Source organism: Mobula hypostoma, chromosome X2 (genome assembly GCF_963921235.1).
Source record: "Mobula hypostoma chromosome X2, sMobHyp1.1, whole genome shotgun sequence".
Lineage (NCBI taxonomy): Eukaryota > Metazoa > Chordata > Chondrichthyes > Myliobatiformes > Myliobatidae > Mobula > Mobula hypostoma.
Window position 1 is genome coordinate 26,560,919 of NC_086129.1, and position 58,909 is coordinate 26,619,827.

Consider the following 58,909-nt stretch of genomic DNA (forward strand, 5'->3'; position numbering starts at 1 on the left):
TCATTTGTTCCTATCTGTCTATACCTGCTGTGTACCTCCATTTCTTTTTAACCAGGGCTTCAATATCTCTTGGAAACCAATCTTCCCTAAATTTGTTATCTTTAGCTTTTATTCTGACAGATACACACAAGCTTTGTACTCTCAAGATTTTACTTTTGAAGGCCTTTCACTTACCAAGTACACCTTTGCCAGAAAACAGCCTGCCCCAATCCACTCTTGCCAGATCCTTTTTGATACCATCAAAATTGGCCTTTCTCCAATTTAGGATATCAATCCACAGACTAGAGGTCTGTGTTTCCATATTTACTTTGAAATGAATTGCAATTGGTAAATGCAAAGTGGTCCCCTACACAAACTTCTGTCACCTGCCCTGTCTCATTACCTAATAGGAGATCCAGTATCGCACACTCTCTTGTTGGGACTTCTATGTACTGATGAAGGAAATTTTTCTGAACACATTTGACAAACTCTATCCCATCTAGTCCTTTTACAGGTTGGAATTCCCAGTCAATATCTGAAAAATTAATATCTCCTACAATCATAACCTTATGTTTCTGTGATCTCTCTACAAGTCTGTGATCTCTCTACAATTCTGTTCCTCTAAGTCCCACTGACTATTGGGTGGTCTGCAATATAGCCCCATTAACATGGTCATACTGAGATCCACCCATCAAGTCTCACTAGGTAAGTTCTCCAGTCTGTCCCAACTGAGCACTGCTATTACATTTTCCCTGACTAGTAATGTCACCTCTTCCACTTTAATCTCTCCCACTCTGTCACATCTAAAACAGTGGAACCCCAGTTTATTGAGCTGCCAGTCCTGCCTCTCCTGCAACTAGGTATCACTAGTGCCTACAATATCATAATTCCACGTGTTGATCCATGCCCTGAGTTCATCTGCCTTTCCTACAATGCTTTTTGCATTGAATTGCACGCACCTCAGGACATTAGTCGCATCATGCTCAACCTTTTGATCTTTTGATTCCTGGCTTTGTCTGAGGTCTTAACAGCATCTTTCTCCACAACCTGTCTACTATCTGTTCAGGTGCTCTGAATCCCATACCCCTGCAACTCCAGTTTAAACATCCCCCCCACCCCGTGTAGCACTAGCAAACCTTCCTGCTCAGATATCAGTCCTCCTCCAATTCAGGTGCAAGCCATCTCTTCTGTTCAGGTCCCACCTTTCCTGGAAGAGAGCTCAATGATCTAAAAATCTAATGCCCTCTCTCTTACACCAACTCCTTAGCCATGTGTTAAACTGGATGATCTTCCTATTTCTAGCCTCAATACAAGTGGCACGGGTGGCAATTCTGAGATCACAACCTTGGAGGTCCTGCCCTTTAACTTAGCACCTAACTCCCTGAACTCACTTTGCAGAACCTCGTCCCTCTTCCGACCTATGTCAATGGTACCTGCATGGACCACGACATCTGGCTGCTCACCCTCCCACTTAAGAATGCTCAGGATTCGATTTGAGATGTGCTGGACCCTGACTCCTGGGAGGCAACGTATCATCCAGGAATCTCGTTCTTGTCCACAAAACCTTCTTTCTATTCCTCTAACTAATGCATCCCCTATCAGCACAGCTCGCCTCTTCTCCTCCCTTCCCTCCTGAGTCACAGAGCCAGATGTTGTGCCAGAGACCTGACCACTGTGACTTTCCTCTGCTAGATTATCCAAACCCCCAACAGTATCCAAAACGGTATACCTGTTGTTGAGGTGGAAGGTTACAGGAGCACTCCCAACGAGCTGTTTAACCCCTTTCCCCTTTCTGACTGTCACTCAGTCTCCTGTTCTGCACCATGGGTGTAACTTCCTCTCTATATTACCTATCTGTCACCACCTCTGCCTCCTGAATGATCCAGAATTTATCCAGTTCCAGCTCCAACTCCTTAATGTGGATTGTTAGAAGCTGCAGCTGGATACACTTCTGGCAGGTATGGTTGTCAGGGAAACTGAAGGTCTCCCTGCCTTCCAACATCCCGCAAAAGGAGAATTTAACTATCCTGCCTGGCATCCCTGCTGCTCTAACCCTGCAAATATAAAAAAAGAAAACAACAAATAAACTGGGAAAAAAAAGAATCTACTTAAAGCTTTTTCGCCTTCTCTCACTGAAGCCTTGAACAGCTAAAGCCTCAAAATCCTCACTCTAACATAATCTGTTCCAACAGTGGTCACTCCAACAAAGGCCACTTCGCTTGTCCTGCCTTATTTTAATTTGTTCTTGCCAGTCAATCCCGATCTCTGGTCAGCCGTTGCTCAAGACACCAAACTGCTGGGAAAAGAGTGGATGTGGAGAGGATGTTTCCTATGATGGGAGAGTCTAAGACCAGAGGACACAGTCTCAGAATAGAGGGACATCCTTTTAGAACGGAGATGAGGAGGTATTTCTTTAGCCAGAGAGTGGTAAATCTGTGGAATTCTTCGCCTCAAGTACTGTGGAGGCCAAGTCTTTATGTACATCTAAGGCAGAGGTTGATAGGTTCTTGATTGGTCAGGACATGAAGGGATACGGGGAGAAGGCAAGAAATTGGGGCTGAGAGGAAAATTGGATCAGTTGGCCAGCCATGATGGGCCAAATGGCCTAATTCTGCTCCAATATCTTATGGTCTTACGGAATCGATGCCTTATGTACTTAGTTGGCGAACCTGAGTGAACTACGTCTTCTCACGTTTCGGATCACTGATGGGCTGCTGTATCCTCCACTTGCTTTTGAACACCTCAGCCATTGGATTTGCAGAACAACTTGGGCCGCATGTGCTTTAGATATTTTCAGCTGTTGGGCCTTGCAAACAGCGCACGCACTGTTGAATACTGCTTCATACCTTCAACATGGCTTTCTCAGTTCAGAGTTTCAGGCCCAGGTAGTTTTGGTGTTGATTAATCACCCTATAGTAGTGCAACCATCTCACACAGGAACACTCCAGGCTCTTCTGGAAGGTACCCTAATCCCCACTCTTTGAACTGAGAGCAAGAAAGGCTTTAGTTTATTCACTCTATGTTGCTTTAAGCTTCAAGAAGCTGCTCTGTTCAAGCCAGGACTTATTTCTGGGAACAGCTGGGAATTATATTCATGCAATGTAACACTACAGGCCACCTTTTGCAATACTATGAACTTGCTTCTGATGGTGTTTTTTGCACAGCCTTTTTATATTCTCATCACTGTCTTTTATAATATATGTATGTATTTTATGTATATTCTGTGTGTTGTCTGTACCTATGTGCCTGTGTTGCTGTTGCAAGCAAATTTTTCATTGCATCTCTACCTTACTGCTCTTGTGCAGTTGACAATACATTTGACTTAATGACTTGACATGACTAGAGGGAGACACCAAGAACTTGCTGGGTTTTTACATTTGTGAACTATGGAATGGAAGCCTCAGCATCCACTCACAGATGATTGAAAAAGAGACTATAGGCATTGGCACGACCCAGGTCCAATGCTGCCACTCTCTGTGAGAAGTTTGTACGTTCTCCCCATGACCACATGAGTTTCCTCTGAGTGTTTCAGTTTCCTCCCACATTCCAAAAATGTATGGGTTAGTAGGTTAATTGGTCATATGGATGTAATTGGTTGCATGGGCTCATTGGGTCAGAAGGGCCTATGACGCACTGAACCTTCAAGCAAACAAATGAACAAATAGAAGTTGCACTTAAAGTACGAAGAAGGAGGTTGACAAGGGGAGAAAGAGTTTCTTCAGGAGTAAGGGGTGAATGGCTCTCTGTCAAAGCAAGACCACTCAAAAGAGGGACTTTTTTTTTCTGGGATGGGGTTGCTTGGGAAAAGAAGAGTGCAGGAAAGAGGTGGAGAACGTGTTGAGGATTTTCTTATATGCAGTTTTGGGAAGGAGTAAGTGGTGGCCAGGTCTTTTAAACCTATTATGTTTTAAATAGAAAAATATTCACAAGATAAATAGATATCAAATTGAAAAATGCAGATACTAGAAATCCAAAATAAAACCAGAAAATGCTGGAAACACCCAGCATTTGTAAAAATGGAAATAATTAACACTGATGAACAGTCCCCGACCAGAAACATTAACTGTTTCTCTTTCCACAATGCTGCCTGACCTGCTGAGTGTTTCTAGCACTTTCTGGCTTCATTTCAGCTAACTAGATTACTTCATGGAAGAGAAATGCATGACCTTCCATGTGGTGAAGTGAAACTCAACTTGATCTCTGATAATGCAATCACTGAAGGGTTTTACCCAGTTCTAAGAAGGAGTTTCAGTTCCACTCACTTCTGTTGTTTACAAAGATTAATCATGTCACATAAACAATAATTCCAGCAGCTTAAACTATAGCCAGGTTGTGTTTGTTAGTTGCAAGTTGCAAGTGATAAATATTTTTAGAGGTTTTGAGATAATTTCAATCAAGATTTCTGTGAAAAATACATAATTTCTTAAAATAGAAAGTTCTCCAATCTGAGAGAAGATGACTGGCTTCTCTATTGGTTCCAATTTGTTTGACTACTGTGTTAGACTAATGAAAACATTGAGTGAAGTGTTTGCTCAGGGCCTGGGAGAGATAAAGTCCATGAACACAGAACAAAACACGTACACTCTTTTGCCTTAGACAGCCGTGGGAAGGAAAGGCTTACGAGCGGGTCCTCATCAGATCAAACATACCCTCAGAATGCTGTGGAGACTTACTCTCGTCGTCTCTTCTCTCATATTCACTCCATATTTTGGTGAGTGGCTTTTGGGGTCTTGTGATGTCTCAAGCAACAAGGTCACAGTGTTGTTGAGATGTGAAGCAGAGCTAAGAGTGCCACAGACCAGCCAGGCATTTAGTCAGATGCAGATGTATTAGTTTGCATTTGTGTTGGACTGTTCTGTGTTGGGCGCCTTGCACACAGACCCATTAGTCAGTCTTGGTGTTACAGTCTGCTGTGTTGGGCATTTGGGATGTAGTCCCATTGGTCATTATCAATGTTACAATGTGCTGTGGCTTCTTTCTGCTTCCACTGTAAAAGTAAGAGAATCTAAAGAAACAATCTGGGGGAAGTATTTTAGTGTGCCCGGGGTTAATGCCCACAAATTTTAATTGACGGTAAGCTGGCAGTTGGAGAGTGATACCGACAAGAAGGTGTGTTTTAATCAGGCAGTAGTTTCATGTGCTTGACTTTTATCTCCTGGGGAGTTTTAATAAATGAATGTGGGGCAACTGCGGGGTTTTTATAAGCACTGTTGATTAAGCCTTGCTAATGATTGGAGTACATGGAAGGTTTAGATGACGGCAGTATCCTGATTTACCTGACCTCACTGTTCCAGATGGCAACACAATCATTGCCCCAGAACAGCTTCCAGCTATTACTTAAAATAAACCAGAGTCCTTCTTTCTACTGCTCTGCTTTGATTCCAAAATGATCTCTCAGGAAATCTGCCCTAAATTTGCTATTTTGTCCTATGAATTTTGGTTGTCTTTCTGTACTCGTCCATCTGATTTTACTTCCTCCATTTTGTAATGAAGAAATAAGTTATCCTATAAGTCATTGCATTTTGAATGGAACCCACGAGAGTTGCCATGGTTACAGCCACCTCTCTCTGATAGTGAAAGCAGTTGCTCCAAAATTTAGTTTTAAATTACTGTCAGAATCATGCTGATGTGCTAACATGGATTTCATTTTTCAAATGTATGAGACAAAGAGCATATGACATAAATCATGCTTATCAAATATCCCATATATTATCCATCTTACACAAATCACATTTCATTTATTTTGCAATTGTGTGGAGCAAGGTTTTGTCCTTAACAGTTTAGATTAATGAGAGCAGATCCTACTGAAGTGTAAAATTCTCGATGGACAAGGAAGGATAGATGTTGGGAAGGTTAGAAATCAGAATCACAACTTTGAAGTAAAGGGCCAGTCAAATTTCTCTACGATGGCTTGTGAATCTTTGATATTTTCCACCCAAGGGCTGTAAACATTTCTGTTTTTATGCATGTACCATAAGAAAGAAAAGTAATTAGTCTTTTTCACTGAAAGATGGGCCAGTCATGATCTTTCTGAATGTTGGATTAGGTGATTGGTGATAAATGGTTTAGATGCTCTTTTTCTCTTGTATGTTTTATTTACATTCATTACATGAAACATTAATACAAAGTGCATTGAATAGATTGATCGATGCCTGATATAATTTCAGTCTGATTCCATGTAAACTCATTGATATGACAGTAACATGTCATGAATGTTACACTTTTCCTTTAACTAGATAACTACTGGTGATGCCACGGGCTTGGATTAACAATGACACCATAATGTCTATGAAGACTACATTATTTGGTGTTTAGGTTTAGGTCGAGCCTTGCTATTAGGGTGTGTGTTGGTGAATAGCTGTTAGGGTTAATGTTAGACCCAATTAATAACATAGAGTCCCCACCAGAAACCTTTGACTGAACCTATCCCTCTAGCGATCTCTGTGCGTTCTATTTGATGGGCATTGCGCCTAACGTTCAATAGTCAGTAAATCCAGGTTCAGTTGCTAGCATCCATATAAAAAAAATGCCATTAAACAAACCTGAGTCCCTCCAATCTGGTCAAGGTTTCCTCATGGAATGTCACTGAATGTGACTTCTGCGCTAGGGTAAAACAGAGGAAAGCACTCTGAGATTTCAAGGGATTGCACTTGTTGTCTTCACATAAACTTCTTATCCACACCTCATTTAGAACCCCACCATCAGCACCTTGTATGATGCTGTGTAATTGCTTGGAACCAAGAACAAATGTGGATTGCAGGAAAGAAAAGTTTTGAATTTGAAAAATACCAAACCAATTGAACATACGACTCCACTCTCAAAAAAAAAGAGGCCAATCAAACTGAAAGATCTGCTTGAAGCATTGTTATAATTTTAGCAGTAACTCAATAGAACCATTATTGTCACATGGTATGCTAAAGTTGTGGGGAAAATCTGAGCAAGTTCACTCCCTTCATTACTTTCTCTGGAGAACTTCACTTGATCAGGTCAGCTCCGGGGGCTATCCACATGCTCAGATTTTTTGTGAGACTATGCCTTGACCCAGGGTGTAAGGATAGAGATGATCATTCTGATAGCATAACTTCATCTTGTTTGAAATTGCTCATCAGGATAATAGGTGCCTGAACTCACTGCATAGATTGGATCCCAAATTTCCTACCCATTCTAGTTGCCAACAGGAGAGCTTGCTTCCTCCACGATCTGGAACAGTGAAGGGAGAGAGAGAACAGAATGTAATACTAATGAAAACATCGGATTCTCTGTTCTATGTAAAATGTCCAAAGTGGAAGAAACTTTAAGGCAAGTAAGTTCATTTAGAAGTCTTGAAACAGAATTGTGAGGAGAGGGAGGAGACAAGAAAATTGTGAAATTCTCAAGATTATCAGTCCAGATGCAATAATTTTGGGTGTTCATTGACCGATAATCGTTTAATCTGCACTCTTAATCACCCCAATTATATTAAAGGTCAAAGACCTGAAATAATAACCCTTTTGGCTGAAATAGAGGTTTGCCTTTTGTACAGCCTGTGAATGCCAAATCACGTCCCCCAAAATAATTGTGAAATTGGCTTCAAACAAGTGGACAATAGCTTTAGCAGGGAGTCCAGCCAAATACTGTGACCTGCAGGAGTCCCAAAGGAGTGCTCCCAATGATTGCAGCTGTCAACACACTGCAGTATTCAGAGACAGGGAATCAGTCCTTAAAGGCACACCCTCTACATCACCATTCAGTAGTAACATTGAGAGACAGGAGGAGAATCAGTGTTCTCTGAGAGAAAAGTTGCAGTGCTGATGAATAAGATGCACAAATGGAGTGAGAAATTAAGTAAAATATCACAGCTGTGCTAGATATGTCAAGGTAAATGTACTATCTCTCTCACACACACACTTCATTACCCACTACTCTGCTCCATAGATAGTTGGTCTTCATAAGCTCCTATCCATAAATGAGTCTTTCAGACTCATAATAGGAAAGGTTATTTACATTGTGTCCTCTATTGATGATAAAACTGCCAGTATTATGAGAGAAGACATCCATAACAGAGTCTTTGTCCTGTTACCATTTCACCAGGTTGAAGGAAAGGGTCGTCCTTCTCTTGCGGAGTGTCAATGGCTATACCACCAACTAAATGAGTTCCTCAGTTGTTAAATCCTACAAGATATTTTGTTTAGCATAAGATATTTGACAGATGTTGGAAATCCAGAGCAATGCACACAAAATACTGGAGGAACTCAGCAGGTCAGGCAGCATCTATGGAAATGAATAAACAGTCAACATTTTGGGCCAAGACCCTTCATCAGGACTGGAAAGAAAGGGGGAAGATAATTTCCACCATCTTCAACAAGACCCTACCTCCAAACACATTTTCATCTCCACCTCCTCCACTCTCCACTTTCCACTTTCCACAGGGATCACTCCCTCTGCGTTTCTCTTAACCATTCGCTCCTTCCCACTAATCTCCCTCCTGGCACTTATCCCTGCAAATGGAAGAAGTGCTCCAACTGCCCATTCACTTCCTCCCTCACCTCCATTCAGAACCCCAAACAGTCTTTCCAGATGCACCTGTGAATCTGTTGGTGTCATCTATTGTATCAGGTGCTCTTGATGCAGCCTCCTCTACACTGGTGAGACCCAACATAGACTGGCGGACTGCTCTGTCGAGCGCATTCACTCCACTCTTAGGTTGGAGAAACAAAACCTCATACTTCTTATAGGTAGCCTCCAACCTGATGGCACGAACATTGATTTCTCTAGCTTCGGGTAAAATATCCCCCCTTCCATTGGCCTCTTCTTCAGTTCCCCACTCTGATCTCTCTCTTGTCTCTTCTCCTCACAGCCTATCATATCTCCCTGATGCCCTTCCCCTTCCCTTTCTCCTAAGGACCACTCTCTTCTCCTATCAGCTTCCTTCTTCTCCAGCCCTTTACCTTTTCCACCTATCACCTCCCATCTTCTTACTTCATTCCCCCACCCCCCCCAACTCCTACCCATGCCCCACCTTCTTATTATGGCATCTTCTCCCTTCCTTTCCAGTCCCGATGAAGGGTCTCAGCAACTGTTTATTCATTTCCATAGATGCTGCTTGACCTGCTGAGTTCCTCCAGCATTTTGTGCGTGAAGATGTGTTTGTTGCTAAATTTAGGAGAGTCTAAGCATATTTGAAGGTATGGGAATGTCTCTCCTGTGAGTTTTGGAGTTGCCTTGCAAAGTGTCCAGATGTAAGCAGTCATTCTTCTGCATCTAGGAGTTCCAGTTTATCTCGGAGAGGCTCCAACAGCACAATATGTCATGTGTCATACGTCATATGGAATGCATGACATTGGGAAAATGTTGGATATGGGTCTGTGGATTTTGACTTGAAATGCCCAGTGCAATTCCCATTGGTGCATTTCCTCAGTAAGCAATCTCTAATACAGCTCACTTTGAGTTACATCAGTTTTGGATCATGTAGCACTAAAAACAGTGCATTTTGCATTCCAGTCCCTAGACATTTCACCCTTCAGGGATGCTGCCTGCTGAGTTTTTCAAACATTTTCATTTTTATTACATTTTCAAACACATGAACAAACACATGCTGCCAGGAAGCTTTAACTCCCCACTTTCTCAGAAAACATTCAGAAAAGTGTGATGTTGTGTTTGTAAATGTCTCCCTTCTCTCTTGTTGCTGCTTGCCCTAAGATAGGCTGTGGTTGATGGATAGAGGTGGGAGCATCCATTCATTGAGCTACAAGGTGTTAGCAGGGATGGTGTCAGGAGACTTGTATGCTACACTGTACACTGAACATTTGAATGAATGTCATGTTTTCGTACATATGCTTTTTATTGAGCTTCAGTTATGACCTGGACAGCTTTCAGCCTGAGCCTGGCCAAAAGCTCAATTTCCTTTACAATCACAGTCACTGAAGTAAAGATAGATCATTGAATATGAATTCCCAATGAGTGATTTCATATTCTCTTTCATGACCCACTCTTTCTGATTCTGAATTAAGCCTGGGGAATCGGGGATCTTACTATGCTAACCCATAAATGGACCCTGAAATTATTAGTTGTTTACCTAAGCGCTAAAGATGATGGTTAACTAAAACCCTGAGGTTTGGAAATATCACTGCTTAATGAGAACTGCTATAAATAATTCTTATATAAACTTTGCCTGGCAGATCTGGGGCACATCCTGTCGAGGAGAGCAGAACATATTCACTTCATTTCGAAAGCGGTTCTGCTCTTTAGTTGCTTTACAGCAATACTTAACCAGAGGGCTACATCTAAACATAGTGAAACAATTTCAGCAGGGATCTCACTGTACTAACAGTGAAAGTAACACTCTGTATGTCACTAGTGCTCAGCCTTGATGTGGAGTAAAGTATAAGTGGTCTCAAAAGATGCACAGGGAGCTGTTGACCATGACAAAGAAGCAGAATTTGAGTGAACGTGACACCAGGGAGATCCAATAAATTACAAGGTGTTGGGAATCAGTGGAAATTTCTTCTGGAAGACTTGCACAGGGGAAGATAGTTGTGGTTGTAGGAGGCCAGTATCTCAGCCTAATATTCCTGTAGAAGTTCTTCAGGACAGAATCGCAGGGTCAACCATCCTCAGACTCTTTAGATGCTTCCATCCAGTATGTAGAGGCAAGGAAGCTTCCTGGTTATTGCACAGTTCTCAATTCCATTTGAAAGTCTTGAGGTAGCAATGCAGCCTTGTGCCTTTTCACTGAAATATATGGAAGACAAATTAAGCTTACAGGGAATGGCACTTTATAAAACTTTATCCAGGTTTGGTAATTTGATAAATTGGTAACTTTGTTAGTTGTTATCATATGCACCAAGGCATCAGTAACAGAATGCACGATAAAGCCTTATAGTTACAGAGAAAATGCAGAGCAGACAGAGAATAAGGCCATGACAAGGTAGACTATGTGATCAAGCGTCCACTTTATCATACAAGGTGCCCTTTCAATAGTCTTACAATAGTGGGATAGAAGCTGTTCTTGACCATTGTGTTTCATGCTTTCAAGCTTTTTTTTGATCTTCTGCCTGATAGGCAGGGGCAAGGTGAGAATGCCCAGGATGGGGGGGGCGGGGGAGTCTTTGATTATGTTGAATTCTTTACTGGGACAGTGAGCCGTGTCGGAGGGGATGCTGGTTTTCAAGACGTGCTAAGCTATGTCCATAACTGTGTGCATTTCCTTGTGCTCTCAGGCAGAACCGTTGTCGTACCAAGCTGTGGTACTTGAGTTTTAGCAAGACTTTGCAGGGAGGCTCTGTTTGTGAAAGGAGAAAGGAATGAGTGTAGTGATTAACAGTCTATCATTGTTGGGTTCACTATTTGGAACTAGTCACATGCTTCTGTTGTATAAATAGAGCTTTATGTACATACTTATCAGTAAAGTGAGCTTGCAATGTTAGTCCTGAAGGTCATTTGATATAACTGTGAGGAAATGAGCTCACAGCAATGAGTGAGCGACACGGAATATTTGTTGGCTGAGAAAAACTGAGGGGACTGAAGAACGCAAAAACTTGGAGCAAAATTCATCATCACTGCATCTCTAAGATTACAGCCCCACTTCTCTAAGAAATTCAATACTACTATTTCCATATGATTAATTTGATCATATTTTATTGATATTTATAAATTCATAGATTAACTGATCCAAGAATAAGACCAGATTCAGCAGTTGTAAAATCACAGAGAGATCGGCACAAAGCCTCAAATTCCTTGCACAGCCTCTCTATGATATAATATCTATTATGTTATCAAACTCATGTAGACGAATAAAGCTATGGGAATTAATTGGCTCAGCAGAAGGTTAGAGGCACTTAGGAGGTTACAGTACAAATAAATAAATAAAGGCATCCGTTAGTCTTGCGAGACCATGGATCTGCACCTGGAAAGTCTTCACTCTCCAGGGCGCAGGCGGGGCAAGGTTGTATGGAAGACCAGCAGTTGCCCATGCTGCAAGTCTCCCCTCCCCACGACACCAATGTTGTCCAATGGAAGGGCATTAGGACCCATACAGCTTGGTACCAGTGTCGTCGCAGAGCAATGTGTGATAAATGCCTTGCTCAAGGACACAACACGTTCCCTCGGCTGGAGCTTGAACTCACGACCTTCAGGTTGCTAGTCCAATGCCTTAACTACTTGGCCACGTGCCCACACTTACAGTACAAAGCAAATACTATTAAAAATATTGTTGGAGGAACTCAGTGGGTCAGGCAACATCTGTGGGAGAAAGGAACTGCTGACTTTGCGTGTCAAGACCCTGCATCTGTACTGAGAATGAGGAGGTGGACTGATGATACTGATGAGAAGGAGCAGAGCTGGTGATTGGTGGACTGAGGAAGGGAGAAGAGTAATGTGCAGATGGAGCGAGGTAGGGGAGGGAGAGGGGTGAAGTTGGACACAAAAGGCTGGTGAGTGATAGACAGAGAAGGAGAAAAAGGGAATTGGAACCTGATACCAGAAAGAGAGGGTGCAGTACCTGCACCTGGCTCCATCTCACTTTTTTTTTCTACCTTGCCTATTTCCACCATTCACTCCCTGCCTCCAAATCCCAAATCTACTCCTCTCCCTACCCTACTTGGCTCCATCTGCCCATTATCCTTCACCCCTCCTTTGTCTACTAATCACCTACTGGCCCTTTTTCACCCCTACCTCTCTCCTCTTTATACTGGCTGTCTTCCCTTTCCACACTTGGTCCTAGTGCAGGATTTTAACCTGAAACGCCGACAATTCCTTATCCCCCACAGATGTTGTTCCTCCAGCAGTTTGTGTGTTGTTTCCGATTTTAGCATCTACAATCTTTAAGTGTCTCCACTGTTCAAATAAAAATCTGGATTGTGCTGATACACGGGACTCTCATAATCTTAACACATGAACTTTTATGCAGTATAGAAATACTGATATTGAGACAGGTCACTAAACTAATTATTCAAGAGTTCAGGAATGAAGGCTGCTTCTATCTACTCTGGTCTAGTCTGTTTGATCACCTGTTTTACAACACAGTTAGTGGGAATCAGAATAACATTTCAACCTGATATATCAACAATTCCTTTCCTCCCACAAATTCTTTTCAAATAATTAGTTAACTTGATTGTTCCTATTTACCACTTGCCTAGTTAAATGGATTCATTTTCATCTGGATGTGATATTATCTAAAAGGGTTGGAATTCTGGAAAGTAGTAACCCAGAGCCCCAATGCTTCAAGAGAATCACTGTCACTGAACTAGGAATGGGCAGTAAATGTGGAGCATAGTTCACAGTGTGAGAAGGAAGAGAAAACATTTACCAAGGGACTTTCTTCATCAGATCTTGCAAATTCATGATATAAAAACACAATGATTATGCAAATACTTTCTATAAACTATCAAATAAATTTAACCAGGAATGTTTTCAACCATTTTACTCTCACAAGGCAATGTTTTACTGCTTTTGAATGTTTTTGGAAGGATAGACATCTCTCTGTTCTTCGATGAAAACTAAGTACAAATTCATGAGCTCACCTGAGTAAGCATTGCTAAGGAATGGAATAATGCTTGGCATTAGAAGTCTGAAAGCACAACAGTGGATTCTTGCAACTGGCAAATTGCTGTGATATCTATGTTAAATAACCTAAAACAGACACTTTGTGATTATTACATCATTTATGGATGACTGTTATCTTAATGCCAATTTCCTGCAATATTCCTTGATTTCCTTAACATCTAAAAGCTACTAATTCTGATTATTCTAGGCATCTAAGCCTACAAAGCCATCTTAGATGGAGGATTTCAAAGATTCACCACCCTCTTGGCGAAGAAATTTTTCTTCATCTCTGTCCTGACCAATTTCTTATTCTGAATCTGTGACTCCTGGATTCTCAGTCAGGGGAAAAAAAAATCAATTCTCAGTCATCTACATGCTAGGCAGTATTAGCCCAAAGGCCTTCACCACTCCGTACCTCATAAGCCCAGCATTACAAGACAGAGAAAATTTACTTTACTCCTCTACCCGGATTTAAATCTGAGATCTGATCTTTTCACAGAATTTCATATATGGTCCAACCAGAGCAAGACATCATGATGTTTGTTCTCTTTTTTGTTGTTGTAAAGGCCAACACATGGTTTACCCACTTAGTTGCTTGCTGATGTTCGTGTTCAATTTGAGCCCGGTTCCCCTCCTTATCATTGGTCCATCTAATCGTCTGATACCTGGCACTAGAGAATCTTGTAATTAAGTAGATGAATATGTGTTTACACACAAAATGCTGGAGGAACTCAGCAGGCCAGGCAAAATCTATGGCAAAGAGTAAACAGTTGATGTTTCGGGCTGAGATCCTTCATCAGGTCTGTTTGCCTGATTCCTGGTAACTATCCTTGAATAATGGGGGGAGGCTGACCTGGCTAATACTACAAAATGATGACCTGATGGTGAGTGAAAAGGATGTAGTTGACATTATGCTGCTAAGTCAGTCAATGCCCCCCCTTTAAGCAATGGATCCTGTTCGGGCGTATTCTGGAGTTAGGGTATATAGAAAATATTAATCTCACTAGCAACAAATCTTCAGACATGAACGTGGATTGTAGAGTGAACTTAAAATGCAGCCTTGAACAATAGTTTTCCCGGAGCTGTGAACTGGAGTTGATTGCAAAGGAGACAATGCTGATTAATATTCATTTTTGGTGTTTGGAGTGTGGGTGTGAAGAAGGACGAGAACATTTGCAGATGCTGGAAATCCAAGTGACACACACAAAAGAGTAAGCAGTCAACATTTCGGGCCGAGACCCTTCATCAGGACTGGGGGAAAAGGATGAGAAGTTAGAATAAGAAGGTGGGGGACTGAAGGAAGAAGTACAAGGTGGCAGGTGACAGATGAAACCGGGAGAGGGGGAGGGGGTGAAGTGAAGAGCTGGGAAGCTGATAGCTAAAAGAGATAAAGGGCTGGAGAAGGGGGAATCTGATAGGAGAGAACAGAAGGCCATGGAAGAAAGGGAAAGGCTCTTTCTGGTGGATGGAGCATAGGTGCTCGGCAAAGCGGTCTCCCAATCTACGTCAGGTCTTACCGATATACAGGAGGCCACACTGGGAGCACAGGATACAGTAGATGACCCTAACAGACTCACAGGTGAAGTGTTGTCTCACCTGGAAGGACTGTTTGGGGCCCTGAATAGTAGTGAGGGAGGAGGTGTAGGGGCAGCTGCGCTAGTTCCACTTGCAAGGATACATTCCAGGATAGAGTTCAGGGGGGAGGGATGAATGGACAAGGGAGTAGGGGGAACGAAAGATATGCTTGGTGGTGGGGTCCCATTGGAGATGGCGGAAGTTACGAAGAATTATGTGCGGGACGTGGAGGCTACTGGGGTGGTAGGCGAAGAGGAACCCTATCTCTGGAGGGGTGATGGGAGGATGAGGTGAGGGCAGACGTGCGTGAAATGGAAGAGATGTGGGTGAGGACAGCGTTGATGGTGAAGGAAGGAAAGCCCCTTTCTTTGAAGAAGGAGAATCTCTCATCAGTTCTCAAATGAAAAGCCTCAACCTGAGAGTGAAGGAGGAGGTGTGTGAAAACTATACAGTATGTAATTCAAAGGAAGCATTGTAGACGCATTGCAACTAGAGAACTGTCTTGCTGTTACCTTTAATCTTTAGCCTATAAAAATATCATGTAATATTGGGTCAGGAGGCCTTTTCCTCTAAGAGCGTCTCAATATAACGCTTGCTGCTCATTCTTGTTGAATAAACACTTCTATATCCACTAGCTTCAGTGTCTCTGTGGTGATTTTGTTCACATCACAACATATCGCAACATCGTGAAAGCTGTTAATAAAGACCATGGCTCAGTCGCTTTACTGTGCTATGAGGTTTGTCATCTTGACCACTGACTTCTGCTAAAGAATACCATGTGCAGCATTTAATAAGACTATTCAAAACTATCTCAAGTGAGCTGAAATTAGTAATAATCTAGTGGATCGACTGCCTCGCAGTTCCAGTGATGCAGGTTCAATCCTGACCCCGAGTACTGTCTGCGTGGAATTTGCACGATCTCCTTGTGACTGGATGGGTTTCCCTGGGTACTTCAGTTTTCACCCACAAACCAGGATGTGTGGGTTGTTAGGCTAATTACCACTAGTGTGTAGCTGGGTAGTAGAAACTAGGAGGAGTTGATTAGCTTACAGGCATAATTACTGTTCTGAATGGGATCACCATATGTACTGGCATTGGACTCAATGGGCTAAGTAGCCTTCTCTACGGTATGTCACTTAGAATATGAAGAGTGAGTTCCAAAAGGATTAATTTTGAAAAGGAATGGTCCTGTGGAAATAATTCTCTCAAATTTACTTTTCCAGATGCAGTGCAATCAATAGATGTCACAACAAGTCAGCCGTATGTGATAGTAAACATTGGCAACAATGCTACCCTTCACTGCAATTACAAAACAGTCATTGATTCCCAGTTCACCCTTGAATGGCGATTTACACCAGGCCCAAATGAAAATGCATTAGCTGAGAAGGTAAGATTTAGTTCTGCCCTATTTCTCTATATCTGAAGGTGTCTCTGGCTCACAACCATTAGTCAAACTACCAGGAAAAATGGAACGCTGTTTCGTACCCTCTCTCGAAAGTAACTATCCAGCTGATAGTCCTCTCACAGCAGCATCGGTACATGTAGCCCCACTGTATTCTGGATTGGAGAAATTCAGTTATGCCAAGAGATTGGCTAGGCTGCACTTGTTACTGAAGAGTGAAGAGGGCTCAGGGGAGATCTTATTGTAGTATATAGGGTCAGGTAGGGTACAGAGTTATAACCTTTTCCCATGGTAGAGGCATTTAAAACAAAACAGGGCATTGGTTTAAGGCTAGAGGAAGAAGTTTTAAAGGGTGTCTGAGAGGTAAGACTTTTACAGAAGGAATGGCTGATATTTAGAATGCTCTGTCAGAGGAGGTGGAGAAATCAGATACAATTATTATGTTAAGAGGCATTTGGAGAAACATTTAAACAGGAAATGTGTAGAAAGGTCTGGTCCTAATGTGAGCAAATAGGATGAGTGAAAATGCAAAAATAGACTCATACGTCACTTTTCTATGTGGTATGACTCTATGACACTTCAATACAGCTCTGGAGACTTGGGCATAAAACTTTGGCTGCGACATCACTGCCGTCTTTCAGATGAGATGTTAAATCAAGATGGAAGGAAAAGATCTCATGACATTGGGCCAGATTTATGAGGAAAGGTCAGTGATGCCCTACATAGCAGCTGTTTGGGAGATCTTCAGAAATTTAAACAGCTGACAACTAAATTTTACTTTGAGTTTATAAGTGCTGCAGTTCAGTGTGAATCTAGCGATTTAATGAAGCAAAGAAAACTATGAAGGGATGAAAGGAGAATTGGCCACATTTGATTGAGAGGATACACCGATAGTTATGGCAGTGGACATGCAAAGCTCAACATTGAAGGAAATAATGCATAAGTTGCAAAAAATCCTTCTGGGCATGAAAACCCACAATGAATAGTCATTCATCCATTACTGACAAGAGAAATTGAAGTTAGCATTAAATCTAAGGAGAAGGCTGATAACATTGCCTGAAATAGGAGTGGGCTTGAAGATTGGGAGCATTTTAGAATTCAACAAAGGAGGACCAAATAATTGACAGAGAAAGGCAAGATAGGATATGAAAGTAGATTGGTGAGAAGCATAAAATAAACTTTAATAGCTTTTTTATTTATGAAAGAAACAAAATGATTAACTGGTAGTTGGTTTATTATTGCTGCATATACCAAGGTACAGTGAAGATCTTTGTTTCCTATGCCATCTTTTAAGATCATTTCATCACATCGGCATGAGATAGTACAGAGCGAAAAGCAATAACAGAATGCAGAATATAGTTTTGCAGTTAAGAGAGAAAGTGCAGTGCAGTGCATAGTAATGAAGCATTTTGAGATGTTGGTGAGAAAACATATCATCTCCTGCCTGAGAAGTGCCTTGGATCTGCTCCAATTTGCCCACCACCACAAAAGGTCCACAGCAGATGCCACCTCATTGGCTCTTTACTCAACCCTGGAACTCGAGACAACAAAGATGCATACATCAGGATGCTTTTTATTGACTGCAGCTTGGCATTCAATGCCATCATTCCTTCAAAACTAATCCATAAGTTTCAAGTCTTTGGCCTCAATACCTTCTTGTGCAATTGGATCCTGGATTTCCTAACTTGCAGACCCCAGTCAATTTGGGTTAGCAACATCTCCTCCACAATCTCCATCAGCACAGGCGTGCCACATGGCTGTGTACTCAGCCCTCTGCTTTATTCACTTTACATTTATGACTGTGAGGCTAAGCACAGCTCCAATGCCATACTTAAGTTTGCTGATGACACCACTGTCAAGGCCGAATCAAAGATGGTGATGAATCAGCATATAGGAGGGAGATTGAAAACCTGGCTGAGTGGTGCCACAACAATAACCTCTCACTCTATGTCAGAAAGACCTAGGAGCTGATTATTGACTTCAGGAGGAGGAAACTGGAAGTCCATGAGGCAGTCCTCATCGGGGGATCAGAGGTGGAGAGGATCAGCAACTTTAAATTCCTCGATGTTATCATTTCAGAGGTTCTACTCTGGGCCCAGCATGTGTGCAATTACAAAGAAAGCACAGCAGCGACTCTACTTCCTTAAGGGTTTGCGAAGGTTTGGTATGACATCTAAAACTTTAACTAACTTCTATAGATGTATTATGGAGAGTATATTGACTGGCTGCATCACAGCCTGGTATGGAAACACCAATGTCCTTGAATGGAAAAGCCTGTGAAAAGTAATGGATATGGCCCAGTCCATCATGGGTAAAGTCCTCCCTGCCATTGAGCACATCTACATGAAGCGTTGTCGCAGGAAAGCAGCATCCATCTTCAGACACCCACATCTCTTCTCACTGCTACTATTAGGAAGAAGGTACAGGAGCCTCGGGATTCACACCACTAGGTTCAGGAACAGTTATTACCCCTCAACCACCAGGCTCCTGAACTAGAGGTGATAACTTCACTCAACTTCACTTCAAAGAATTCAAAGAATTCAAAGGATTCAAAGTACTTTTATTATCAAAGTATGTATGCAGTATACAACCCTGAGATTTGTCTTCCCACAGACAGCCGCGAAACAAAGAAAATCGTGGAATCCGTTCAAAGAAAAACATCTTTTTTCCCATGCAAAAAAATACAAATCCCACAAATGGTAACAAGAACATCAACCTCTCCCTTGCAAAAAAAAAGCAAATCACGCAAATGACAACAAGAACATCAACCTCTTCCTTGCGCAAAAAAAAAGCAAAAGGCAACAAGAGCATCAACCTCTCCTTGCACAATAAAACAAATTGCGCAAACGATGAGAACATCAACCTCCCCCTTGCACGACAAAGCAAATCATGCAAATGACAAGAACATCAACCTCCTCCTTGCGTAAAAAAAACAAATTAAGCAAAAGACAACAAGAACATCAACCTCCCCTTGCACAATAAAACAAATTGCACAAATGGCAGCAAGAAAGAATGCGCAAAAACGCAGAGTATAAAATTTCAAAATCTGAAGTCCATATTCAGTGCAGCACAGAGTTCATTATATCTTGTCCCATCACTGAACTGTTCCCATAACCTATGAACTCACTTTCAAGGACTCTTCATCTCATGTTCCTGATATTTATTGCTTATTTACTTATTTGTTATTATTACTGTGATTATTTCTTTTGTTTATCTTTTTGTTTGTATTTGCAAAGTTTGTTGTCTTTTGCACATTGCTTGTCCACCCTGTTGATGCGGTTCATCATTAGTTCTATTATGATTTTTGGAGTTATTGAGAATGACTATAAAAAATGGACCGTAGGGTTGTATATGGCGACATATATGTACTTTGATAAAGATTTGCTTTGAACTTTGACAATAAGTTGCAAGGACATGACGATGTAGATTGGGAGGTCAAGAATTCATTTTATCATATAAGTGGTTCATTCAAAAGTCTTGTAGCAATGGCAAATACAGACAGAGATGGGAGAAGTTTGGAGATGCAGGAGACTGCAGATGTTGGTATACAGAGCAAAATATAAACTGCTAGAGGAACTCAATGGGTCAAGCTGTATCTGTGGACACCTGTGGCAGGATCATCTATTTCTTTGTCTTCACAGATGCTGCTTGACCCTATACTTTCCTTCAGCAGTTTGCTTTATTGCTACAGGAGAACTTATGATGAGCAACAAGAAAATAGCAGAGAAATTAAACAATTAATAGCATGAGGTAAGGTGAAGAAACTATTTTTTTATTGTTGGGTTTTAACTATTGTACCCCATTTGTCTAGAAAGAATGAGGTATTGAACGAACTAGCTATTAAACTAAAATAAGCACATTTACAAAGTGAAGCGGAGCGAGTTGCTCATTGAAATCCATACAGAGGGAAAGGATTAATAAGTAGTGAGCTACTTGCTTCTACATAGCTGTATTGAATCAGAGGCCTTTGAGAGGTTTATGGTCTCAAATGAGGAATGGTAAGGAATGAAGTTCTTTTCAGTTAAGTTGTCCTAACTCATGATTTTATTTAACATAATTTTATCTGCTTAGATTCTTTACTATACTGCTGGAGAAACTTATAAACTTGGGCCTCAAGCCAATAGAATCAGACTGGTTGATCAGGAGCCGACCAAGGGAGATGCTTCTATTATAATTGAAAACACCAAGTCATCTGATACTGGCAGGTATTCCTGTGATATCAACAATCCTCCAGACTTCACTGGAATCAGTGAGGCATTTGTCAATTTAATAGTGCAAGGTAAGGAGAAGAAATAATTTTCTTCTTGTTGGTTCGAAGCTATTGTTCCCCATATCAGAGAGACTTAAAGATGACAGATATGTCTTTATAAGAATGTGCAGATCATAAAAATGCCAAAATTGTACCAACATGACTATTAAGGCAAAATGTTAATAAGTAGATACAAAAGGTTTAATGATGACTGAAAGATTCTTTCCCACATAAATGATTCATTCATTGTTGGACTTTGTTACCATTATGCCAGTATACTGCAGATACTGGTGCCTAATTCAATTCTTTAAAAAATCATCAAGGGAGATTATGGAGAATATTTCTCAAATTTGGCTGTCTTCAGAAATCTGTTACTCGTCTACTACATGCTGACATGTGAGTCATGATCCTAATGAAGAAGTTAATCACAGATCCAGTTCTAATGTACTGTAGACTAAAGTTAGGCAGGCTTTGCCATTGCAACATCTCTCTTTACAACTTTCCTTGTTCCAATACCTCAGGTCCAACATACATACCACTGCAGTGGAGTTAATTAAGACAGTAATGGCCCAGAGGACTTTGTGCCATTGTCTGTATAATCTACAGATCTTGCAAATCCCTGCTCCCTCCCATATCCTATAATGAACCAGAGTCGTCAGAGTTTGCTAGTTTGACTGTCACTCTGATCCCCACTTGATTTACAACACTGAGGGGCCAAATTCCAGTAATGTCAAAATCTTCTGGTTAGTAATTGGCCACGAGAAAGTGACAGGAGATGATGCAGGCTATTGCTGAGATGTTAATTACAGAAGGTAATTGCCCTTCTCCAATACTTCCATAAAAGGAGCATGTTATCCACTTTCAAACGCAGTGTAATGGCGTAATCTGTGTGCATAGTGCTGATGATTAACCGGCATTAAATTACAGTGGAAAATAAAGGTGTATCTTGGATGAGAATACAAATTGAATTGATAGTATACTGTTACATATTTTCCTAGTGTATTGAACCCATTGAATTTCTGTGCTTTCCACGCTCATTAATCTTGAACTTAATAATTATTGCTTAAGTTCATTATTAGGTCCCCCATTCTAGTTTGTTAGCAGTACTGATGTGTGTCATTTCTTTCTATTCAACAGTACCACCATCGATTCCAAAGTGTAAGATGATCGGAAAACCATACATAGGAAACAATGTTACATTGTCCTGCAGCTCGACAGTGGGTCGCCCTGCACCCCTGTACAAATGGTCAGAGGTCAGTTCTGCCACTGCAACATCTTCACCAAGGATCACAGTAAAAGGTATCCCTGATGGTACTTCTCCTTGAGCATTTATTGAGAATCTCAAAGCCCTTGAAGTTGATCAAGTTGCAAGTGCAGAAGTGCACCTACTAGGTCTGTAGTTCCCTGTGTCTATTATGCAACTCGTTTTGAACTGAGGTAGACGAGTCACAAGAAACTGCAGATGCTGGGATCTGGAGCAAAAGCAAATGGCTGGAGGAATTCAGTGGGTCGAACATTATATGTGGAGGAAAAGAAAACAACTATTTCTCCCCCACCCCCCCCACAGTTGCTGCTTGGCCCATTGAGTTCCTCCAGTAGTTTGTTTGGAACTTAGACATACTAGTCTATTCAGCAATATCTAATGAATTTCTCATAATAGCTGTAGGTGCCTATCTTCCAGTGACTCTGACCATTCAAGGGCAAATGGCTGTTTTCTCCTGTTCATAAATTTGTTCCGTTTCCTTTCACGATTAGTATAATTTGGCTTGTTGGGCATATCTAATACCATTTGCTACATTAACTCATTTAGTCTCACCTGACTAGAGATACTCCTTTTCAACATCTATCCTCCACCAACTTCCCTTGCTATTAAAATTTAACTTGCTTTTTTTTCTTTCCCTGAAATGCTGACTGTTTTTCCTTCTACAAATGCTGCCTGACCTGCTGAGAGTTTCTAGAACTTTCTGCTTTTATTTCAGATATGCTGCATCTAAGTTTCTTTGACTTTTGCACAAATGGATAAATATATTGTTCAAAGAGAAAAAAAAACCCTGCTTGCCTTGGCTGGCACAAGACATAGAACCACCGTTGCGATTCACCAGATATCTGGGTTCAACCCTGACCTTGGGCGTTTGTGTGTAGTTTGCACTTCTCCCTGTGACTGGATTACTTCTAGATGCCCTGGTTTCCTTCCACATCCCAAAGACATGAGTGTCAATATGCTAACTGCCCCTAGTATGGGGTAAGTGGTGGAGTCTGTGGAGACCTAATGGAATATAGAGAAAATAGGATTAGCATAGGATTCGTGTAAATGAATGGTTGATTGTCGATGAACTTGGTAGCTGAGTTTTCTGCACTGTATCTCTTTATTAGCCAACTCAAAGGAAGCCCTAACTACTTTTATTGATCTATTGGTCACTTAGCAAGTTCATCCATACTACTTCAGGTAGCTGAGGACAGCATCTCTGGTCACCTGATGCCCAAGGTTAATTTGATTGTGTTGCATAGTCATTGTTTTTATTCACGCTAGATACTGGTTAAAAGGTGACTTATTGGTAGCCCAGACAGTTGATAACATCGAGTGATATGGTCTTTATAACTTAGGTTGTGAGGTACAGAGGACATTTGCTTGTACTAAGAGGGGAGAAAAATAAATATATAATTCCCTGAAGGAAAAGCCAATAACTGAAAGCTCACTGGTGGGCTAGGTTAAAATTACACTACATTACTCTCCCATAAAGTTCCCTGGCTCACACCATTCCCAATTCCTGCCTGTTCATTTGGATGATATCTAGCTTTTTCTTAAGACATAAAAGCAGAGCTTTACTTGTAAATATAGGATCCAGTCAGTGCAGCACTTTGTAAATACATTATTGTCTGAGTTTTTGATTCTGATAAAGCATTTTATCATATATTTCTTTTTAGTTAGTCATATTTATGAACAGCCAAATGTAAAAGCGCAAGTGTTATCACTGCACCTGTCACACCCTCCTTCAGTATGCATAGTTATTTGATCACAGCATATGATTCATGTTGAATTAAATGAATATCCTAGTTGGTTTCAGCAACCATTAAGCAAGTAGGCAAGGCATTGTGTACATAGGTTGTTCATAGCCACGATAATAAATAATGGTATCAGGAGTTTGAACAATAGAGCTATAGAACAATTTTGTTTCATTTTTTAGAGAGGGAGAACATGATGCTATGGGTAGCGTAGCGGTATTACAGCTCGGGGCGTCGGAGTTTAGAGTTCAATTCCGGCGTCCTCTGTAAGGGGTTTCTACATCCTCCCTGTGGAATACGTGGGTTTTCTCCGGGTGCTCTGGTTTCCTCCCACAGTCCAAAGACACACCAGTTGGTAGGTTAATTGGTCATTGTAAATTATCCCATGATTAAGTTAGGAAGTTGGGGGTTGCTTGGCGATGTGGCTTGAAGTGCCTATTCTGTGCTGTATCTCAACAAATAAATAAAATAAGCAAAAGGAGCTGGTTTGAAGGTTATAACAGACTTTCTTAGCAAAAGTCAAAGGAATTAAATTATGCCACTTGTTGGCAAAATTTACTACACACTTTTTTCCAGTGCATGACCCTAGTATAGGAATCAAGTTTACTAACATTGAATTTGTCATATGATTTGTTGATTTGTGGCAGAAATACAGTGTAATGCATAAAATAGACTGTAAAATTTAATAAGAAGTATGTATAAATAAAGAACTAATAATTAGTGCAAATAATTAGTCCATTGATCTAACAATAGGTGTTATTAACCTTCTGGAGAGCAGTGGTGGTACTCTATGCACCACATGGCAAGGTAGCTTAATTATCTGACAAATTATCCATTGATCTAACAACATTCAAAGATAACCAGCAACATTGGACCTTTGTATACCATTGTATATAATTGTATATCACCCACTGCTTATGGTGAATATGGAAGGAGATCCTATGGAACTGAAAAAGGCAGGCAGTTCAACAGAAATAATTGCATCCAAAGTCACTTAACTGAACTACATCCTAGCAGGGATCAAAGCCTTCAGAAGACAGAGAAACTAGAGTTTTAATGTATGGTCTCTGGCATGAATGTGAATGCTATTTCTGTTTTCATTGATGCTGCCCGACCTCTTGAGTGCTTCCAGCATCTTGTTTTATTCAGACTTCAAACATCAATAGTTTTTGATTTTCATTAATATTACAGTGTTCATCACACCTGCAAGTAAAATGGAGTCACAGGGTTTAATTTACCTATAAACAACAATAATATTTATTTCTTTAACTAATCTTCCCTTCATATTCCAGCCAGACTACAATGCATGCTTGGAGATCATACGATTGATTGTTGAAACTATTGAACTCAATTAACAATGGTTTACTGATTTACTTCATATGATTGCTTCTTGATTGGAAGTATCTTAAATTTGATTTCAATCTTCTTTTCTAGCCGTAGATTCCAAAAAGGGCACATTGATTCTGAAGAACCTTACAATGGAGGATTCAGGAGTCTACAAATGTGTGTCATCAAACATCCTTGGAGAACAATCATGCCAGCTGGTACTGTCAGTAACAGGTAACAAGACAAATCTTTTCTCCAGTTTAGACACTTAAACTTTCACTAGAAGCAGACCTAATTATAGATATGAGCAAACACCAACAGATGGCATTAAGCTATACTTATTTACAACATTATTTTCCTGGTTTGTTTTGAAAAACTTTGCTTCACTGCCCTGTGGCATCTTGTGAATGACGTGTGTGGCATTCAGTAACAATGTAGCAGGATTATAGGAAATTGATTTTAGTAATTAAAATAAATAAATCAACAGAGAATGATCCAGAAATCAAATTGTACTTGCTTTTTTGATTGATAAAACATCATTGTGTTTAACATTAGTGCATCTGAGGTCTCCTCAAAATCTTGCAGCTGGTTTAGCTTTCCTATCCTTCAGCGGTCCCTCAGGATTGAGGATGACTTAGTTCATTTGTGTAGGAACTACAAACTCTTCCACACATTGGGCAAGTGGAACGTGACTGGGTGGTGAAAGGGCAGACTGTGATGTGGTACACTCTTTCCGCCACGAATACTGAGTTTCTGTGAGCTCCCAATGAATGGATTCAGATTCTCAATGCCATCTACTTGCTGAGGAGACTGATGAGAGGCGGACAATCCACATCTATACTCACGTCATTCTACAGATACACTGTAGAAAGCATCCTAACATGCTGCATCACTCCATGATACGGAAACTGCATTGCAGCTGACAGGAAGCCTTTACAATGGGTAGTCAAAACCACCCAGTGCATCAGTGGCACCAGCCTACCAGCCATCAAGGGCATATATACAGAAAGGTGCCGAAAAAGGCCAGCAATATCATAAAGGATCTTATCCACCCTGATCATGAACTGTTTGTCCCACTCCCATCAGGGAGGCAAACTATGGTTCTGGTGTGTAGTTGCTGTAGATTAAACCATTTCTCAATAGTTCTGACAACTAGCTATTGTAAAAGTAAGGTACATAATTGTGAAAAAGACCAAGCAAATTGTTGGGCTATGACACAGCCTTAGTTGACACTGATCTTCACAGAGACCAGTTCTGTTATAGACCCACTGATTGCACCATGGACTGCAAATTGCCATGAAATGGATGCAAAGTAGAGATGAATTTAGAGCTGAATTTGAAGAGGATTTTTCAGAGTCTGCCTTGATCAATGATGTCAAAGCTTCAATGAAGTTAAGACTAGAAGAGCCATACATTAAGCTGCTGTCTTCGAAAAGATACCATTGTGAGGTCCTTGAGATCTTCAACATTGATCTTCTTACAGCAATGTGTCTGTTGATGTTGATACCTTGGTCCCATGTTGATGAGATAATAGAGCAGATTGGATGGTAGTTAGTCCACTAGTTAAGGCCTTGCAGTAGGGTAATTCTAGGCAGTTTCTAGAGTAGGTTACATGGTTGGCACAACATTGTGGGCTGAAGGGCCTGTAATGTGCTGTAGATTTCTATGATTCTATGAAGGCATTGCTGGTTTTGGACATCTTTCCCTTGCTTGGCCAATTATAGAGCCAACAGGTACTAGGGTTGACATGAGGTCTTCCAATTGTTGTTCTCATTATCAGGATTTCCCTTATGACAAGTTCTAAGCATTTTGTCAGAAGATCGCTTTGGAGTTAGTTGTTCCTATCTCTTTCCACACCAGTCATGCATTGATGAAGGTCAAAGACAAGAATGCAGTACCAGAGTCTTAATAGGTTACCTATGTGGTTCCTGATGGAACCAGGCTGAACTTCATGCAGTTGCCAATATTTTGCTAGTCTGTTTTAGAGAACAATAGCCCTTAAAGATAGCCAAACAGTGGCATAATCTAATATAGCTGCTAGGGAGGAGAGACGAGCTGCAGAGGAGAGGGAGAGAGATTTAGGACTTACACAAAATAGTCATATAAATACCAGGAGGAAGGTCCAGAATTTCTACATCAAAATATCCTGGCTGCAGGTGTGGCTCAAGTTTCCCTCCAAGAGTGGGAAGACATGTATGAAGGAGCAAAGTAGTTTAAGTGTCATGACACACAGGGTGAGCTATAAGCCACTAGAAATACTACTTTTTATATAGAAATTTTAATTGGGGTGAGGATGACATCAACAAAAATGTGAACAGAAAATTAGAGGGAAAGAAAGTGAGAGAAGGAATGAGAGGATAAGAGAGAGAAAGAGGGGAGAGAAAGTTTGCCTCTACTTGGGGTAAGCCATCAATGATGGCAAATCCTAATGCCTGGGAGACCAACTGAAAGCAAATATAAGATGAAATCATTCCTTCCTGATCAAAGAAACTTGGCCAGAAGCATCAATAGATGTATGTACACAGCTTACACCCTGAGTTAATCAGTGACAACCTGGAAAGACTGGGTGACAACCACGAAAAGAGTGGTGACGACTGGAGAGTCAGTGACAGCCCGGAGAGATGGCAACCAGGGCAGAACGGGCTGGCAACCCAATCTGTGTCCTCTGAGAGGAGGACCCCCACAAAAGCTACAATGAATCTAAGGGAAAGATACCCCCAGGGGTGCCCGAGGGGGGTGGGTGGGGGGGAGAGGATGAGCACCCCAGTCGGATGGACACAACGACATCAGACCCAGGCAATGAACAAACGACGATGAGGAAGCAGTGTGCATGTGGCAAAATCTGCAAGAACGATCGCAGCTTGAAGATCCACCAAGCGAGGATGAAGTGTTTGGCGGGAGCAGGAGTAGCACAACGTGCAGGTGTCCAACCTGGTGAGACGAAGGAGGGGCCAGGCCCGGAGTCACCCCATAGTGCCCGGAAACTCCAAGTGTTGCAAACTAATCCTTCGAACATGAAGTCTAACAGGAGGTGGATCAAATCATCTGCAGCTAAGATGACTTCACTGAGGAAGCAGTTTGATGACGACGTTAACCAAATTCTGGAGGCAACGGTGAAGGGAGGGGTTGATAAGAAGCTGCAAGCCATGACAACAATTATTGTCAGTATCGCAGCTGAACGGTTCGGAGAAGAGGAGAAGGAAGGCTCCAAAACATCTTACTCAAAGAACCAAAGAGCATTGAGGATCCACAACATCAGGCAGGAGATGAAAGCGCTGAAGTCCCAATACAAGGAGGCAGGAGAAGAGGAGCGCATTGGCTTGGCCCAGCTGATGTGCATACTACGAAAGAAGATCAGGGTCCTCCGCCGGGCAGAGTGGCATCGGAGGCGGCGTCGTGAAAGGGCCCAAAAACATGCTGCCTTTATCGCCAACCCCTTCATGTTCACCAAGGAGTTGCTGAGGGAGAAGCGCAGTGGGAAACTGGCCTGTTCACAGGAAGACATAGACCAACATCTGAAGAAGATATAGAAACATAGAAACATAGAAAATAGGTGCAGGAGTAGGCCATTCGGCCCTTCGAGCCTGCACCGCCATTTATTATGATCATGGCTGATCATCCAACTCAGAACCCTGCACCTGCCTTCTCTCCATACCCGCTGATCCCTTTAGCCACAAGGGCCATATCTAACTCCCTCTTAAATATAGAGTGCGACATCCTAATAGACCCACCTGAACGGGATGTGCAGTTCAACATGTCAGAGCTGCAACTAAAGGAAGTCAGAGAGGTCGTTGGCAAAGCAAGGGCAAGCTCGGCTCCAGGACCAAGCAACACCTCATACAAAGTGTACAAGAACTGCCCCAAACTCCTGCTGCTGGGTCTGTGGAAGATCCTGAGAATCTTCTGGAGAAGGGGGAAGATCCCAGAACAGTGGAGAGTGGCTGAAGGGGTGTGGATCCCGAAGGAGGAAAATGCCACCCAGATAGATCAGTTTCACATCATCTCCCTGCTGTGTGTCGAGGCGAAGATCTTCTTCAGTGCTGTTCTAACTGGCTGTGCACCTACCTAGCAAAGAACACCTATATTGATATATCAGTCCAGAAGAGTGGCATTTCAGGGATGCCGGGCTGTCTGGAGCACATCGGTGTGGTGACACAGCTCATCAGGGAGGCCAGAGAGAACAAGGGCAACCTGTCAGTGCTGTGCCTCGACCTGGCAAATGCATATGGCTCCATTCCACACAAGCTGGTGCAGCTTACACTGACCAAATATCACGTCCCCAGCAGAATCAGAGACCTTATCGCTGATTATTACAGCAACTTCAGGATGAGGGTCACTTCAGGAGTAATTACATCAACCTGGCACAAGGTGGAGATCGGCATCATCACAGGGTGCTCTATCTCAGTGACACTGTTCTCCCTAGCCATGAACGTGCTCACTAAGTCTGCTGAACCAGAGTCCAGAGGGCCCAGAATGAATTCCGCTCAACGGCAACCACCTATCAGGGCATTCATGGATGACCTCACAGTCACCACAGAATCAGTCCCAGGCTGCTGGTGGATTCTGCAAGGGCTCAAAAAGCTGGTGGAGTGGGCCCGGATGCGTTTCAAACCTGCCAAATCAAGATCGATGGTGCTGAGGAAAGGGAAGGTGGAGAACAAGTTCCGGTTCAGCATCGCAGGCACAGCCATCCCAACCATCACAGAAAAGCCAGTCAAGAGCATAGGCAAAGTTTTTGACAGCTGTTTAAGGGATACGACATCCATTCAGGCGACCTGCACCGAGTTGGATGGCTGGCTGAAATCTGTGGACAAGTCTGGCCTACCTGGGAAGTTTAAAGCCTGGGTGTATCAGCATGGCATTCTTCCCAGAATCCTGTGGCCCCTCCTCGTCTATGCAGTTCCCATCTCGACAGTCGAAACCTTAAAGAGGAGGGTTAGCAACCACCTCAGGTGATGGCTGGGGCTGCCAAAGAGCCTGAGCAGCATCGCACTCTATGGACACCACAACAAACTGCAACTGCCCTTCAAATCCTTGGAGGAAGAATTCAAGGTAACAAGAGCCAGAGAAGTGCTACAGTATAGGGACTCAAGTGACCCGAAGGTGGCTACAGCAGGGATCCAAGTGAGGACTGGCAGGAAGTGGAGGGCAGAGGAAGCTGTTCAGGAGGCAGAGGCGAGGCTGCGTCACAGGAGGCTGGTGGGAGTGGTCACACGAGGCCGAGCTGGGCTAGGATCCTTTCCAACTCCCCAAATGGACACCAGAGGGGAGGAAAGGCATCATCTAGTTCGGGAGCAGGTGAGAGCAGTAGTGGAGGAGATGAGAGCCTGCAAGGCGGTGGGAATGAAGCAGCAGGGAGCGTGGACAAGATGGGAGAATGCGGTTGAGAGGAAAGTGACCTGGGCTGATCTTTGGAAAGCCGAACCACACCGCATCCAATTTCTCATCCAGGCAGTGTACGATGTGCTTCCAAGCCCATCAAACCTGCACACATGGGGCAAGGCAGAGTCATCTGCGTGCCCACTGTGCTCCAAGCGAGGAACCCTGGAGCACACCCTCAGCAGCTGTGCAAGGGCACTTGGTGAGGGACGGTACAGGTGGAGGCATGATCAGGTCCTGAAGACCATCGCTGAAGCCGTCAGCGCAGGAGTTGAGTGGGCGAAGCGGTCCCGACCCTCCAAGCAGACCATTGTCTTTGTCAGAGCTGGGGAGCAGCCAATACCTGCCAAAAGAACATCTGCAGGCATCCTGACCTCTGCAAGGGACTGGCAGCTGTTGGTGGACCTCGAACGGCAGCTGAAGTTCCCCAATCATATCGCAGCCACCACCCTGCGACCAGACATTGTCCTAGTGTCTGAGACTACTAAGCAAGTGGTGCTGCTGGAGCTGACAGTCCCGTGGGAAGATAGCTTAGAGGAGGCCTTTGAAAGGAAGCTCTCCAAGTACGCAGGACTGGTCAGCAACTGTCAGCAGGCTGGATGGAGAGCGAGGTGTCTCCCAGTGGAGGTTGGTTGTCGGGGATTCGTAGCCCGTTCTTTAGTTAGAGCCTTCAGCATTTTGGGCATCGAGGGAGAGAGGAAGAGGAGAGCCATCCGCAGTACCACCGATGCGGCAGAGAGGGCCTCAAGATGGCTGTGGCTCAAAAGAGGGGAGCCATGGAGTCATAAGTAGCTAGCCATCTGGACACAAGCTGGGGTCTGATCAGCCTCGGCTGGGTCACCTGGAGGAGGCTGTATGATGTCGAAAGATCCGAAACACCTGATGATTCCAGGAACATCACTGAAGATGTTTCCAGAAGCACCAATAGATGTATGTACACAGTTAACCCCTCAGAGACTGAGAAATTAGAGCGTAAGTGAGCTTCAACTGCCTGGAGTGATCCAGTGAGCAGGAACGTGATGAAACACTGTGATCTCAACTTCCATGGAGAGGTCAATCCAAGCATGAGAATATGATGGAATTTCTTCTGCACAAAATCATGTATATTGTGTGATGAGGGACTTGGAAATCTGAGTCTATGAAGGCATTGCTCATCAGTTAGCCCAGGTACAATATAGTGTACGTATATAAAGACCCATTTAGAATAGTTTCATCGGAGACAGGTGTGCCATTGCCCCAAAGTTCTAGACCTTCTTGGGTAGCCTGTCATACCTTCCCCAAAACATTATGTAACAGAGCCCTGAGGCCGATCACACAGAGGCAACAACTGCATGAATTGCCCAGAAGTTAAATACCTGAATGAAATTCTTCCTGTTAGTTGTATTATTCTTTGTGCCTTTGGGAGGTGTTTGAACAGTCCACAGTCAAAGTTAGAAAGTTCAAAGTAAATGTATTATCAAAGTACATATACAATATGTTATGTCACCATATACAACCCGAAGATACATTTTTTGTGGGCAATTACAGTAAATACAACAATAGAATCAATGAAAGGCCACATCCAACAGGACAGACAAACAACCAATATGCAAAAAAACAACAGACTGTGCAAATACAAAAAGAAAGAAAAAAGAAATAATAATAATAAAAATTGTATTGATAAAAACTGATTCATGTATCTTTCCACAGAGGTTGCCCGAATTTTGAAACTAGCACCATAACTGCTCATAGTCAATAATAGTCCAAGTATTGATGGAACACAGAAAGCTAAACCTTTCCTGACAATCACACACAAAATGCTGGAGGAACTCAGCAAACCAGGCAGCATCGGCTGTACTGTTTTCCATCGATGCTGCCTGGCCTGCTGAGCTCCTTCAGCATGTTGTGTGTGTTGCTTGGATTTCCAGCTTCTGCAGATGTTCTCTTGATTGTTTCTTTCCTGAGAATCTCTTCTATGTCTGAACTACTTCAGAAATACAACAAATAATGCGTCATAAAACTGACTATAATTTTCCAATATTGCTTTACTTGTTTGGCATTGAAGTCCTCTTTTATTACACTCCTCCACATTTCTCTTAGCCTTTGACAATAGGAAGCAAACTCTTCTGTGAAGCAAAAAGGTTTTTAACTGCACATTTCCTCATAATAGTTGGGTGTTTTCAATGCAAAGCTATCAGTAGGCAGAAATTACATAAATTTATAATTTTTATGTTCTTCCTGCTTCTTCCTAAAACCCACTTATTTGACCATTTAACATTTTCAATTAGCTTTTATTTTCATCGAATTGCACCTCTTGGGGACATTTTAAAGCAATAAAATGTTATATTGTTCAATTTGGAGAAGAGGCATTTGACAGGTGATTGTGCCCATATATAGTTGACAGAATTTAGATGAAGAAAAAGCTAATCTAGAAATTCATTATTATTTAATCTACAGGATACAAATTCAAACTAAAGATAGAGAATTTGGGGATTGATATCAGGTGGTACCTTTTCTATCTATGACCAAATGTCTTTAAAAAATATAATTGTAGCTGCCACTACCCCCTTCTTTGGCTGCTCATTCCGTATACTCACCAACCTCTGTGTGAAAAACTTGTATCTTAGAACTCCTTTCAATCTTTCCCATCTCACCTTAAATCTATGTGCTCTCGTTTTAGAACTCCCCCAACACCCCATGAAAAAAAGCTTGGATTATCTACCCCATCAATGCGCTTCATAATTTTATGAACTTCTCTAAGGTCACCCCTCATCCTCCTTTGCCTCAGAGAAATCAGTCTCAGCCTGTCCAAACTCCTTATGAATCAAGCGCTCCAGTCCAGGCAACATGCCTGTGAATCTTTTCTGTGCCCTCTCTACCTTAAATACTTCCTTCCTGTGGTGCTGTAATGATTTATATAATTGTGTCAGACCATCCCCTACACTTAATGCTACGGCTGAGTGCATATCATACACCATTCTGTCTACCCGTGTTGCTACTTTCAAAGAACCATGTACTTGAAGTCCAAAATTCCATTGTTCAATAAAACCTGATATCCTTGCCATTCACTGTATATACTACACTGGTTTAACTTCCCAAAATGCATCACTTTGCACTTGCCCGAGATAAATTCCATCAACCATCCTCTTGCCATCCTATTTGATCTAGATCTGGTTGTAACTTTGTACAACCTTTACTGAATGACATCACCAATTTTGGTGTCACCTGTAAACGTACAAATCATGCTAACTACTTTTCATCCTCCTGCACCCTTGATCATATCCTCATTATGACAAGCTGATATGGTTAATGTTTCTCAGTCTCCATTCGTGAATGCTTCCATCATTAGCCCTCTGTAAATATCCCGCATGTTTCATCCATATCTTGTAAACTTTCAATCAGCTCCAGACTTTCCACTCTAAAGTTGGTTCTGGAATGTATTGAAGCCTCCCAAATTTCAGAGCTCCTTAGTCAATGCCCTCCATTTAAGTTTACACTCCAGTCACATTGACAGAAGAAGAGCTTTTACAAATGGCAGATTATGTGGCTCTGATAAAGGTGAACTATCCCCTTTACTTCCAGATCCATCATCAGCTCCAGCCTTCTCCCATCATTATCTCGATACACAAGTGGAATTCCAAGGTCAATTTCAGGACACACTTTGAATCTTGTCTCCGGTGCCCCCAGTGGTTAATTTTTCTACTGCAGGTCAGTGGGACTAGGCAGAAAATGGTTCAGCACAGCCAAGAAGGGCCAAAAGGCCTGATTCTGTGCTGTAGTTTTTCTATGGTTTCTATGGTTTCTAAGGAACTCATCAGTAACAGCATTGAAATCTATAGTATCAGTCTCCACAAGATTTATTCAAAGTCAAAGTAAATTTATTATCAAAGTACATATACGTTACCATATACTACCCTAAGATTCATTTTCTTGCAGGCATTTACAGGAAAATATAGAATTTTTGTAAACTACGCATAAGCAAAGACTGACAAACAACCAATGGGTAAAAGTAGGCAAATTGTGTAAATAAATAAATAATGCAGAGAACATGAGCTGTAGGGTCCTTCATAGTGAGTCTGTAAGTTGAAGTGAGTTCAGTGTTGAGGTGAGTGACAGTATCCACGCTGGTTCAGGAGACTGATGGTTGTAGGGTAATAACTATTCCTGAACCTGGTGGTGTGTGGCCTAAGGTTCCTGTACCTTCTGCCCAATGGTAGTAGCGAGAAGGGAACATGGCCTGGATGGTGGGGGTCCTTAACGATGGATGCTGCTTTCTTGTGGCAATGTTCCTTGTAAGTGTGCTGTATAATGGGAAGGGCTTTGCCTGTGATGGGCTGTATCTACCACTTTCTTCAATTGTTGACATGTTCCTTAATGCCACCCCCTCCCCCTCAACCCCACCACTCCACTCCGGACAGGCAGAGTCTTTAAACAATGAAACAGCCTGTACTGGATGAGGAGATATTTGCTGCTAAATAGTGGGAGGGTCAGCCTTGGTGTCAGGTCCAAGGCTCTAATTGTTGACTAGACATATATTTCTGTCAACTACAAAGAGTGAACAATATTCAAATTGTCATATCCAACTCTGAACACATGCATGTGCCATCACTCCGGACCTGTTCCCAACTGTGTAACTTTTATCCTAATCTGCTGTATCTCTGTCTCTACCCACATGCACCTGAAACCTGTCTTCGTTGCTTCCCTTGTTCTACTCCCCACTGCCCACATCTTGTCAGACAATACAACATAGAACATAGAACACAACAGATGATATTGCACCAACCTTTTAACCTACTCCAAGATCTTTCTAATGCTTCCATCCTACATAGCCCTCAATTTTTCTTTCATCCATGTTCCTATCTAAGAGTCTTTTAAATCTCCCTAATGTATTTGTCTCTGCCTGGTAGTATGTTCCACACACTCACCACTCTCTGTAAAAAAAAACACCTCCCTCTACATCCCTCCTATATTTTTCCCTAATCACTTAAAATTATGCTCCTCTCACATTAGCCATTTCCACCCTGGGAAAAAGGCACTGGCTGTCCAATCAGTCTAAGCCTCCTATCATCTTATACACCTCTATCAAATCACCTCTCATCCTCCTTCATTTGAAAGCAAAAAGCCCTAGCCTTTCCCTTAATCCAGGCAAATTCCCGATAAATCTCCTCTGCACCCTCTCTAAAGCTTCTACATCCTTCCGATGATGAGGTGACAAGAACTGCACACTATACTCCAATTATGGTCTAACCAGAGTTTTATGTATCTGCAACATTACCTTGAACACAATCCACCAACTAATGAAGGCCAACACATCATATGCCTTCTTGACCACCCTATCAACTTGCTAGGCAACTTTGACAGATCTACTTACATGGATCCCAAGATCTCTCTGTTCCTCCATGCTGCTCTGCAGAATCCTGTTATTAACCCTGTTCTCTGCTTTCAAGTCCTGCTCGCCATCATCATGCATTTACTGAAGCAATAAAACAGTCCTATTTTCAAAACACTTCATGACCTTAACTCCACCCAGCTTTGCCACGTTTTTAGCCCCTTAACCCTTTGAGATGCCTGTGCACATTCAATTTTGGCCTCTTGACTATCAGTGAATTTAATCTTCCACCATTTGTCCAAGCCTTTAGCTGTGAAGGGCTGAAGACCTAGAGTTTCTTCCCCAATCACCTCTGCTCATCTTCCTTTCTTTCCTTCTTTAAATTACCTCTTGCAGATTGCATATTTGAACAAATTTGTGATTATATACTCCAAAATCTCCCAATCTGATTTGTTGCCAGTCTTTGATATTGCTCTTCTGAACTTCCTTTGGTTTTTCTGCCACATGAGAGATAGTAGAACAATGCATATTGCTGTTGAAACTCTGATATGCAGCATTACGTGAGGGTTGATCTGGGTGGCTGCATTAAAGTGGCTGAATGATTGCCTTCTGCTGTAAGTAGATTGTGATCTTTTGAGAACCTGAAAATGAACCTATCCCACTAGCTGTGAGAAAAGAGACTGGGATCTGATCAAACAGAGATGAATCTGAACCATATATGTTGTTGTGGGTAGCATGCCATCTGATCTACCTCACTGAGCAATGATTACTTTTCCTTACAGTGAACAATGAGGTTGGAGTGATTGTTGGAGCCCTGTTTGGTACTCTTATGGCTCTCATTCTGATTGCCATCGTTGCATACCACTTACTTCGTCGTGGGAAGAAGTCCAAGGAGTTACACGTTGGACACGAGTTGAGGTTTGGATATGTATGTTTGGTCTCAGTAGTTCTGGCTAAGGAAGGGGAGAGGAGCCACTCTGCTCTTGGCCAAAATGGGTATTGCTGCAGCAAGACACTTTGTGACGTAGTCCTTAAAAATAAGTTGGCCATTCATTCCCCTTGTGTCTGTTCTACCATTGAATAAAACCAAGACAGATCTTCCACTCCAGTATCACTTATCTGCACCAACCTCAATTCCCTTAATATCTAAACATGCATTGATCTTTCTCTTGAATGCACTCCATGACTGAGAATCCTCTCATAGAAACTTCGAAGTATTCACCAATTACTTGGGTGAAGAAACTTTTTACTTTTGCTCTGAATGGCTGATTCCTATTTTGAGACAGTGACCTCTGGTTCTAGATAACATAGCCAGGAGAAACATCATCTCCGCATCTAGTCCATCAGTCTAGGACCTTAGAGAGTTACAGAACTAAAAGTTTTGTGCATAAAAAAGAAGCAGGCTGAATTAAATTCAAGTTGGATTCAAAAGAAGATATACAAAAAGTGAAAGAAAAGTGAAAGAATGAAAGGATAAAGAACTAGAAAGTGGAAGAAAGGAAATTAAATAGTAACATTAAAAATATGTTATGTCTAGAAATGCAGCTCTGTAGTTTAAATTATTTTCTTTATAGCTTTCTGATGTTCTAAATTTTATATTGTTCAGTTCTCACTTTATTTAGCATCAGCCCTAAATTTCTGCAGGAAGTTTACCTTGTGTTTTTTGGTGCAAAGCCAGCAACTTCTTCAAACGCACTAGGAAACCTTGTGTTGTGAGGATAACAGCAAGGTGCCACCAATCATCGTATAAATTGTACTGACGCACAACTCACAGACTTACTCTTGCCTGCCAGACACTTTACACAGCACCATTTTAACTCAGTGTTATTGTGCCAGCAAATTTGGCCCACTGAAAGATTTACATTAATTCTTTTCTGGAGTAATTTACACAACCATTCATTTGATATGGAGTAAAGCAGGTGAATTGTTTGAAACTGACAGAGACTTTAAAATGATACTTGATGGATTTATGCCGAATGAAAATTAAATGTTTTTATTGATATCCAGAACAAGTTTGGGGGAACTACTTTGAACAATAATGATCACTCTTTATGCTCACTATCTCAACCAACAAGAAGAATACCAAATTCAATGAAATATCAAGAGTTGTAGTTTTTTTTTGATTTCTTATATTAAAAAATAAAGGTTTTGATATAATTATGAAAAAAAAACATTGGTGGAATCAGTAGAAGTGCTAGTAACTGGAGGGTCCAGATACAAAATATTATTTTAAAGATGCTGAGTTATTTTTAATGTTATGAGCTGAGTGACGTATTGACAGTTAGCAGAACTGCTGCCTCATGGACCAGTGAGATGAGCTCTATCCTAATCTCTGGTGTTTTCTTTGTAGAATTTGCACAAACTCCCTTTGGGCACATAGATTTCTTCCAGGTGCACTGGTTTCCTCCCATTTGCCAATGTTAATCGGTCACAGTATATTACCCTGGAGTGAAGGTGAATGGTAACATCTGAGGAGAAATGATGGGAATGTGGAGAGAATAAAATCGATCAGAATAGGCTTGGGGTAAGGATCAGTGCTTGATGATTGGTGCACACTCATCTGGAAGAAGGTCCTGTTTCTGTCCTGTACCTCTCTATACTCTGAGCTGTTGCGATCTGAAATGCAATGTCTGAAAAACAGATTTAATCCCAGCCTTCAAAAGATAACTGACACTGTCATGGGAACATAGAGAAAACAGAGGTATGAGACTATGCATGGCTGCTGGAAGGGATTGGCCAACGTATAACGATATACATGAACTTCTACTGTGAAGTGTGATATTCCATCATAAATGCCATATGTTAATACTAATACAAAAAATGCTGGTGAACGCAGCAGGCCAGGCAGCATCTCTAGGAAGAGGTACAGTCGACGTTTCGGGCCAAGACCCTTTGTCAGGACTAACTGAAAGAAGAGATAGTAAGAGATTTGAAAGTGGGAGGGGGAAAGGGGAGATCCGAAATGATAGGAGAAGACAGGAGGGGGAGGGATGGAGCCAAGAGCTGGAAAGTTGATTGACACAAGGGATCCATTTCCGGTCCATTTCCGACACCTCCCTTCCCTTTCTTGATCTTTCTGTCTCTATCTCTGGAGACATCTACTGATGTCTACGATAAGCCTATGGACTCTCACAGCTACCTGGACTATTCCTCTTCCCACCCTGTCTCTTGCAAAAATGCCATCTCCTTCTCGCAATTCCTCCGTCTCCGCCGCATCTGCTCTTAGGATGAGGCTTTTCATTCCAGGATGAAGGAGATGGCTTCCTTTTTTAAAGAAAGGGGCTTCCCTTCCTCCACCATCAACACTGCTCTCAAACGCATCTCTCCCATTTCATGCACATCTGCTCTCACACCATCCTCCCACCACCCCACTAGGAATAGGGTTCCCCTTGTCCTCACCTACCACCCCACCAGCCTCCGGGTCCAATATATAATTCCCTGTAACTTTTGACACCTCCAATGGCATCCCACCACTATGCACATCTTTCCCTACCCCGCTTTTTCTGTTTTCCGCAGGGATCGCTCCCTACGCAACTCCCTTGTCCATTCGTCCCCCCCATCCCTCCTCACTGATCTTCCTCCTGGCACTTATCCTTGTAAGCAGAACAAGTGCTACACATGCCCTTACACTTCCTCCCTCACCACCATTCAGGGCCCCAGACAGTCCTTCCAGGTGAGGAGACACTTCACCTGTGAGTCGGCTGGGGTGATCTACTGTGTCCAGTGCTCCTGATGTGACCCTCTATATATTGGCGAGACCCGACGCAGGCTGGGAGATCATTTCGCTGAACACCTACACTCTGTCCGCCAGAGAAAGCAGGATCTCCTAGTGGCCACACATTTTAATTCCACGTCCCATTCGCATTCTGGTATGTCTATCCACGGGCCTCCTCTACTGTCAAGATGAAGTCACACTCAGGTTGGAGGAAAAACACCTTATATTCCGTCTGGGTAGCCTCCAACCAGATGGCATGAACATTGACTTCTCTAACTTCTGTTAATGCCCCACCTCCCCTTCGTACCCCATCCCTTATTTATTTATTTATTTATTTACTCCTTTTTTTTCTCCCTCTGTCCCTCTCACTATAACTCCTTGCCCATCCTCTGGGCTCCCCTCCCCCTTTCTTTCTCCCTAGGCTTCCCGTCCCATAATCCTCTCCCTTTTCCAGCCTCATATACTTTACTTTACTTCATACTTTATTGTTGCCAAACAGTTGATACTAGAACATACAATCATCACAGCGATATTTGATTCTACGCTCCTCACTCCCTGGATTACAAATATTAAATACTAAAAATATAAAAACAGTTAAAATTAGTAAATATTAAAAATTTAAATTATAAATCATAAATAGAAAATAGAAAAATGGAAAGTAAGGTAGTGCAAAAAAACCGTGAGGCAGTTCCAGATATTTGGAGGGTACGGCCCAGATCCGGGTCAGGATCCGTTCAGCGGTCTTATCACAGTTGGAAAGAAGCTGTTCCCAAATCTGGCCATACGAGTCTTCAAGCTCCTGAACCTTCTCCCGAAGGGAAGAGGGACGAAAAGTGTGTTGGCTGGGTGGGTCGTGTCCTTGATTATCCTGGCAGCACTGCTCCAACAGCGTGCGGTGTAAAGTGAGTCCAAGGACGGAAGATTGGTTTGTTTGATGTGCTGCGCCGTGTTCACGATTTTCTGCAGCTTCTTTCGGTCTTGGACAGGACAACTTCCATACCAGGTAGTGATGCGCTTTAGAAGAATGTTTTCTACAGTGCATCTATAAAAATTAGTGAGGGTTTTAGGGGACAGGCTAAATTTCTTTAGTTTTCTCAGGAAGTAAAGGCGCTGGTGGGCCTTCTTGGCAGTGAACTCTGCTTGGTTGGACCAAGTCAGGTCATTTGTGATATTGACCCTGAGGAACTTAAAGCTTTTGACCTGTTCCACTTGCGCACCACCGATGTAAATTGGGTCTTGCGGTCCGCTACTCCTTCTGAAGTCAACAAACAATTCCTTCGTCTTGCTGATGTTGAGGGATAGGTTATTGTCTTCTCACCATGCCACCAGGTTCTTAATTTCCTCTCTGTACTCAAACTCATCATTACCTGAGATACGGCCTACAATTGTTGTGTAATCAGCAAACTTATATATTGAGTTTGATGGAAACTTTGCTGCACAATATCCCTTTTGCCAATCAACTTTCCAGTTCTTAGCTCCATCCCTCCCCCTCCTGTCTTCTCCTACCATTTCGGATCTCCCCTCCCCCTCCCACTTTCAAATATCTTACTAGCTCTTCTTTCAGTTAGTCCTGACGAAGGGTCTCGGCCCGAAACGTCGACTGTACCTCTTCCTAGAGATGCTGCCTGGCCTGTTGCGTCCACTAGCATTTTTTGTTTGTATTGCTTGAATTTCCATCATCTGCAGATTTCCTTGTGTTTGTGTTAATACTAATACTTTATTTGTGGACAAGGCAGTGCAAAGGTTGGTTGTCAAAGCAACACAGCTTTAGGCCTCTGCCAATGGATTCATTTATTTTATTTAACTGATGGCAGACAGCTTAGCTGTATGGGAATAAAATCTATAAACTATTCTTGTATGACTGAACACAGTAAATGAAACTGTTTCAGCAGAAACAAACCTTAGCATCACTCTAAAACATTTACATTACAATATAAATTACACCATTTAATGAATTATACAAGAAAGAACACAATTATATATAAAACACACAAAGCCCTTGTAGTACAAAGTGTTTTTTACTGAGGCAGTGAATGGCTGAAAGGAAGTAAACAGTTGACGTTTCAGGCCGAGACCGTTTATCAGGACTGGAAAGAAAGAGGGGAAGTCAGAATAAGAAGGTGGGGGGCGGGGGTGGGAGGGGAGGAAGAAATACAAGGTGATAGTTGAAACTGGTAGAGGGGGAGGAGTGAAGTAAAGAGCTGGGAAATTGATTAATGAAAGAGATAAAGGACTGGAGAAGGGGGAATCTGATAGGAGGGGACAGAAGGCCATGGAAGAAAGGGATGGAGAGGAACGCTAGTGGGAAGTGATGAGCAGGTAACGAGATACGTGTGAGGGGGAAACAGGAATGGGGCATGGTGAAGGAGAGGATGGAGGGGCAATTATCAGAAGTTAGAGGAACCGATGTTCATGCCATCAGGTTAGAGGCTACCCAGACGGAATATAAGGTGTTGCTCCTGCAACCTGAGTATGGCCTCATCGCAGCAGTAGAGGAGGCCGTGGTCTGACATGTGAGAAATAGAATTGTAGAATGGGAAATAGACTTGAAATGGTGGCCACTGGGAGATCCCACTTTTTCTGGCAGATGAAGCATAAGTGCTTGGAGAAGTGGTCTCCCAATCTACGTCGGGTCTCGCTGATATACAGGAGGCCACACTGGGAGCACTGGGTACAGTAGATGACCCCAACATTCTTGCTGTGAGAATAGGTGTGAGGAGATGCCAGAGCCTGGGTGGTGGGAATCTTTGATGGAGGATCTTGCCTTTTTGGGGAGTGGCTCATGTAAATACTGCTGATGGTGGAGAGGTCCACCACTCTCTATACAGTTTCTTGTCTTCCTGTGCGTTCAAAGAGCCATACCAGACCATGATGCAACCAGGCAGGATATGTTTAATAGTACACCTGTGGAAGTTAGTGCAAAATAACAGGGGAAACCTCCTTAACCTTGTAAGAAGGTAAAGACTCTCCTTGTGATTTCATCTTTGTGTGGTGCCCAGGACAAAACATCCACGTAACAACTTGCTTTAGACTACTGAATCTTGAGTTTTTTTTTGAGGTTTGAATGCATTGAGCACTATCATGAATTAGTTTGGTCCTGTAACAACCATTGCAGCAACTTGTTGCAGAATGTTTAGTGTCTGTTTGGGAACAATACCAGTCATAAAAAAAAGGGAATGGCACATTATGTAAAGAATAGGGTCAGGCGTTTCCTGAACTTGACACTTTTGATGGCTGTACAAATTTTCATTTGTGTTGTGTATTTATAATAAATTTTAGGTATGCATAGAAACAACCCACACTGTGCACTGCTGTTCCTTAACAGAAGCACAACTGAAGAGCTGACAGTTTCCCAGAGGGAGTATCATTCACCAGAAGCGTAACTGAGGAGCTGACAGCGGACATCAGTATATCAAACTATATGCCTTTCTTTTGAACAGCTGGAAGATGAGGCAGTTCAGCACATTAAGTGCCTTGAGCTATGCTTGCTATCTTCCAGTCACCACCATATTCTTCCATCAAATGGAAGAATTTTAAAAGTTATGGTCTAATAAACAATGGGAAGAAACTATTCATCCTTTAAGTCCTCTCTCTCCAAGAGAAAGGAATCTAATACGAGAGGAGAGTGGGCCATGGGAGAAAGGGAAGGATGAGGGGACCCAGGGGGAGGTGATAGGCAGGTGAGAAGAGGTAAGGGGCTCAAGTGGGGAATAGAAGAAGAGGGGAGGGGGAGGGAATTTTTTTAACTGGAAGGAGAAATCGATATTCATGCCATCAGGTTGGAATTGGCATTCAAAGTTGATTATTCTGTGGATATTTGTTCATACTCCTCCTTAAGCCATGCTTCCTAATAAACAGTACTCTTTCTTATCTCAGATCCTTTTTGTTCGAACTTTGCAAATGACGAAACACTCGGTAATGTATTTAAAAATGAGGGTAATGGAATGGTGAAATAATAAGGTGAAATGCAATGCAGAGAAATGAAAGACCATAACACATAGGAATAGAATTAGGCCATTCAGCCCATCGAGTCCTCTCCACAATTCCATCATGGCTGATTTATTTTCCCTCTCAACCCCATTCTCCTGCCTCCCTGTAACCTTATACACCATTACTAACCAAGAACCTAAAAACCTCTGCTTTAAATATACCCAGTGACTTGGACCCCAAAGCCATCCATGACAATGAATTCCACACATTCACCATCCTTTGGCTAAAGAAATTGCTCCTCATCTCTGTTCCAAAGGGAGATCCTTGTATTCTGAGGCTGTGCCCCCCCACCTAATCTTTGACTGCCCCACTATTGGAAATATCCTCTCCACGTTCATTCTATCTAGGCATTTCAATATCCTATAGGTTTCAATGAGATTCCCCCCCGCCTTTTATCTAAACTCCAGCAGGTATAGGTCCAGAGCTATCAATCGATCCTCATATGTTAACCCTTCCATTCCCAGGATCATTCTCATGAACCTCCTCTGGACCCTCTCCAATACCAATACAGGTAATATATTTAGGTAGCAGAATGAGCAGAACCTATCTGAACAATGGTACATTCTAAAGGTATACAGGAACAGACAGACATGCACACAAGTGTTGAAGGTAGCAGAAAGCTGGAGCAGTAAATGGAATCTATGGCTTTGTTGACAGAGTATAGATTATAAAAGCAGGAAGCTCTGTGGAATCATTACAGAAAATAATCAACAAACACCATTTGGAATGTTACATTCAATTCACCTTACTAAGAATGTCTTCACAAGATATTGGTAGGCATGCACAAGGGCTCTATCAAAATGAGGGGTTTCACCTCAGTGACTGAAAGACTGCATTTGCTGCATAGACCAAAGAATGTTAGAGGGATTTCATTGATGTGTTCAAAATTAATAATGGTTCTGATAAGAGTCAGTAAGAGAGGTCAAATTGAAAACAAGATTTAAAGGATAGCCAAAAGAAATAGAGGATTTTAGATTTAATCAACAAATCTTCAGCATATTTATTACTTTTATTTTTGACTAATGCAACAAATTCCTAGTTGGATTCTCTTTTCTTACCCGATTAGTCTCATTCCCAATTTACGTCTTTATAAACCTTTCCCCCTCACATGCCCAACAGCTCCACTTGGATTCATTAACCACCCGCTAAACTAGGGGCAATTTGCAGTAACCTGTTAACTAACAGCTTTGGGAGGAAACAGAGAGAACATGCAAACAGCACACAGACAACACCAGAACTCTAGAGTGAGTGTGGCCGGCAGCAAACCTTCTTCAAAATTGTGAAATATTCGTACTTATTGTAAGTATGTGGTCCTTGCACCTTCTTTCAGTAGTTGAATCTTTTGTTGTTTTCAGAGAGGATGCGGTGGCTCCAGGTAAAGAAACAAACACCCATTTACTGGCATCGTCTGCACCAAATGAAGGAACCAGGCCAAACAGCATGAACTCAAAGTACAATGTTGTTGTATGACTTCTCTCGGAATTCCAGCACCGTACTTCACAAAACTGAGAAATGAAGGTGCTGAAATTTTTAAGAATATCTTATTGCCTTTTTATATTTGTTTTTGCACCACAAAATGTCTTCATATACATTGGTGCTCTTGTTATAAAACTGATTTTTGACTCCGATTTTAACAATTGTTCAATTATTTGAATATACATTGCTTAAGGAATGAAGGCCCGAAATCACCTATCTGTGAAGTCATCCTTTGTTTTGCCTCCTACTGCACAAATCTGCATGTGTTCAGCTTTAGGAACATCATTCTCTTCAGGTCATGAAGGTAAATCTCAGCTCATTATTGTTATACAGGATGGAGCATTTTGAAGGAGGTTAGAGTTAGCAAATATTTTATTTAATTAGTCTACTTCTGTAATAAAATATAACCTACCAAAACTTCTGGAAATGAAGTTTATGGTGAGGTTTTGGAGATAGCATTCATCTCTGAGCCCTAACTCTACCTGTGTAGGAATATATTCACTAAACAATAATCAATACCATTGAATAATCAATTCCATTCACTTCAGTCAATGGCACTGAGTGTGAAAGGGAAGACATGGGTGGACAACACTCCAGCTCATAGCTCCTGTTCTATAGGACAAACTGATAGCAACATCTGCATTTCTTTGCCTTCTTCCTGCATTTCATCTCTCTTGGCCTTCTGTTGGCTAAACATTCCTTGAGAAGAGGGAAAATGTCCCGACAAATGCAAAAAAGGGAAAAAGAACAGCATCCTTCAAGGGTTGTGGGAAAGGAAAGATAAGTACAGTACTTCATCCTGTCATGCTTACCTGTACAAAACAACAACTAATCCCTATCATGCTTCAGATCTTTCGTCTCTGTAACACCATTAGATCCTCCAGCCATGCTCATCACTTTACTGCCCCTGGTGCTTCCCTCAGGAACTCCATCAGCCTGCTCTGTGATCTTCATCTCTCTGCTCTCCTTAGTCCAAGCAAGTGGATTAGAAATATCAGGGCAAAACTTCCTGACTTATTGCACAGCCATTTTAATGAGAAAGCTTTGTCATCCATAGGGCCCTTCTGCTTTGTCCACAAATGGTTCAGTATTTTCCGTGTGTGCCTGCATTAGTTTAGGAGGTATGATTCATGAAATGATTTATGAAGCCTGCGGTTTCAATTAATAAATCTTCCTTGTTCATAAACACACACTCTTCACAGTACTGACTAGAGATCATTGAAATAGCATTAACCAATGTGCTCTTGGAACTTTGTATGTTTTAATATCTCAATAAACCACATTTTTATGTTGCACTTGTGCATTTTATTTAAACTCTGATATAAAGATATTATGAAAATGCACCAGGCTGGAAGAAGAGATGAGAGCAGTGATTCCACACCTTTCTGGGTGAAAGCCTCAGTTTTCAGACCTAGTAATATACCCAACCCATTTCCACATAAATGTCTGATGACATCATGGGTTGCTTCTTTCGAAGAGTGGTTGTCCTGGGGGTACTAAGGGACTGATCAGGTCCACTTTTGGGGAGTTAGTATTTAGATATAGTCCTTCTGTGAATGTTAGAACTAAATTACCACAAAATCAGAAAACCGTTAGCCATCAGGTACCTGTCTGTACTAATTCCATTTTCCAACAGTGGGCTGGCGCCTTTTATACCATGGTTTTCCTGCTGCATAATTTTGTATACTTCAGTCATGTCTTCCCTCCAACTTCTTTCCTCCAAGAAAAGAAACAAAACTAGCCCATCCATTCCCTCTTCATATCTGAAGTGTTCCATCTCAGCCAACATCCTTGTGAATCTCCTCTGCAATTTCTCCAGTTAATCAGATCTTTCCCATAATGTGGTGATTAGAATGTCACACAGTTCTCCCATCTCTTTTATTTTATATCCTGGTCTCTGAGCAGAAGTATATTGCATACATTCTGAAGCAGCTTCTCTATTTTGCTGGTTGGTTCTAATTGAAAACCATAAATAAGAAAAGGGAGATAGAAAATTGTAGCTGTAACTCACTACTCCATACTCCCTAAAGTTTTCCCCTGTGTTTACATTTGAAATTGATCTTAAACATGACCAAGTTATGACTATATCAGTCATTTAATATATACCACATGTTGTAAATGTGCTGTTCACCTGGGCACAGTAAGAAGTGACCATTCATTTGTTTAAAAGCAGAGCCTTGTGTTCATTGTAGGCGATGTGGGTGGGAGAGATATTTTACCACAGACTGAGCTACACATATTTTTGATTTTGACACATCATTGCTGTAGCACCAGGAACCAATTTAGAGATCTTCAGTAATAGAACAATGAGGAAATGTATATGGACTCCGAAGGGAATAAAGACCAGCTTTGCTGTCAACGCACCTGCTGAGAAAGAAGAGATTAAAAAAGAAAATGCTCTTGAATCATCTGCCTTCAGCTATTTCATGAATGGGCATCATCCTTTTATATGGTGAGAGGAAGGTCAATAGCTGATAGTTTCAGAGCTCTCAGCTCCATTCTTGACTCATAATATAATGAAATACACTATCAGTTGACAAGCCAGTCTATGCATAGATTGACAATTGGTTTATATAATTTGTCCCAGGTAACTACAGGTTAATCAACAGTTCAAATACTAAGAAGTACAGGTACTTACACTTCCTTTCAGTGGTACTGCTATTGTACTGAACCTGCCATCAAGATCCTGGTTCTGCCCAGGAGATGGCTGGCAGATATCAGCCTCAAACAAAGTTTGGACAGGTGAAGTCTTCTGCTTTTGTCAATTGTCAACAACTACTGAGAGATGGAACACATATTTTATGCACAAAGTAGGTAATATAGCATGTGGAAGTTAATAACAAATTGATCACAAGGGCCAAAAGGGAACTGGATGCCTGCCTATCAAAGAGTGACAAAGAATAAAATCATTCGCTCAGACAAGATAAAGATATGCCTGTTGCTTGTCTGTGAGATGTTTTGACCACTACTGTATTTACGTGCATTTCTTTCACCTAAATATTTCCTTTTATTGTTTAGCTGGGCCTAAAATGAGAATAAATAATTAACTCTATCACTGTGTCATTAATGCCAACATGAAGTACAGCAAGACAGTATACATTATAATGTAGTAAAATTAAAATGTGAGAGTGGCTGGGAAAAGTTCAGCAAATTAAGACAGTGAACGTCCTTAAGTTATGACAAGGAAGAGAAATGGACCAGTCTATTCTGAGCTAATGCTTATCTTTATTTATCCTTTTGTCTCTAAAAGGAGCACTATAAGCTTGAGAAAATTATATAATTTCATGAATGACAAGAAAAAAAACTATATAAAACATCCACAAAAGTGCATTGTGCAATATTTCCTATATTTAATTTCTTTTAATGCTTGTGTGCTTGCATCTTGTGGTGGTGGCATCCGTTAGTCTCGCGAGACCATGCATCTGCGCCTGGAAAGTCTTGCTTCAACCAGCAGACTGCTGCTTTCCGTGTTGTGCCGTCGCAGTGAGGCGACGCTGGAGCGTCCTCTCCAGGGCGCAGGCCTGGGTAATGTTGTATGGAAGACCAGCAGTTGCCCAAGCAGCAAGTCTCCCCTCTCCATGACACTGATGTTGTCCAAGGGAAGGGCAAGGGCCGATACAGCTTGGCACCAGTGTCATCGCAGGAGCTGCCAGAACGAGGTTGAAGGCAACGTCGGACTGCCTTAGGGACTCCAGCTCTGGATTTGTCCTCAGGGTTTACTCCCGATGCCTTTCCCAGGAGTGGGTATGGCCGCAAGGCAGCGGAGGTTTGAAATCAGAGTTTTCCCTCTCTTAGATGGACTGCCTTCCCAGGCTGACAAGCTCCATCTACCTGAAGCACTGGTTTTAAGGCGCCAGGACCCGCCTTCACCCCTTTTCCTGTCAGTAGAAACAGTTCTTTTAAATTTCAAAATATACTTCATTCAAAAATAAAATTATATACGTACAATAACCCATTCAATAACTTTCCATCCTTTCCATACATTTCCATTATGGTCTGTACATATCCATACTTATGGCCACCCACGTGGCACTCCAGTTGTTCACCTTACCACACCATTGTTGAGGGGTATACTCCCCGCCACCTGACCCCTCCCACTCCCACGGGTGAAGAAACCTATACCGTGGTCCTTCCCCACCGGGCCCTTGCGGTGGCTGCACCGAGTTTCAGTGCGTCCCTCAGCACGTACTCCTGCAGCCGAGAATGTGCCAGTCGGCAGCATTCTCCCACGGACATCTCCATGTGCTGGTAGATCATCAAGTTTCGGGCCGACCAAAGAACGTCTTTCACCGAGTTGATGATCTGCCAGCAGCACCGGTTGTTGGTCTCCGTGTGCGTCCCCAGGAACAGCCCGTAGATCAGAGAGTCCTCTGTTACGCAGCTGCTGGGGATGAAATGTGTTAGTAGGGAAGTTGTGTTAGGTAAATTGAAGGGACTGAAGGCAGATAAATCCCCAGGGCCAGATGGTCTGCATCCCAGAGTGCTTAAGGAAGTAGCCCAAGAAATAATGGATGCATTAGTGATAATTTTTCAAAACTCTTTAGATTCTGGATTAGTTCCTGAGGATTGGAGGGTGGCTAATGTAACCGTGCTTTTTAAAATAGGAGGGAGAGAGAAACTGGGGGATTATAGACCAGTTAGCCTGACATTGGTGGTGGGGAAAATGCTAGAGTCAGTTATCAAAGTTGTGATAACAGCACATTTGCAAAGCGGTGAAATCATCGGACAAAGTCAGCATGGATTTGTGAAAGGAAAATCATGTCTGACGAATCTCATAGAATTTTTTGAGGATGTAACTAGTAGAGTGGATAGGGGAGAACCAGTGGATGTGGTATATTTGGATTTTCAAAAGGCTTTGGACAAGGTCCCACACAGAAGATTAGTGTGCAAACTTAAAGCACACGGTATTGGGGGTATGGTATTGATGTGGATAGAGAATTGGTTGGCAGACAGGAAGCAAAGAGTGGGAATAAACGGGACCTTTTCAGAATGGCAGGCAGTGACTAGTGGGGTACCGCAAGGCTCAGTGCTGGGACCCCAGTTGTTACAATATATATTAATGACTTAGACGAGGGAATTAAATGCAGCATCTCCAAGTTTGCAGATGACACGAAGCTGGGTGGCAGTGTTAGCTGTGAGGAGGATGCTAAGAGGATGCAGGGTGACTTGGATAGGTTAGGTGAGTGGGCAAATTCATGGCAGATGCAATTTAATGTGGATAAATGTGAGGTTATCCACTTTGGTGGCAAGAACAAGAAAACAGATTATTATCTGAATGGTGGCCAATCAGGAAAAGGGGAGGCGCAACGAGACCTGGGTGTCATTGTACACCAGTCATTGAAAGTTGGCATGCAGGTACGGCAGGTGGTGAAAAAGGCGAATGGTTTGCTGGCATTCATAGCAAGAGGATTCGAGTACAGGAGCAGGGAGGTACTACTGCAGTTGTACAAGGCCTTGGTGAGACCACACCTAGAGTATTGTGTGCAGTTTTGGTCCCCTAATCTGAAGAAAGACATTCTTACCATAGAGGGAGTACAAAGAAGGTTCACCAGATTGATTCCTGGGATGGCAGGACATTCATATGATGAAAGACTGGATCGACTAGGCTTATACTCTCTGGAATTTAGAAGATTGCGGGGGGATCTGATTGAAATGTATAAAATTCTAAAGGGATTGGACAGGCTAGATGCAGGAAGATTGTTTCCGATGTTGGGGAAGTTCAGAACAAGGGGTCACAGTTTGAAGATAAAGGGGAAGCCTTTTAGGACCGAGATGAGGAAAAACTTCTTCACACAGAGAGTGGTGAATCTGTGGAGTTCTCTGCCACAGGAAACAGTTGAGGCCAGTTCATTGGCTATATTTAAGAGGGAGTTAGATATGGCCCTTGTGGCTAAAGGGATCAGGGGGTATGGAGAGAAGGCAGGTACAGTATAGGGTTCTGAGTTGGATGATCAGCTATGATCGAAATGAATGGCAGTGCAGGCTTGAAGGGCCAAAACGCCCACTCCTGAACCTATTTTCTATGTTTCTATGTTTCTATGTGACACTAGCCCGTCCGTCCTCCTCCACACCCTCTCTGCGAACTGACAGTGTGCAAAGAGGTGGGTCACAGACTCCTCCTCACTGCAGTCCTCCTGTGAGCAGTGGGGTGTGGAGACGACGTTCCGGGCGTACAGGAGGGATCTGACTGGGAGGGCCCCTCTCACTGCCAGCCAGGCGAGGTCTTGGTGCCTGTTGGTGAGATCTGGCGATGAGGCATTTTGCCAGATGAACCGGACGGTCTGCTCAGGGAATCACCCCACTGTGTCCATCACGTCCTTCTCCTGCAGTGCCTGCAGGACATTACGTGCCGACCACTGTCTAATGGCCCTGCGGTCAAAGGCGTTCTCCTGGAAGAACTTTTCTATGAAGGACAGGTATGGCGGCAACGACCAGCTGACTGGGGCGTTGCGCAGGAGTGGGGCCAGACCCATCCTTTGTAGCCAGGGCGACAGGTAGAACCTGGGCACGTAGTGGTACTTGGTGCCCACATACCTGGGTTCTACGCACAACCTGATGCAGCCACACACGAAGCTGGCCATCAGGGTGAGGGTGATATTGGGGACGTTCTTGCCCCCATTGTCCAGGGACTTGTGCATGACGGTCCGTCTGACCCGCTCCATCTTGGATCCCCAGATGAATCTGAAGACAGCTCGGGTGATTTCCGAGTTGTAGGAGCGGGGGACGGGCCACACCTGCGCCAAGTACAGCAGCCCTGAGAGCACCTCACACCTGATGACCAGGTTCTTGCCCGTTATCGACAGGGAGCGCCCTCCCCACAGTCCCAGTTTCTGTTTCACCTTGGCAGTCCGCTCCTGCCAGTTCTTGTTGCACGCCTTGGCCCCTCCGAACCAGATCCTCCGTAGAAACAGTTCCGCTGGGCATAGAGGCTAAGCCACGCGAGAAGGCCAGGAGTTGGACTTGGTTGTCAGAGGCTATTTGAGGCGCATGCCATGCGGAGCACTTTTAGGTAGTGGGAGCTTGTCCCCACTACCACTCCTTGGCTGATTTGCTTCCATGTACATTGTCCACACACAAAGAAGAGCTGAGTAACAAAGTAATTGATTCAATCAAAATAGATGCCTATTCCCTTGGCAGAAGGCTAGTGTTTATTTTTTTTAATGGACTCACATGTTTATCTTTTCCCAAAACATCTGTTTTGTTTTATTTTTCAGCTAGTTCTAAATGAAGAAGATATAATATATTATTAAAGACAGTTGCATCATGAATGCCGACATGAAGCATGAAAGAGCAGCGTATATCATAAGCTAGTGATATTGGAGGTCACATAGCCTGTTGAGCCCACTTTGGCTTTCAATAAGTTGATGACTTGCCGGCTGGTGGTGTAGTGGCACCCACAACAGATTTCGAGGCAAGTGGTCTTGGGTTCGAATCCGGCTGGCTCCTTAAACGTTTTCCATCCGGGCTAGGTTGAGCATCGAGCTAGCAACTCGGCCTCATAAAAAAAACACAGACAAAAAATACTAAAGAAATGGCCACCTGAAAGGAACAACAATAAGATGATGACCGAACTTCTATACCATTCACTTTGATGGTCAAATCCATAACCTTTGATTCTCATAGGTATTCAAATGAAATAACGATGAGGTAGGTTCAGAGGACAGAGGAGCTGCTGTCTCAAAGCTCCAGGGACTCCAGTTCAACTCTAACCTTGGGAGCCATCTGTATGCAATTTGCATGTTCTCTCTATGACTGTGTTCATTTCCTCTCGGTCGTTCGTTACGTGTTGCATCGCATGACGTAGATGATCATGGTCTTTCCATGACCATAATTGTCCTTAGCAAATTTTTCAGACCAAACCACAGAAGTGGTTTGCTATTGCCTTCTTCTGGGCAGCGTCTTTACAAGATGGGTGACCCAAGCCATTATCAATTATGTGTCATTGGTTGCATAACCAGGACTTGTGATATGCACCATTTGCTCATGCTGGTCCCATGGCTTTGCGTGACCCTAATCAGGGGGCTAAGCAGGTGCCACACCTTGCCCAAGAGTGACCTGCAGGTTAGCAGAGGGAAGGAGCTAAACACCTTCTTTGGTAGAGACGTATCTCCACCCTGCCACCCTGTTCATTTTCTCTAGGTCCTCTTATTTCCTCCCATATCCCCAATCCCTTTAGACTAACTGGCTACTGTAAAATTACCTGTAGATTATCCCCAGTGTATGTGGGTGATAACTGGAGAGAGGAAGAGTTGATGGGCATATGAGAGAGAACAGGTCACTGGAAAAGAGGAATGGATTGGATTGCTCTGACTGTTGGATAGATTTGATGGTCTAACTGTTACCTTTCTTAGAAGTGAGGAAAATGTGAAAGCTCTTGATGATGACACAGGGTGGTGATCAAGCAAACAAAAACAAATGTGCAACAGGAAGGAACAAGCATGCAAACGTCAACATGTACCTGAAGGGAATAAACTGCACAAGGCCAAATTTTAAGGGATTATTATCTGATTGCATGGAACTTTCATAATGAGGCAAATGAATTAATGCCACAAATGGAAGTAAATTGGTATGGGGTCTTCGGGCATTTACAGAAAAGTGAGGGAAGGTGACCAAGACTAGGAACTGCATATTCTTGTCGATATATTTTTAAGATTATGAAGACACGCAGTCCTCTTTTATTGTCATTTAGTAATGCATGCATTAAGAAATGATACATTATTTCCTCCGGTGTGATATCACAAAACACAGGACAGACCAAGACTGAAAAAACTGACAAAACCACATAATTATAACATATAGTTACAGCAGTGCAACAATACCATAACTTGATGAAGAAGTCCATGAGCACAGTAAAGTTCAAAGTTTCTCAAATGTCCCACATCTCACGCAGACGGGAGAAGGAAGAAAAACTCTCCCTGCCATGCCGAACACAGTCCGACTCTGAGTCATCCGAGAACTTCGAGCTCTGATCAGCTCTCTGACACCGAGTACTGAGCGCCATCTCTGTCTGAACGATTTGACCTTCTTCTCGGTTGCCAAAAGCAGGCAAGGCCAGGGATTTTGAGGCCTACCCTCTGAAAGATTCCCAATGACACAGTAACGACAGCAGCGAACAGGCGTTTTCAGAAATTTCTCCAGATGTTCCTCTGTGCTTTCACGTCCATTCTTCATCAAATCAGAATTGTCCACGGCCCCTATTTAACAAATACGATATCATTTTTCACCAGAGGGCTGCGCACACGCAGGCGCGCCGCCATCTTCTCCTCCCACCTCTCCTTTCAGAAGAAGAGACAGAATGTAAAAGTATGTGTTACTAAAGAATAAATTCAGTACAGTGGTGAGAAATGATCTTGGCTTGAAAGATCAGATGCAGCATCAAATTCGGTGTGAAGCACAAATAGAACGGGAAAGAATTCACTGATGGGGACACAAAAGAGTGCAGATGTTGAAGCCTGGAGAGAAAAACAAGCTTATGGAAGAACTCAGTGGGTCAGACAGCATCTGTGAAGGGAAATGGACAGCGGACATTTCAGGGCAAGACTGTTCATTTAGACTGAAAGAATAGCGGTTGATAGCCAGTATAAAGAGGTGAAGGCAAGCAACATGTGGAGTCAGGTGAGGACAGATGACCGGTAGATGGACTCAGGTGGAGAGAGCGAAAGAGACTGGGGTGGTGATAGGTGGAGATAACTAAGGGATGCAGATGAGGAAGGCTGATAAGAAAGAAAGGTGAACAGTGGAACTAAATAAAGGAAGGATGGTGGGTAGGTGGGATGAGTGGAGATGGGAAGAAGGGGGAAAGGGACCTAGAGGGAGAAATACGTAGGTGATAGGCAGAGGGAGTAGGTGGAAGAGGGGAAAGAGACTGACTGATAGGGGGCAGGGCTATAATCACTGGTGGGAGCTATCTTTAGACCTCTCAACGATAGTTAATTTGTAGGGCACAGAATAAAGCAAGTAATAATGAGATCTTGTAAGAAAAGTCTCGTACTGCAAAATTATTGGGTGATTTTAGTTTCTGTGTAGATTTGCAAATTTGATTTGCCTAAAGTAATCTTCAAGACATTGTTACGAAGTCAATCCTGGAGGGTTTCTTGGAACTATACATTTGTAATCAGTCATGGAACAGAATATTTTAGATCAGGTCATATGTAATGAGAGAGGATTTTTAAAATGATCTTTCAGTAACGGATCCTCTGGAGAAGAGTGATAGAAATTCAAATTCAGCTCGAGCATGTGAAGCTTTGACTGAGAACCACTATTTTAAGCTCAAAGGCATTCTGTGGGGATGAGTGGTGGGCAGCGGCCTGATCAGCACTGGAGAATTAAGTTTTATTCTCCATCCCAATTTCCCTCAAGAAGTGATGGTGAGCTAGCTACCTGAGCTGCTGTATTTCTTCAAAGGATACTCCCACAATGCTGCTGGGAAGGTGGTGTCCACCCAATAACACTGAAGGAATGACAGTATACATCCAAGTCAGGATGGTGTGCAATGTGAATGCGATGGTGCTCCCATGAAGCCAGAGTTGGCTAGAGCGGACTGAGGAAACAAGGTTAATAGGGAAGTCAGTAGGTATGCAGTGGCAGAGATGTAAGGTATCATTTTGGCAAAAAAATAATTTAGAATCAGAAAAAAAATCAGATTTATTATCACTGATATATGTCTTGAAATTTATTACTTTGAGGTAGCAGTGCAGTGCAAGGCACTAAAAATTAGGAAAGGTGTTCTATCTCCTGAGATCTTGAAGACAGTGACACAGGGATAGTGAGTGCATTGGGTGTGATCTTCCTAAATTCCTGAGAGCCCCAGTCCCAGTGACGTGGAAAACGCAAAGATCCTACTCAAGAAGGGAGGAACACAGAACACAGGAAATGATAGACCAAGCAGTCTAATATTTGTTACTGACAATACTAGTTATTGGCAATCTTGCTATATTGGTTATTGGTATGTTGGAATCCATTACTGAGAAAAAGCAGTTGCAGGAAACTTAAAACATAATACAATAAAACCAATCAATTTGAAGATATAACAGGAGGGTCGGAAAACATGGTTTAACTTCCCATTCTACCCTGTTTGTTCCCTCATTTGAATAGCCTGTGCACACCAAGGTGGCAAAGTGAATTTGCCTGGCCTCCCAGCAGCTGTGGTTTGTAGCCACTCTGGTATCAGCATCCTAAACCAGATGGACAATTATCTACCACTGCATCTCTTGTCCCCTTCCCAAACTGAGAATTAGTCATGTCCCTGGACCTGACCATGAACCAAATCAAGACCACTACCGAACCTAAGAATTACAGTTACTGTAAAATGTCCAGGTAACTCTCCTCATCCCTGATGCATTGGCACATGCATCTCAGGCAATGCAGCACAACAACTTTGGACAGCTCTGTCATTGTCACTCTGCCAACATAGGTTAAGTGATAAACTGCAAAATCTTTGTTCAATGATTTAAGCCTAAATGTTCAGCCAATTTCTTCGTGAATGAAGAAAACAGAAAGTAGCAATGACACTCAGAAGGTCAGGAAGCTTCTGTAGAGAGAGAACAATATATTCAATATTTCAGTTAATGACTCTTTATATATCATATCGATGAGTTATCCTGAATAAAACAGAGGTCAGCTCGGAGTCTTTTGAGGAAAGACTGACTTTTACTTCATAGTCAAAGTAAATTATAATGAGATGAGCCGTCTTGAAAATAGCCATGTGAGTTGAACCTTTTAACAAATTCAAAATTGTAGCCTATTCATTTGACTGCAGGATGCAGCTGAAAACTGTTTGAGGGTAATAGAAGCACATGCAAATTGCTTTAAACAAATTTCGCCATTTCTGGTAAATGAGCAGACTATGCAAATTTATGTGAAAATCCCAAAGCAGATAAAACAGGATTGTACATTATGTATGTTAATGAGGCAGATAGATTAATAATGTATGTAATCTTTATGAAAATTTCAACTCACAAGAAAATATGACCAATGACTTCCTGTTCCTAAATTAGATAGAAAATTGCTATTTATGTAACTTTCTTTTATCAAGTTTTGATGACATCCCACACTATTTCTCACCCAGTTAATTAGTTTTGAAGTGTTATGCAGCCAACGCGCATGTAACTCTAAGACTGAGATGAGCAACACTAATCCAACACTCAAAGATTCACATCCCTAGGTATATATGATGCCATTTCTGTATTCAAAACTCAGAGACATGGACATAGACATGTTATCGTAATGCTTTACAGTGCCAGTGACACAGGTTCAATTCCCACCTGCCTGTAAGGAGCTTGTATGTTGTCCCTATGACCACGTGGGTTTCCTCCACGTGCTCCGTTTTCCTCCCATATTCTAAAGTCAAATGGGTTAATAGGTTAATTAGTCACATTGGTGTAATTGGGTAGTGCAGACTCGTTGGGCCAGAAGGGCCTGTTACCATGCTGTATCTCTAAATGAAAATAAATAAATTTCCACAGAGACGTCTTATGTTGCTTGGTCACCCTGCAGTAATGCAGCTCCACCACATTTACACCATGTGTCTCAGAGGCCGAAGTTACACTCACTGGAAATTGTAGGTATTTTGGCCTGTGGACCCATGACTATATCGACAGCTGTGCCTGGACTGGGACATCTTGGGGTGAAACATTGAGCCCAGTTAGTTGACTGCTGAGCGATGTCGAGTGAGGCACCAAAAAGTCTTTCTGATGTTGCTGGGACCTGAGGACCTGAGTTGTAGGGAGAGGTTGAATAGTTTAAAACTTTACTCCCTGGAGCAGAGGAGAAAGAAGGGAGATTTGATAGAACTACCCAAAATTATGAGAGATATTGTTAGGGTTAATTTAGACAGGTTTTTCCTACGGAAGTTGGGTGAGGCTAGAAATAGAGGTCATAGATTAAGGGTGAAAGGTCAAATATTTGAGGGGAACCTGAGAGAAACTTCTTCAGAGGGTGGTGAGAGTGTAGAACATGCCACCAGTGGCAGTGGTGGATACAAGTTTGATTTCAACACTTAAGAAAAGCTTGGCTATGTACAAGGATATGAGGGTTATAGAAGGCTATGGTCCAGGTGTGGGTTGATGGGATTAGGTGGAAAAACAGTTTGTTAGATAGACCAGATAGGTGGAAGGGCCTTTTTCTCTGCTATAGTGCTCTTTGACTCTATAATTCTATGAAATGCCTTTAACTTGAAATGTTAATCATAAGTACAAGAGATTCTGAAGATGCTGGAAATCTTGGACAACAACACAAAATGCTGAAGGAACTCAGCAAGTCGGGCAGAATCAATAGAGAGGAATAAAGGGTCGCCATTTTGGACTGAGACTTCATCCAGACTGGAAAGGAAAGGGGATGAATTTAGAATAAGAAGCTGGGGAGGGGATGGATTACAAGTTGGCAGGTGATAGTTAAAGCCGGGTGAGGGCAAGATGGGTGGATGAGGAGAAGAGGGGTGAACTAAAAATCTGGGAGATGCTAGGTGGAGAAGGCAAAGGGTCAAAGAAGAAGGAATCTGATAGGAGAGAACAGAGGACCATACAAGGAAAGGAAAGAGGTTGGCGCCAGAGGGAGGTGAATGACAGGTGAGGAGAAGAGTAGGGGTGAGAGGGGAACCAGAATTGGGAATGGAAAAAGGGGAAAAGAGGAAGAAATTACTAGAAGTTAGTGAAATCAATATTCATGCCATTAGGTTGGAGACTACCCAAATGGAATATGAGGTGCTGCTTCTCCAACCCGAGTATTGCCTCATCATGGCAGTAGAGGAGGCCATGGGAAAGGGAAGTTGAATTGAAGTGTGTGGTGACCTGGAAATTCCACCTTTTGTGGCAGGTGTCATTCTTGGATTATGTAAATTGTGATTCACATTCAGTCTCAGATTACACTGGACAACAAAGATGTTATGTAGCTCTAAGACTGAGATGAGCAACACAAAGTCCAACACTTAAAGATTCACATCCCTAGGTATATATGATGCCATTTCTGTATTGCTAAATACCTTTGGAT

General features: G+C 42.4%; 1 protein-coding gene across 1 annotated transcript; it reads left to right on the forward strand.

Annotated features, from left to right (window-relative positions):
- The first annotated feature begins 4,586 nt into the window (after positions 1 to 4,586).
- On the forward strand, positions 4,587 to 46,194 carry LOC134340823 (V-set and immunoglobulin domain-containing protein 2-like). Its single transcript, XM_063038374.1, has 7 exons — positions 4,587 to 4,690; positions 16,299 to 16,462; positions 20,549 to 20,756; positions 21,864 to 22,025; positions 25,164 to 25,289; positions 36,525 to 36,660; positions 44,803 to 46,194. The coding sequence occupies exons 1-7, from the start codon at positions 4,636 to 4,638 to the stop codon at positions 44,915 to 44,917; spliced, it is 966 nt and encodes a 321-aa protein (XP_062894444.1). The 5' UTR covers positions 4,587 to 4,635; the 3' UTR covers positions 44,918 to 46,194.
- Positions 46,195 to 58,909: the final 12,715 nt, after the last annotated feature.

What these genes read in the sequence shown, in the direction of transcription:
- LOC134340823 (XM_063038374.1), top strand. Translation starts at nt 4,636, where the DNA reads ATGCTGTGGAGACTTACTCTCGTCGTCTCTTCTCTCATATTCACTCCA. An exon ending in AAAATGCATTAGCTGAGAAG is followed by an intron (nt 16,463 to 20,548) that starts GTAAGATTTAGT and finishes TTATCTGCTTAG; the next exon opens with ATTCTTTACTATACTGCTGG. An exon ending in CACGTTGGACACGAGTTGAG is followed by an intron (nt 36,661 to 44,802) that starts GTTTGGATATGT and finishes TGTTGTTTTCAG; the next exon opens with AGAGGATGCGGTGGCTCCAG.